The 72,089-nt window shown below is 34.2% G+C and overlaps 6 protein-coding genes across 9 annotated transcripts; 3 read left to right on the forward strand and 3 right to left on the reverse strand.

Annotated features, from left to right (window-relative positions):
* Positions 1-17,269: 17,269 nt before the first annotated feature.
* Positions 17,270-24,098, forward strand: LOC141689634 (zinc finger protein VAR3, chloroplastic). Its single transcript, XM_074493985.1, has 5 exons — positions 17,270-17,811; positions 18,020-18,137; positions 21,440-21,627; positions 21,919-22,017; positions 22,115-24,098. Exons 1-5 carry the CDS (start codon positions 17,357-17,359, stop codon positions 23,952-23,954), a joined length of 2,700 nt encoding a protein of 899 aa, XP_074350086.1. The 5' UTR covers positions 17,270-17,356; the 3' UTR covers positions 23,955-24,098.
* A 1,382-nt stretch (positions 24,099-25,480) lies between these two features.
* Positions 25,481-28,841, forward strand: LOC141693852 (putative lysophospholipase BODYGUARD 4). The gene is made up of 4 exons (XM_074499033.1): positions 25,481-26,003; positions 27,374-27,714; positions 27,934-28,130; positions 28,203-28,841. Exons 1-4 carry the CDS (start codon positions 25,622-25,624, stop codon positions 28,537-28,539), a joined length of 1,257 nt encoding a protein of 418 aa, XP_074355134.1. The 5' UTR covers positions 25,481-25,621; the 3' UTR covers positions 28,540-28,841.
* A 3,167-nt stretch (positions 28,842-32,008) lies between these two features.
* Positions 32,009-35,363, reverse strand: LOC141689985 (putative arabinosyltransferase ARAD1). Its single transcript, XM_074494543.1, has 2 exons — positions 33,893-35,363; positions 32,009-33,365 (listed from the first exon to the last, which is right to left on the reverse strand). Exons 1-2 carry the CDS (start codon positions 34,769-34,771, stop codon positions 32,811-32,813), a joined length of 1,434 nt encoding a protein of 477 aa, XP_074350644.1. The 5' UTR covers positions 34,772-35,363; the 3' UTR covers positions 32,009-32,810.
* A 1,867-nt stretch (positions 35,364-37,230) lies between these two features.
* Positions 37,231-41,389, reverse strand: LOC141689990 (NADH--cytochrome b5 reductase 1-like). Of its 3 annotated transcripts, none has more exons than XM_074494547.1 (10): positions 41,238-41,389; positions 40,852-40,972; positions 40,450-40,591; positions 40,257-40,347; positions 40,077-40,154; positions 39,285-39,365; positions 39,073-39,162; positions 38,697-38,762; positions 38,144-38,230; positions 37,231-37,557 (listed from the first exon to the last, which is right to left on the reverse strand). In XM_074494547.1, exons 2-10 carry the CDS (start codon positions 40,958-40,960, stop codon positions 37,465-37,467), a joined length of 837 nt encoding a protein of 278 aa, XP_074350648.1. In that variant the 5' UTR covers positions 40,961-40,972; positions 41,238-41,389; the 3' UTR covers positions 37,231-37,464. The 3 variants fall into 3 exon arrangements, with proteins under 3 accessions (XP_074350648.1, XP_074350649.1, XP_074350650.1); XM_074494548.1 differs by having other exon boundaries at positions 40,852-40,993; positions 41,238-41,377; XM_074494549.1 differs by lacking the exon at positions 41,238-41,389 and having other exon boundaries at positions 40,852-41,132.
* A 2,271-nt stretch (positions 41,390-43,660) lies between these two features.
* On the reverse strand, positions 43,661-45,415 carry LOC141689986 (presenilin-like protein At1g08700). Its single transcript, XM_074494544.1, has one exon. The coding sequence runs from the start codon at positions 45,253-45,255 to the stop codon at positions 43,969-43,971; it is 1,287 nt and encodes a 428-aa protein (XP_074350645.1). The 5' UTR covers positions 45,256-45,415; the 3' UTR covers positions 43,661-43,968.
* A 5,487-nt stretch (positions 45,416-50,902) lies between these two features.
* LOC141689987 (transcription factor MYB60) lies at positions 50,903-52,946 on the forward strand. 2 transcript variants are annotated; one of them, XM_074494546.1, is made up of 5 exons: positions 50,905-51,141; positions 51,224-51,434; positions 51,606-51,735; positions 51,907-52,334; positions 52,479-52,946. In XM_074494546.1, exons 2-5 carry the CDS (start codon positions 51,260-51,262, stop codon positions 52,619-52,621), a joined length of 876 nt encoding a protein of 291 aa, XP_074350647.1. In that variant the 5' UTR covers positions 50,905-51,141; positions 51,224-51,259; the 3' UTR covers positions 52,622-52,946. The 2 variants fall into 2 exon arrangements, with proteins under 2 accessions (XP_074350646.1, XP_074350647.1); XM_074494545.1 differs by having other exon boundaries at positions 50,903-51,141; positions 51,907-52,946.
* Positions 52,947-72,089: the final 19,143 nt, after the last annotated feature.

The raw sequence follows: 72,089 nt of genomic DNA on the forward strand, positions 1-72,089 counted from the left end.
GATTTGTTGGCTCACTTGCCAATTCTTTCAGGAACTGTTGTATCATCTGTGCCCATAATATCTTCAATTAGCACAGAGTCAACAATAGTTTCTTTTCCCAGTTCATTCATTTCTACTCTCTCGACGGTTCTACTCTTTCGATGGATATTGCTCATCCGTCGAGTAGTGATTGTATCTCGACGGATAAGCTTAACAGCAGTTATCCGTCGGATAGCAAAACCACTCACTCGATGGATATCACTCATCCGTCGAGTATCTCTGCACAACCTAAAACTTCATTTATTTCAAGTGCAGAAGATTTAGTGGTTGTACAGTCACTCTTAGGATTGAGAGAGAAGAGTGTTTTGAGTGAGAGTCTGGGTTGCTCCCAGGAAAAAGGAGAGGAAATGAGTGAAACTATGCAATCCATTTCTTCAGGATTGGAAAAAGAGAGTGAGAGGAGTCCCACCTTAGTAGGTGAAGGTGAGGGTGTGAGGGTGGGGAGCCAGGGTGAGACCCTGATGCAATAAAATAGAGAAAACAAGAGAAATGCATGTACTGGAACTAAAAGGATGGATGTCATTGCTAGTGAGTCAATGAATGTCCAGGATGTAGACAGGGAGGGACTATCTCAGCATCCTAAAGCTGTTATAGATTCCACTTCCCTTGATGCTGAGGCATTTACTCACCCTGTTCCAGCTTATCAACTTCTAGCTGAACAGGGCAATGACAATGCAGAAAGGATGCTCAATATGGTGCATACCACTCAGTCTATGCTAAGAGCCAAGGATGCCATCACAGCTTTGCCTTCTACAGCTGGTGATGTGGACTATGAGACTGGTGGTTCAGCTGATTTCTTTGGTGATGAGAGTGGGGATAGTGAAGATGAGGCAATACACATAGGGGGAGAAGTAGGCTCAAGTTCAAGATCAGGTATGCCATCATGGGCATTCTCAAAGCACTGTGATGAGCACTACTTCAAGACCACCCTGATCCAACTAATCAATCAGACAAATACTGCTCTTCAAACCACTACTAATGCCAGCACCAAGAAGCTCCTTCAGGCACATCTAGCCTCCCTGCAACTTCAACAAATCCAGGGCTTCCAGCATGCTAGGGATGTAAACACCATGAAGGGTGATATTGAGGAGATGAAGAAGGCCTTTTCAGACAAGATAGATTCTAAACTTCGAGAAGCTACAATGCTTGACATCAAGAGGCAATTAAGGAAAAATTCTGATCTTGCAACCCAGATAGATGCCTTGGACACAAGAATGTCAGCCATGGAAGCATCTTTAACAGCCATTCATCTTCATCAAGCCCAACAGACAGATCTACTTCAAAAATTGGTGGCCGCTCAAACCTCCTCCTCTACTCAACTTGATGATAACAAAAAGGGGGAAAAAGGACCAAGTGAGGGGGAGAGGCTTCAGATTCAAATCAGTAAAGTAATTGTGCCTTCAATTACTATCTCAAAGCCACCAGTTACAGACATTATTGATCTAATCAATGCAGCAGCAGCCAACATAAGAGCAACTGATAAGGAGAAGTTGAGTTTAGTCAACTGGGAGAATATTGATGAGGAAATACAGAAGAAGTTTGAACTTGTCAAGGAGCCAGTTAAGTCAGCCATCCATCACTCTCAAGTCAAGTAAATTAGTGTGCATGAGATGAGCAAGAACTATCTGGAAATAGGACAGCCATCCTGCATCAAATCTTCAAAGGCTGAAACAATTCTGAAACCAAGGGTAAACTACTCAAAATCATCATTGAAGAACCCTTTGGATATTGTGTATAAGACACCTAAGCTTGATGAAAAGAAGCTTCTGTCAAGATCAATTGCTTTCTACAAAGATCAAGCTGATTCAGCTTCAAAAAGAAGAATTGCTAAAATTTTCAGGAATGGGAAAGAAATTTGTGTGGTGGCTGGACATCCTCAATTTGCTCAAGCAAAGAGAGAAAAAAAGGCTAGATTGAAGCAGGAAAAGAAGCAAGCTGCTCTGGATGCTAAAAAGACTAAACAAAAGAAAGAGCAAATTGCTAACTTGGCCAAGCTACATACTGTAAATTTATCACAACAAATTCATTCTCAGCCATCTGAAGTTATTGAATCAAAGAAGCAAGTTGAACAATAGAAGAAATCTTCAAGAATCAAGGAATTGGCTAAAAGAACTAAAAGGAAACTGGACATTGTTGATAAGGAATTGGAGAATCAGTTTCCCAAGGAATCCACTCCAACTACAACTCAAGCATCAAAACCCTATGTGGTATTTGAAGATATCAAAGTGGTGGATCCTTACAGGAACATCCATGGTGAACCTATAGTGCCTAAGGATGAACCAATAGAATGGGAGAACATACCAATTCCTGACTTCTATTTGCCAATCCTTAACAAGCCAAAGAGAATAAAGTCAAGAGCAGTCAATAAAGTGAAGTTGTCACCTCTCAAATCCAAATCTCTAGTCAAAGCTTAATCTAAAGCCAATAAGGGAGATTACATGTACTTGTATGACATCAAAGAATTTTCTGATCTAAACCTCTATCTAGATGAACTAGATGAAGTGAGAGGAATTGATGCATACAGAAACCTACCTGAAAGGTTAGTGTTCAAGTACAAAGGAGGAAAGGAGATTCAGTGGCCACTTCACAGGATCCTTCAAGAAAGCCAAGTTGTACTGATTAAAGTTTATTCATCCTTCAAGAAGAACTTTGGGTTCAACATTACTGCAAGAAGATTGGTACTAAAGAAGATTGAAAAGCTAAGGATTGTTAGAGCTAAAGATGCACTCCCAAAGACTCTAATTATCCCTTACACAGGGAGAAGAGTGCATCTAAGGCCCTACTGGCTGATGGAGTTCATGGATGACAAAGGAGTGAGAAGATTTTTCAGATTAGAAGACCAATTGAGCATCTCTAGCAATGAGACTCTTTTGAAAATGCAAGGAAAGCTAAATCTCTCAGAATCTGATGAACTGGAATTCCACGGGCAGCTCCAAAATCAGATTGAGGAAAACAACAAAAAGCTTGGAAAGAGATCCAGACCTTCAAGGAACTAGATAAATCTGTTAAGGCTAGAGGAGCATCTTGAAAAAGACTGTGAGCAAAACTTTGTACATTTTGTTAATTGAAGCACTTTTCAGTATTATCTACTGTCTTTTAAATTTTTATTTTTAAGGTTTTTTGTTATCATCAAGTGTCTCTTAATTTATGGCTACAATTCCAGTAGACATAAATTGGGGGAGATTGTTGTGTATATGTTGTGTACTTGATGATTACATGAACAAAACACCTTGGTAGATTTTACTTAGTGAAATTATGTAGCACTTGACGGATAAGGTTTATAGTCCCGACGGATGACTCAATATAGTCCCAACGGATGATGACTTATTATCCATCGAGTGAGTAGCTTATGTAACAATAAGTCTGTAGCACATTTCTGTATACACATTGTTTAGAATCTGTAGTAGTATTTGAGTCATGTTGACCTTAGTTAGATATGCAGAATAGGTTGATTAATTGTATATAGATGATGTCTTGTAATTCTGTATAAGTGAAATGAAGTCAAGTGCCTGATTGCTACCCGACGGATGAACAAACAATGAATTCGACGGATGATCAACAACCCGACGGATGATCAATATCTCGACGGATGATCATGAACCCGACGGATAAAGAATTCAAATATCTGTTGACAGTGACAACACAGTCACATGCGTCGAGTGGATGCAAATGGAATGTGGTAGCCTATTTAACTGGATTTTCGAGAACAAAGAAGCATTACCATTTCCATGCTATTATGAAGATATTCAAAGATGCTAAAATAGAGTAATGAAGTAGAATGAGTTGTTTCAGATAAAAGAGAATTCAATGACTGTTGTGCATTTTCCCTATCTGATGTATACCCAATTTTTGTTTCTTTAAGGTCTACTCTCAGTTTGTGGCAACTCTTCATCACTTTTAAGTTGTAAGGGATGCAATCAAACTTGTCACATAATGAGTAGGGATCATTTGCATTTGCTTCATTGTATTAGCAAGCTCCTTTAACTGGCTTGCTAACAGCCTTTTTACAAAGGTGATTTAGATGATTCACAGAGCCACATTTTTCACATTTCTTTTTTGGAGCATCTGCAACATAAATAGAGTTGTTGCTTTTGTTTATCCCAATTTTCCCATTTCTATTTTTCTTCTTTTTTCTTGCATCTTCAATCTTGGTTTCTTTGACATGTGTCTTGGAACTTTATTTGTCCATGAGCTTCTCTTCAGCTTTGGAAGATTGAGTTGCTTCTGCATTTTTCGTCTCTTTATCTTCATCAGCAATTTCTTGCTTGATAATCAACTCTTCTTCACTAATGTTAACTTCACATGCCTTGAACATAGGTGAATCAACCTTTTTCAGCATTGTTGGAACATTTTCACTTTGTGTTGTTTTCCCTTTGTCACCTATATTTTTCTTCTTGTTGTTCAAGGCATCATAATCAAGATCAATAGCAATATTTGCACATAGCTTGTTTTTCTCATGGTATTGTCCAACTAACTCAGATGCATTCTTGAAAGATTTCAATTTAACTTCATTCTTTTCTAGCTTCTCCATTAGCACTGCTTCAATCTCACTTGTGCACTTGAGCTTGTTCTTCAGAAATGCATTCTCTTGTCTTACAGCTTCAAGCTCTACCAGCAATAATGCAGCTTCTTCTTTCTCCCTTTCAAGCTTCTCATTTATCTTTTTTAGTCTGCTAACTTCTTCATTAGTAGCAACCATACTTGTATGTATGTGAAACATTTATGTGCTCATCTTTTCTATAATTTCCTTATATTGACTCACATTTAAATCAATGGTAGTGAGAGTTGGTACCTGTGATTTTGATGAGGATGACTCTCCTTTCTCCAAGGCAATTAGTGCATAATTTATAACTTCCTCATCTTGATCATTATCAGAATCATCCCAACTTTTTCCCTCTGCAATATAAGCTTTGCTTTGCTGTTTCTTCAGAAGAGCTTCATACTTTGCTTCCAATTCAAGATAAGCTTTGTCTTTCTTTGCTTTCTTGGGTTTCCTGCATTCTGTAGCAAAATGGCCTAGTTCATCACAGTTGAAGCACCTTATCTTTGATCTGTCAACAGATCCAGTTTTGTAACCATTTTTGCTATCAGATGTGTACTTCCCTTTTCCTTTCCAGTTGTTGTCTTTGTTGAATGATTGTCCTTTACCCTTGAAGAATCCTGGCTTCTTTACTCTAATGTTAGAGAACTTTCTTTCCAGATAGGCCATTGACTGATCAAGCTCATCAAGTTCATCAAGTTCATCTAGAGTGTAGAACTCATCTTCTTCCAATTCCAGAATGACTTGTTCCTGTGAATCATTGATTCTTTGCTCACTTGTTAAGATAACTGGTGTCTGGGATCTTAGCTCATCATTAAAGATCTGGCTTTCATTGACAATTAGAGCACTTGAACCATCTACAACATGCCCTTGACCAAATCTTAATGATTTTCTTTGAATCATTTCTAATTCATATGTTTTTAAGATTCCATAAAGAACTTCCAGTGTTATCCTGCTTAGATCTCTCCCTTCTCTGATTGCAGAAATTTTCTGTTCTAAATGGTCAGGAAGTGTAAGCAGAAATTTCAGATTCACTTCTTCAGCTTCATAGTATTTTTTATGGAGCTGCAAGTCATTTATCAGCTTATTAAACATTTCAAACACATCAGTGATACTTTCTTTTGGCTTGGCCATGAAACCCTCATATTGTAAAATCGGTATCCTTCTTTGATCAGATCTAACTTCCTCAGTTCCTTCATAGAGTATTTCAATCTTTTCCCAAATTTTCTTGGCAGTGTCACAGTTGACAGTGTTGTTGTACATTACATTGTCAAGTGACTCTACCAATATCAGCTGAAAGCCACTATCCAGGGAAACTTTCTCTTTTTCAGGCTCAGTGTACTCAGAAGGGTCTTTTGGAGCATAATGAGCTGGAATGACCATATCACCATCTGTTGATTCCTCAACTCTAACCATAGGAGTGAAGGGCCCATTTTTGAGAATCTGAATGTAGAGTGGATTGGCCATCCTGATAACCAGCAACTTTTTTTTTCCCAAAGAGTAGAGTTAGCTTTGTCAAAAGTAGGAATTTTAATGTTACTGATTTTCTGTGTATTCATTCTTCCAAGATCTTGAATCTGTTTATTTTCAAATTTGGCTCTGATGCCACTTGGTAGGTAATGGATAACACACAGGGGGTGAATGTGTTTTTGTGTTTTAATGCTTTTCTTGAACTATTTTGGTTGTGAACAAAGTAAATCAAATCTTGTAGTGAAATGTGTTCATTCATAAATTAAACATGCGATAATAAAGAACACAGATCTTTCAAAACTCACTTAATTTTATATTAAAATTAAGAATGTTTTGCTACAAAATTTCTAGGCTCTTTGTTGATAAAAAGCTTAGCTTCTTTCTTGAGAAAATACAAGAGTTCCTTATCTAAATTATTACTTCTAACAAAGGACCAGTGTTAACTTTATAATTTAGTTAACTGTTGGTTTACACAGTATATAATAAGACATGCTATTAACTTTAGTAAATTGTCACTTGTCATTTTCATTTTAGGAAAAGCATATCTTCCATTTTTGGCTTAGCATATCTTTGCATACTGTGTTAATTTTGATCTTCCTTTGTCAGTTAATCTTCACCCTTTATCTTGCACACTCTTCAAGCTAATTTTTGTAAACTTGTCAATCCAACTGGTTGGATTGTTTGTTGATTGTTAATCTTGGATATTGAACTGGTCTGCAAATTGTACTTTGAGATTTTACCTCGAGATCTCCAGTTAAGCATATAGATATCGTGACATCTCGATAAGTATATTGGCTTATCGAGATCTCCAATACTCCATAGTTGATTTGACTTATAGAGGTCTCTGAGTTCTCTATAAGAGAATTTGGCTTATCGAGATCTCTAATCTTCATATCTTCACTTTGACCTATCGATATCTCTGAGTTCTCTAGTGATATATTGACTTGTCGATAACTCAGAGTTCTCTAGTTAAATTTAACTTGTCGATAACTCAGATTTCTCTAGTGAACTTTGGTTTGTCGATATCTTTGAGTTCTCTAGTGAAATTTGGCTTATCGATAACTCAGAGTTCCCTAATGAATGTTGACTTGTCGATAACTCTGAGTTTTCTAGTGAATAATTGACATATCGATATCTCCAATCTTGATGTCTTCAATTTGACTTATCGATATCTCTGAGTTCTCTATAAGTCATTTGGAGTTCTCGAGTGACTTCTCTATAACACTAAATCTGTGACTTGTAGAGATCTTGACTTAGAATATTTTTCTCAAAACAGATTTATTCAACTCCAAGCTTCTTCATAATTCTTCCGAGGCATGATCTTCTTGATCTTCTTACAGATAGAATTCTTAGGCTTGACACTATTTACAGAAAAAGACTTCAGTCTGCTCTTTTGACATTTTTAAAGACTTTAAATGTTACAAGTACAAAATACAAATTAAGATTACAATATAACTTATTTAGGGTTGTCAATTTGACTTAGTCTTGTCTTGCACAGGCATGTCTTGCACAACACGGCCTTCTCCTCAAATTGTGATAGCAGGGCCTTTTCACCTGTCATATGTCTGGAGCATCCACTGTTATGATCCATATGACCTTCTTCATTTTTCCTGCATATAATAAGGATTAAATGTGTTTATCAACCCAAGCAATATTGGGTACTTTCTTCTTGTTAACTGATTTAGCAGAAGTAGAGTTAGAAGTCTCAAAAAGAATGGCATTCATATATGTTTGTGCATTTTCCCTTGTAGTTGTAGATCTAATACTGACTTCTTTGAGATCTACTCTCAGCTTGTGATAACTTTTCATCACTTTCATGTTGCAAGGAATGCAATCAAATTTATCACAGAATGAGTAGGGATCATTTGCATTTGCTTCATTGTACTTGCATGCTACTCCCACTGGCTTGCTAAAAGCCTTTTTACAAAGGTGAGTTAGATGATTTATAAAGCCACATTTTTGACATTGTTTTCTTGGAGCATCTGCAACATAAGCAAAGTTGTTGCTTTTGTTTATCCCTATCTTCCCGTTTCTATTTTTCTTTTCCTTTCTTGCATCTTCAGTTTTCATTTCCTTGACAGGTGTCTTGGAATCTTGGTTGACCATGGGCTTCTTCTCAGCTGTGGAAATTGGAGTTGTTTCTGCAGTCTTCTTCTCATTGTCTTCATCAACAATTTCTTGCTTTATGATCAACTCTTCTTCACTGAAATCTATATCACATGCTTTGAACATAGGTGAACCAACCTTTTTTAGCATAGCTGGAACATCTTTATTTTTTGTTGTATTTCCTTTGCTATTTATTTCTTTCTTCTTGCTGTTCAAATCATCATAATCAGGACCAATAGCTATATTAGCACATGGTTTGTTCTTCTCATGGTATTGTCCAACCAACTCAGATGCATTTCTAAATGATTTCAACTTGACTTCATTCTTTTCTAGCTTCTCCCTCAACACTGCTTCAATCTCATTTGTACACTTAAGCTTGTTCTTTAGATATGTATTTTCTTGCTTCACAGCTTCAAGCTCTACCAGCAACAATTCAATTTCTTGTTTCTCATTTTCAAGCTTTCCATTTATCCTTGTTAGTCTGCTAACTTCCTCATTAGCAGCAATCATACTTGTATGAATGTGAAACATTTCGTGCTCATCTTTTCAACAGTTTCCTTATATTGACTCATATTTAAATCAATGATGGTAAGAGTTGGTACTTGTGTTTTTGATGAGGATGACTCTCCTTACTCCAAGGTCATAAATGCATAATTTCCAACTTCCTCATCTTCATCATTATCAGAATCATCTCAACTCTTTCCCTCTGTAATATAGGTTTTGCTTTGCTGTTTTCTCAGAAGAGCTTCATACTTTGCTTCCTGTTCAAGATAAGCTTTGTTTTTATTTGCTTTCTTGAGTTTCCTGCATTCTGTAGAAAAATGGCCTAGCTCATCACAATTATAGCACCTTATCTTTGATCTGTCAACCGATCCAGTTTTGTAGCCATTTTTGCTATCAAGTGTGTACTTCCCTTTTCCTTTCCAGTTGTTGTCTTTGTTGAATGATTGTCCTTTTCCCTTGAAGAATCTTGGCTTCTTAACTCTAATATTAGAGAACTTTCTTGCCAGATAGGCCATTGATTGATCTAGCTCATCAAGTTCATCGAGGGTGTAGAACTTATCTTCTTCTAATTCAAGTATGACTTGCTCCCGTGACATTATTTCTTTGCTCACTTGTTGAGGCATCTGGAGTCTGGAATTTTGGCTCATCATTTGAAATCTAGATTTTATTAACAATTAGAGCATTTGAACCATCTATAACATGCCCTTAACCAGCTCTTAATGATTTCTTTTGAATCATTTCTAATTCATATGTTTTTAAGATTCCATATAGAACTTCCAGAGTTATTCTGCTTAAGTCTCTCCTTTCTATGATTGCTGAGATTTTCCGTTCCAAATGGTTAGGGAGTGTGAGCAAAAACTTCAAGTTCACTTATTCAGATTCATAATATTTATCATGTAGTTGCAAGTCATTAATCAATTTGTTAAACCTTTCAAACACATCAGTATTTCTTTCCTTTGGCTTAGCCATGAAACCCTCATATACTGTGAAATCAGTATCCTTCTTTGATTTGACCTAACTTTCTATGTTCATTCACAAAGTATCTCTATCTTCTTCCAGATCTGCTTAGCAGTGTCACTGTTAACAATGTTGTTGTACATTACATTGTCTAGTAACTCTATAAGAATTAGTTACAAGCCACTGTCCAGATAGACCTTTTCTTTTTCTGTTTCATTATATTCTGAAGGATTTTTAGGAGCATAATATGCTGGAATAACCATGTCCCCATCTGTAGAGTCCTCAACTCTTACCATGGGAGTGAAAGACCTATTTTTGAGGATCTGGGTGTATAGTGGGTTGGCCATCCTAATAAACCGTAACATTTTCTTTTTCCATGGAGTGTAGTTAGCCTTACCAAAAGTAGGGATTTTGATGCTACTGATTTTCAGTGTATTCATTCGTTCAAGATCTTGAATCTGTTTACTTTCAAATTTTGCTCTGATACCACTTATTAGGTAATGAATCACACATAGGGGGGTGAATGTGTTTTGGTATTTTTCTGCTTTTCTTGAAGTGTTTATGGTGATGAACAAAGTAAATTAAAACCTTGTAGTGAAATGAGTTAAAACTGAATTTAAACAAGTAAGAACAGTGAACACATATCTTTCAAAGCTCACTTAATTTTATATTAAAATTAAGAATATTTTGCTACAAAATTTCTAGGCTCTTTGTTGTTAAAGAGTTTAGCTTCTTCCTTGAGAGAATACAAGATTTTTAATCTAAAATTATTACTGCTAACAAAGGACCAATATTAACTTTATAGAATAGTTAAACACTGGTTTATATAAAATGTAATAAGAAGTGTTAATCACTTTAGCAGCCTGTCACTAATCTTTCCATTTCTGGCCTAGCATATCTTTCAATATTGTGTTAACTTTGATCTTCCTTTGTCAGTTAATCTTTACTCTTTATCTTGCACTCTTCAAGCTGCTTTTTGTAGACTTTCAATCCAGCTGATTGGATCATTTGTTGATTGATAATCTTGGATATTAAACTGATCTGCATTTTGTACTTGAACTTTCACATCGAGATCTCCAGTTAGTCATATAGAGAACTCAACATCTCGATAAGTATAATGACTTATCGAGATCTCTAATAACTCTATAGTTGTTTGACTTATCGAAGTCTCCGAGTTCTCTATAAGAGAATTTGGCTTGTCGAGATCTCTCATCTTCATCTCTTCACTTTGCCTTATCGATATCTCTGAGTTTTCTATTGACAAAATAGACTTATCGATATCTCAGAGATCTCTAGTGATATTTTGACTTATTGATATCTCAGAGATCTCTAATGATATTTTGACTTGTCGATATCTCAGAGTTCTCTATAAGCTTTCCTTGACTTCTCGATAAGTCATTCTGGAGTTCTCGAATGACTTCTCTATAACACTTAATCTATGACTTGTAGACTTCTTGACTTAGAATGTTTTTCACAAAACAGATTTATTCAATTCCAAACTTCTTCACACTTTCTCTGAGGCATGATCTTCATTATCTTCTTCCAGAGCTTATTCTTAGGCTTGAGACTATTTTCAGAAAAATACTTCAGAGTAACCTATTTACATTTTTATAGACTTAAGTGTTACAATACAAAATGCAAACTTAGATTACAATACAACTTACTTAGGGTTATCAAATTGACTTAGTCTTGTTGTGGTACAGGCATAAATCTTGCACAACAATGTGTCTTATCACTTCTAACTTAGTAAGTATTGTGTGTCATTGCATTGGCTTTCGTAAATGATAGGTCTCATCACCTCTAACTTACTTACTTATTAAGTGATTTGTATGATCACTTCTAACTTATAAAGTGGTTTGTATAAATATTTTGTGCAAGTGAATCGTCTCATCTCATTTTAGCTTAAGACTGAGGCCTAATATTGATCAAATGGGCGTCACTTTCTAGAAAATTTATTATTGATCTTGTAAAGTTAATTTAATTTTTCTAGTACAAACAAAAACATCGATTAGTTTTGTATACACGTAAATTATTTGAATATAAATAATATGAAAATTAAATCAACCAACCTCCCAATTAGGTATAAAAACTTATATCTTACATATTTAAGGTATGAATTTAGAATAAAAACCAACCGATGAGTTTAAAATTAACAAAATTGGTACGACTCCAACTAAGCTATGCTCTTTGTAAATTTCGTTGTCTTTTCTTATAGTTTTGGTAAAGATTTTAATACAATTAATTTAGGGTAAAGATTTTAAATTTTTCATTTCCAACTTATTTCACTCACTTCACATTTTTAAATTCTCTTAGTGTGTGTATATATATATTTATATATATAGAGAGAGTATGTATATATATTTTTATATATTATATTAAATAATTTTTTACAAAAACAGTATTTAAAAAATTATAATAATTTTAAAATAATATATAATATTATTGATTAATTTTTTACATTATAATATAATACACATTTTTAATTTGTCATTCATTTACATTATAAATCAATTTTAATATGATTTGATATTAAAAATATGAGATATTATCAATGTTTATATATATTATGAATTATTAGACCATTTTTTATTTAAAAATATACTAAAAATATAAAATTATTATTTTTAATTATTCCCCGCATGACCGTGGGAATTCCCTTTTCAGTGGGGATCAGTAAAAAAAGAATTCCCGTTTAGGATTCAAGGTGTGTTCGGGATAAGGGGCGGGGATCGTACCCGCCGAAGTGACACAATGCATATCGCTACAAACAAACTTCAAATATTTTTGTTATAATGATATATTTTTATTTTTTATTAACATATAACTTACAATAAATATCTAATCTCAAAATTCTCGGGTTAAGTTAACATCGAATTTTACGATAAAATATAACCTCTCACCACTTAAGTTATCCAATACCGCTTTAATAGTATGTATGAAAAAATAAGAAAAAAGACAATCCAGTGAAAAGTTAAAATAATTATTTATCATATTCAAAAATTACTATGTATAAATACAAATTCGTTCGAGATAATATTTTAATATATATGAAGGCCCGTGCGAGCACGGGCTTTTATGCTAGAATTTTATAATTACACACACTCACACATACTCTTTGTCTTCCACAAATTTGAACCATCGACATTCGATAAACGATGTGAAGATGATACCGCTACACCAAGAGGTATTTCTTGAGTTAAATATTTTAATTCTTGTCAAATATTTGAAACAACTTTAAATAGATAAGACTATTTTTAGAAATTTGAATAGCCGAGAATTCAGATAAATATATATTTTAAATAATTAGACTTATACATTTAACAAACTAGTGTCTATTAAAACAAATTTTAGAACTTACAAATTAGTGTCAGTTTCTAATAAATCTAACGAGCAATAAAAAAATTCTCACCACTTGAAGTACCTTATCGATCTTGGATAAATACCTTTTAACACGTACAATAATGTATACTCCCTCCATCCCGTTGAGATGTATATATACGGTTTAGGTACGAATGTTGGAAATAGGTACGAATGTTGGAAAAAAGTGAAATATTAAGAGAAAAGTATTAAAAATGGGTAAAATAGTGAGATCAATTAGTATTTGATGTATAAAGTGAGTGCACCAGAAGAAAGTAGTGAATATAATTATAAGTGGGTGTGGTATATTTTTATACTATAAAATTTTTACTTTTTTTTATAAGTTCTGAAATGTATAAAATTGAATGAGATAAAAAAAGAAATTGTATAATAATGATTGTGACATAGGAGTAATTAATTTTTATTTTCGTAACCTTAAGTGAGTGAACATCTCTTACTATATATTAAATCAGGACATAAGGGAAAAAGTTCCATATCTATGAAATTACAGTTTTAGCTCTATGATAGGTGGCATTTTATACCACTTAGAACGTCTTATAATAGCTTAAATTGGTGTCTTGAAATCAAGTATTTTGTGTATTTGATGCGTTTTTCTAGTGTTTATGCATTTCAGGGTATTAGTTGCATTTCGGGAGAGGATTCATCAATAATAAGCCTTGGCATGTGTTAAGCATTGCAAGTGGGAAGATAGGAGCAGATTGCAGCGAAGAAACGGAGCAAAACAGATCATTTTTCCAGAAAGGGTCTGAGCGCCCGCTCAGCTCTGCTGAGCGGCCGCGCAAGGTCGTAAATTCAGAATAATTATTTTAGACTCCAATTTCTGTTTGGCTTCCAACTTCTGAGCTATCTGGGTTTTATGGGACTCCTATATAAGTAGATTTCAGAGACGTTTCACGGGGGTTGGATGGTAGTATTAATCAAGGAGCGAAGGAGATAAGGAAGAAGACCGTTTTAGCACACCGCAACGAAGAGGAAGCATATTTTCTTGTGATTCTTTATTTCGCTGTAACGTTGGATGCTAGTTTTCTTTGCTTTGAACCTATTTACTCTTGTGACGTACTCTGAGTTAATATAATTAGTTTAATTATTATTCTCTTGTGTTTATTTATCATGTTTTCATATGAACCCATGATGACGATGAGTGTTATCATGGGCTAATCGTGATCATGGGGTCGTAACGGATTTACTATGGAATTCTTTAGTTAGTTGTTTAATACCTTAGTGTGTTATGATTGTATGATATCTAGTATTGGTTGTGCTTATTCGTCTTATGTGTGTCGCGAACATATAAGACAGAGTGTTAATCTTTTGTGAAGCGACGGTGGATCTTGAGATTTAGAACTTGTCATGCTAGCATAGGTTCATGTACGAGTATGCATGATTAGTGGGTAACTCTAACCGTTTTATTCGTCCTGTGTAATCAAAAGGAATAACTTGTTCTTAAATCGTTATATTGTCAATTTCTGTAGACATATAGGGACTCAACATAATTGATGCATATTCAACTTCTATCTTAATTGTGGATGTTTGGTAGAATGGTATTAGTACAATAAAAGTTGGCTTTTATCAGTTTCGTGTTATTCGATTAATATCATCACTGTTGCATGCTAAGGGTAATAACAATGACTATTGAAGGAAGTAGTAATGAAGTTGTGATCTCATGAGTGTTTTAATATTGTTAATTCTAAGTGTTAATTAAGTGCTTAATTCTAGTAGTTAATTGTAGTTAATAATTAGTTAATCAAATCTAAGTGTTATTATCTTAATATTGAGAAGTAATCATACATTGGTGAGTGAGTTTAATTGAACATAATTAGTCTGAGTCTCTGTGGGAACGAACTCAGAAAGTATTATATATTATTTGTGAACGCGTATACTTGCGTGTATTATTAGCGCGTGATTTCACCCTAACAATCTACAAGTTATAAATTACAAAAATGCCAATTATTTATAAGCGATGCTAAAATAAAAGTATTTTGTTTTTGTTTGGAGTCGAACCATTGATCTCCTCCCACAAATTTCATGTAATTATTATTATACTATATTGAGTCTTGATTTTTCTTTTATAAATCTTCTCAGACAAATCACATATCTTATTCATTTTTTCAAAATTTTAATTCATGCTTAAAATAATATTAAAAAATTATAATATATGGATATGTTCTTTTTCCATCGTATACAAGTTTTACTTAAAAAAATTACTAAATAAAAAATATCATTTATTCTATTTTCTTTTTTAGTTTTAATTTATTAGTAAACAAATAATATTAATTTATATTATTTATATATCTATGTTTTTTGTCTAATATATAACTACATCTTTATTAATTCTATTACTTTTACGATTCTATTACTACATATTAAAAGTCAACTAAGGAAAAAAGCACGTAAAATTAGTTATGAAGTTTCATTTTTATCCCTGTAAATGAGTTTGAAGTTTGAGTTTATTATAAAAATCTTATTAGATAAATCATATATTCCTCTTTTATTCAAATTTTTTTTATGGCTTTTGAGTAAATAAAATATTAATTTATATTATTTTAATAATATAACTTCATTTTGTTTAGTTTTATATTTTTTATTTTTTTATTGTAGATAACCCGCAGCCGCTACCTTCGGGTGCGCACTGAGTAAACCCTACGGGTTCACGCAATAGTTTGCAAACCACGTGAACCATGATAAACCGCATTTGAGTCATAGGCTCAGGCTCAGAAGGCGTAATTATAAATACTCCTTTGTTTAATTTTATATTTTTGTTGATAACCTAACCCGATTTCAACAATTCATATATATATAACTTTACATTTAATAATATATGTTACTTTTATATGTAGATTTATAATTACGTTTTACATGTACGTATATAATTCACGATTTATTTAAATTGCTAAAACTATATTGTCATTAAAAATAAAAGTTAGCCTTATGATTGTCTCATAAGTATCTTACTTTTATACGTGTTATAATTTTTTAACCTTTTTAATAAATTTTTAAAACTCATTCAAGTTGAATTAACCCAATCCAAACTGAAAAGGTCGTATTATAAGTTTATTTTTTATAGGTTATCCTTTAATTGGGCTTATAACAAAATACTATTAAATTGACCCATTAATATCTTTATACATAATTACCCAGTCATAAATTAATTAATCACACACCGCATTGGTGAATATTATAATAATTAACGTAAAATTTTATAATTGAATTTTAGATTGTACATATTGTTGGAATCAGGTTAATCGGTGTAAATACTGTTCGGGATTTAACAAGATAATTTGAGATTAGCTGAAATAATAAATTGGACATTAACTAAAATTAATATTATTATATATAATTATTTATTAATTTAATTCTACATATATAATTATCATATAATAAAATATATTTAAAAATAATATTTAGTTTAAAGAAAAAAATAAATATTATTTATAAAATTGTACTTACCATATAATTAGATTAGTCATGTAATTATATTAGTTTTAGGTAAAAGGGAAAAAATTAAGACAATCACGGAATCAATCTTTACATAATACTAATTTCTGATATGTTAATGATGTAGTATTACATACGTATTCAATTTTATATTTTAGAACTTTGTTATTAATTCGTTAAATCACACAATTTTATATATATTTATGTTGTTATCTTGTAAATGATAATATCCGGATTCTTTATAACAATAAGTTTACTATTAATTTATACCAAATTGTTAATTTTTTTGGAATGAACGGTGGTGGGTTGTTTGATCCTGTTATGTGACTTGCATGCTTATATAATTTGAGAGATATTCACCTACCGAAAATGCAAAAGCACTGTCCGGGTTTCATAAGTTTGATTGAGGGCTCCTCGAGGACGGCCACTCGGGGTCCGTAAGTGTTTTCGTGGACTTGGCGAGGACGTTGACTCATTAAAGTGGGATACTTGTAATATTCTAAATCGACAAAAGTTAGAGAATTGGGGTCATTTAAAAAAATAAATTTACAACTAATATATACAAAATTACTATGTCTTTTGAACTTATGTGATGAGTACTTGGATTCAGTATGCATTTGGATAAAAAATATCTCAAAAATTATTTATAAACAATAAAAGAAATTCAAAATAATATTGTTTACCATAATTGACTAGGCTATGTTCGTATGAAGCTTTGGTCTCATTCCAACTCTACACTAAATTATTTACATTTCCATTTAAACCGATCACTAAATTATTTACATTTTCATTTAAAACCGACCAAACAAAGGCGATAGAAATGATAAGACCTTAGACCTGAGGTTTTACACTGCTAATCCCCCCACAAAAACACTAATCCAAAACCCCCACACAGACACCCCCCCCCCCCCTCGCCGGACCCAAATCCCGATGGTCGGAGCCACCAGATTCCTCCTCATTCTCTCCACCCCACTCTCTCTCCTCCTCCACCGCCGCTCTTTCTCTCTCTACAAACGTCTCCCTCCCACCCCTTTCTCTCCCTCTACTCTCTCTCCTCTCCATATCCACCCTAATCTCACTCTCTCTCTAACCCACCTCCCCATCAACACTACTTGTTGTTCTTCTTCACAACCCCTTCACACTCAATCAAATTCAATCAATGATTATGATCATTACAACAACAACAACTATTCTATCAATAATCAACAACACCCTTGGCCTGAATGGTCTTATTTTGTCAACACCTTATATTCTTTTGTAGGTAATGAGCCACAGGGGATTGTTTCCGATGATTTGTTTGTTTCGAATGAAAACTTGTCGCAGGAGTTTGTTCATCTTGCTGCTTCTTGCTTGGCTTTTGCTCGAAACCGGCCTCAAGCTCTCGGGTTCGATACTTGCCTCAATGTCTTTCATTTATGTGCTTGTGCTAATGCTAATCATTTTTAGTCTACAAAGTCGGTGAATTTTGTTTTGTATTAATGTAAATAATGAATTTCATTTTTGTGAAGTATAAGCTTCATTTTGTGTTCGGGTTATCTTGTTTGTGTATTTATTAGTGAAAAGTTTTGATTTTTCTGATGAATTTATGTGTAGGTTGTTATCGAGGAAGGATATAGAGGTGGTGGTGCAGAATGGGACTCCTTTTCTTTTTCAGAGTGCTATTGATACTTCTAGGAGGATGAGGGCATTTCTGAGCTCTTCCCGAACTACTGTATGGATGATTATTGTTATTTGTGTTTTTCATTTTCTCTATACAATTTTCTGTTATGGATCAAAATTTATAGTTTTGAGCATTAATAAAAGTTGCGGTGACTATAGAAAGGTCCTCTCTTATAGTTGCTTTTGTGCTTTCCTTTTTTAAATTTTTTAAGGCAAGGGTAGGATAGGATTGTTGAAAATAATAAGTACTACTCCCCCTGTTCTAACAAATTCTTTACATTTTCCATTTTCCGTATTGGGATGTTCCTCTCATTTCTTTACATTTCTAAAGTTTTAAAATTAATAAGGTTTAACAATAGAGAAACTATTATACCCACTACTTTCCTCCACATTTTTCAAACCAGTTGTCGTTTATTTGTTAAATATTGATTGGTCCCAAAACATTATCAATTCTTCAATCTTCGCTTAACCTCTATGCACAATCCAAATGTAAACAATTGGATGGGACGAAGGGAGTACTTATCTTGTATCGACAAAAATTGCATGAAATGAATACAATGATGTAACAGTTGATGATGAAACTGGAAGGACATCGAGAAGAGAATAAGTTGAGAGAGGTGTACCATAAGAAGCAGGGATACTTGGGTCACATGCCCGGTCTCCTTGTTGGATACTCGGACACATGGATTTTTCTATAATAACAATTTGGAAATTTATTTTCAGAAATTGTAGTCAAAATCTATGTCAACAAACTACTTTTACAAATTAAGTATGCATGTCTATTAGTTATTGCAAAAGTATTGATTCTCATGTTAATTTTTGCATAAATTAAAAGATTTTACTTGTAATTTTGTGTTTTAGATTTATATATTATGCATTTGATTCATTTTTTCATGCATTTTTTGGTTTGTTAATAGGTTTTAACATGTTTAACATGAAACATACATAATTTTTTAGTTACATATGCCGTGTCCGTAGCATCCCCACAAAAATATATTTGTCGAATTCTTGTATCCCCCGCGCTACACAATCGCACATTCTTGATTCTTAGGGCGTACCTCACGTGTTTAGGGGTCTCTTTCAATTGAAGCTTAATTTTACCTATTTTAACGAAAAAGTTCTACGGGCATACCTCACGTGTTTAGGGGCCTCTTTTAACTAATGCCGAATTTTACCTATTTTAAGGAAAAGGTTACGAGTTGACCCAGATTAGAATAAAGAAGAAACATGTTGATACACAAGTATGCAACAATGTAGGAGGATGTACAAAGATAACCCTAACTAACACCCCCGCCCCAATCCACTTGCAATTACAAACACGCTTTTTCTTTTTTCGTCATCCCTCCTCCTTATTCTTCCTTCTTTTGTAGCCTGCTTCCTATTACTGCGTAGATTGTTATGCATATTTCATAGTACATATCGTGTGATAACATTTACAAGTATGGTTGTCATGGCGGCAAGTCGATGGACCTCCGGATAGTCGATAACAAAATTTATTAGAATTAAATAATAATATTTGTAAACTAAAATGTTGAAATCACGAACACATTTATAAACTAAAATGTTGAAATCACTAAAATACATTATTAGCATTATTTCTATATTTAATATATATTAAAAAAGTATGAAATATAGCATGGCATATTTAGTACATATACTAAACACAATCAACTAGTTAAACAGAGCAAACTGACGCCTAAATAGGGGATAAATGTATCATGACATTAGACTTAGGCCCTGTTTGGTGTGGCTTATTCTCCTCATATTAGACGACAAAAGTATCTAAATAGCCAAACAGCCCTTGATAGACTTGCATAAAATGAAACTTAAATTTGTGATTTCAAGCAGCAACTAAAACAGAGCAGAATTAAAGCTAATTGTTTTAACCTTTAAAGAGAAGCGATAACTTCTAAAGACAGATAAAATGTTCAAACCTTGACTGGAGGATGAACTGACTATGTTCCATTAAGAGTTTGTTGATGATGTTCCGGGTCAAGAATTTCCTAATTGTCATTATGTGGTAAAGTTCACTGGAATCAAGTAATCAACCTGGTAGGTATTTTGCTTGTAATATTATCACCTGGAAATGACTACCAGGATTGAATAATTAAGTCAAACTTGCGTCTGTTCAAATGAGTGTTTGTACAACGTTTTGCTGTCTGCACTTTTTTGCGCTTTTTAAAGTGAAGCGATAAATCTGTGCTCCCTTCTGCGAATTTGAGCTCATGTGTGCTTCTGTTAACTATGATGTTTGCAACATTTAGTCGTTTTTTTGGGATCTTATAGATCCGACCTTTTTTTAATCTTCCTTACACCTCTTCCACAAAAAAATACACAATCTCCCATTTTTAAAATGAATAGTTCGTGGATGATTTTGAGGCCGTAGAAGTAGGGATTCTGATACGAGGATGGAAAGCAAGTGAAGAGATTGTAATAGGAAAGCCGAAGAAGATGACGATGTGGAATTGAAGAACTGTCTAAGGCTTTCTTTTCCTTTATCTAAAGATCTTGTCAACCCAAGTTGCCTCATTGTAACCTTTTTTAAGCAATAACCTAGTTTTCTCCACCTGTCCAGCGTATAATTTGATCTAACTGGGATTTTGAAGGAGTGATACAGACCATTTTCAAATAAAGTGGCCCACTGAAAAGAGTGTTCGTAGTAAGCACTTTGATATTAAGCCAATTCAAAATATGCTACTTATATGACAGTTATCTTTACCATTGTATATAATGGTTGGCTATTTATTGTTCTCCTTTTCTTTTTTATTGGAAATTGAAGGATAATTAACATTTTAGTTTTTAGGTTAATAGAGTATGGTACTTAAAATAGCTAACAGTCTGTAGTTTGTAGTTTGAGGGTTGAATCAGGAAATGTTATTGTCGTTTCATGTGATGTGCGAGTATTAATGGTCCTTTTGCTATTTGCGTTCATGAGCATATCAGTGCCCACCATAGACATGGATATGCAAAATTGATTTTGAAGAAAGCTTTTGTTGAGAATGGACCCCCCAAGCATGCACATGGACAACACTAGTTAAAACATGTCATGTGTCGTTTGAGAACAATTTTCGGACCCCTAGCATTGCTCTATTTTTTTTTATTTCAGTAATTACCTAAAGAAAAATATGATCAAAGAATGTTAAACATTATATGAAGTTTGCATATTATAATACTGAAAATAAAATTTAATAATAAATTGAAGGCGAATACAGACAGACACACACACACAATATTAGAACTTTATATTTTCGGAAGCATGCTTTATTGGTCAACTATTTTGAACTTTTTTTCTTTATTGTGAAAATAGGTTTGAATCCGTTTTCTTGCGAGACTTATACTTTATTTTTAATTAAGGTGTTGGAAACTGATAAAGCGCAAACAGTTGATTTGATGAAGTATATATTGAGTTATGCAAGCAATCCATCTGTTTCGTTGGAAAAAACTGACTACAGTGTAGAGCTCGTTGAATCATCTGTTAGGAACCTGTTGAGTGATTTGGCAAAGGTTATTAAAATGAAGACAGGTGACTGGATATGCCCAAGGTATGTTATCTTATTCTTGTGCATCAATGAAGAAGCTTAAAAATGTTTTTAACTGATCTATCGCAGTTTGTTTGCCATATAAGCTTAAAACCGAAATGGATGCTGTTACATGATGATGTAGCACTAATATTCATTGTGATGCTTGCATTGTAAATGGATAAATTCCGTCTAAAATTCACTTGCAAATGTTATGCTATCGGATTCTCATGTATAATCAGGAGTTCTACTGTGGCTTAAGATGAAGTATAAGTAGGTTTCTGATATTGACCTAGATTAATTTAATATTGACAGGTGTAGCTTCATGAACTTTGCAAGAAATGTTAAATGTCTTGAATGCGAGGAGGTTAGACCAAGGAGACAACTGACAGGTAGAGAGTGGGAATGTCCTCGGTAAGTTTTATTTAGTCCTTGTGCTTTAGTCAGTGAAATGAGATGGCGGTAGAGTGGAGAACCAGAATTGTTCTTATGTCAAAACCCCCTTGTGTAGGTGTTACTTCTCCAATTTTGGAAGGAATGCAATGTGCCTCAAATGTGACTGCAAACGACCAGGTGAAGCTTCATTACCTACTGTCAGCTCCAGCTCAGGTCTGGGATACAATGATGGAGACTTTGCAAATAAGCGTCACATAGATAGCAAATTGGCTGCCAATGAAGAGAAGGCACAGAGATGGTTTAATAAAGTTTCACAATCAGATAATTCCTCAGATCTGAGCAGTGCAGCAGCTGATGAAGACTTTCCTGAAATTATGCCAATCAGAAAAGGAGAAAACAGGTTTGTTGTAAGCACTAGGAAGACACCATTAGAGAGGAGACTGGCCAATTCTCAAAATCAAAGAAACGTGGCTAATGAAGTCCCTTCCGAGGGTATTGATCTTCAAAATGTGGGTTCAAAAACGAACCTTGACACATCATTCAGCCGCAGGTTGGACCAAATTATTACTCGCACACCGACCATTTCTGAAGCTGGTAATAGGACTTCTGGACAAAATACGGAAACAGTTAGATCCAATACACCTAGATCAGGTTCCCTGCAAGACGGACTTTCTAAAGGCAGCAATTCTGGATATGTCCCGTTTGTGCCATTACCGGCTGATATGTTTGCTAAGAAAACGGAAAGTTCAAGTAGTGAGAATGTTGGTGCAGAGAGTTTTAAGTCCGTCTCCTCAGAAGCCTATAATAGCGAAGCGGGTACTGTTCCTATAAGAGATCTATCTCCAAAACCAGCAGAGCCATTTCAGGTGTCTGAGAACCCAGAGAGTACAACTGAAAACGAGAATAAGGAGAAAGAATCGGCAGATGAATCAAATGGATGGTTCAAAAGGGTAGCTGAGCTGCACAAAGCTCCCAACAGTTCAAGTGCTATTTCAGACGATGACTTCCCAGATATAATGCCAATGCGCAAAGGGGAAAATAAATTTGTTGTTAGTAAAAAGAAAGACCGTTCATTGACTTCTCCTGTGTACAAAAGGCAGATGGCCATGGAACAGGCAAATAATAATACTTTTGTTCCATTTGTTCCATTTCCGCCAGATTATTTTGCCAAAAAGAACAAGCAACAACCAGACGATATGACTGTAGATTCAAAGGAGGCTTCAGGGATGAATCCTGTGAAGTCGGATGATTCAAGACAAGGGTATGTAAATATTAATCAAGAATCAAGCAAGGAAGATCAACAAAACAGCAGTGCCGTAGTTTCTGGAGCACAGGGTAGTGGTTACCAATCCCAAAGTTCCCCTGGTTCCCATGCTTTAAAAAATGAAAGGTGGAGTACTTCTACATATTCAGGAAAAGACGAAACATCTAACACCGGACCACTAAGCACTGCTGATACTACCAGAACCATGTTTGGCTCTCAGAGAAGTGTCGCTGCGAATGCAAGTAGTAGATATGCTGAGAAAGAGAATGTATCTCGTAGCGAGGGACCAAACACTGGTAGTTCAAGTCAATATTTTTCCAGTACTCAGTCTTCGAGAAACGTAGCAGGATCTACAACCCCTTCAGCAGAGGCCCAGAAATTCAATAGTGGGTGGAGCGGGAAGAGCTTAGAAGGATCAGCTGTCAAGGAGACTGATCCTTTAGACATGTCAGAGGAGGCAAAGGCAGAAAGGTGGTTCCGACGTGTTGCTCAGATAAAAGACTCCTCTGAGCTTAGCCAGATCCCTGATGAGGACTTCCCTTCAATAATGCCCATGCGGAAAGGCGTAAACAGGTTTGTTGTGAGCAAGAGGAAAACTCCACTGGAGAGAAGGTTGACTTCTCCCCAATACCGAAGGAATCTTCCAGTGGTGAGCTCAGATCCTGTTAAGAAAGAAGACGATAGTAACTGATAAACAGAACTCAATTGTTTCCCTTTAAATTACACACACAGAAGTATTTTCTGTTTTAAGATACTGTTACGAGTTATCAAGTTCGTAAAATTTTGTTCCTCGTATGCATTTAAGTATTTAGCAAAAACTTTCTCTACATTTAAATGTGTGTTGCTAAATTACCTATTACTTAATGTGATTCAGGGATAGCCTACTGCCCCCTGCTTAATGTATTATCATGGGTTCAAAATCTTAAAAATTATATGTCTTTGTGTCTAAGAGCTTGATCATGAGATAGTTCAAGTGTTAAGAGTTTATCAATTGTCATTGTTTTAGAGTTATTGATGGTAGCTCACTCGTGATTTATCATTTATGAATTATGATAGAGAAAGTGAATTTATTTACCCTTGTGTTGTGTTTAATATAAACCATTGAGACTTGCAAGTTGCAACCGACAAACCAAGTTAATAGGGTTAATAGGCATATTCATCACTGTACTCGTTCAAGTGGGTCACTAAGTTAAAAAAGCTTACAATCGCATCACTGAACAACTTAAAACTTTCAAGCTAGTCATGTTCGTCAGTCCCGTTACAATTTTTGACAGTTTGCTGACTTTGAGTGATTACATGGCAAAGTATCCAATAAAATGAAAAAACATTTTTCTTCATTTTTGGGTTTTCCTATACAGGCGCATATTCTTCATTTTTGCTTCTTGTTATTCACATATGATAAACATTTAAAATAATATTTAAAGGTCTTACTGAATAAAAAATAATGATAAAAAATAATAATATTTAAAGCCCCCATTCAAGACTTTGAACAAATCACAAAAGATTTAAAGTCACAAAATATTAGGTCATATTGTCTTGTTCTAGCATAGACATTTCAATAAAAAACACTAACATAAATATTAAAATAAAGTTTATTAGCATTTTTTCACTTCTTTTTGGGTTTTGGTGCTGTGAATGCCTGTTTGGCTACTTATGTGGCAAATATTAACGGCTCTCCATCAAAAGTCTAAGAATTTTAACGTCACTCACAATTATTTGCAAGTACAATGATGTAATTGTAAGTTTTTTTAACTTAGTGATCCACTTGAAAGTTTTTAACGAGTATAGTGATGAATATGTCTATTAACCCCAAGTTAATATGTCATTTGCATTTTCAGCGAGTCATATTTGTGTTTTAGTAAACATGTATTGTATGTATGACATGCACTATTTGAGGTTCATTTTACCTAGCAAGTTAAACATTTGATCAATCTTGTCTCAAAGTTTGTAATCAAGTAATCCAATATGTATACATATATTAACAAAAACAGTCCGGATATAATCGGTTACTAAATCAGAATTTTGAAAGAAGTTAATGATCTGAAATTAAAATACGAAATAATAGTTGATGCACCAGTTGAGGTCCGGTCGAGGTCTACTTCTTCGAGGAAGATGAAAAATTAGTGTGTGCAAAACGTGTCATATAATTGACGTCAAATTATGTTACTTTTCAGTTAACACATGTTTCACTCACCAACTTTTCTAATCCCCTCAACTTCCTTTTCATGGTTTTACCACTAGAGACGCGTGGCTAAATATACATCTTGTATCCTTCTTTTTCTTGCAACAAACTCCCTACTCTCTCTCTCTCTCCCCGAGTCTCTGTCAGTTCATTTCTCTCTCAATCTTTGGCTCAAAATGCCAAAATGGTTGACAACAGCTTCACAATTTCTTATTTCATCCCTGAGTTTTATTACATTCTTCTTTCTTGATTTTCTTGATTTTTTATTTTGCATTTACTTTTATTACATTGATGGCTTCTTGGAAGGAAAATCAACCCCTTGTTACTGCAAAACAGGGAATGAAGATAAGAAGAGTGAACATGAGGTTTCAGAGACTTTGTATTTGAGAAAAAATGTGTTTAGGAAGATAAGGTTTGTTCGAAAATATGAGAATTTACAGGAAAATGAAATTGGGCTTGTGGGAAATAGATGGTCTGATTGTGGTTGTGAGTCTTGTGTGGCTTGGATGATGAATGCTGATCACAGGCTTTTTGTTGCTGTTAATCATGCTTCTCAAGGTACCCTTCTTGTAAATTTCTTCAATTTTTGGTCAAATTGTTTTGAATTATTATGGTTTGATTGTTTTACTTGAATGTTGTTGAATTTGGTAGTTTAAGTTGTATAAAATCTTGAAGTTGTGAACTTGTGTCTTGAGGGTGTTTGAACATTTTGTGACATATATTTTGCCCAAAATACAAGAATTTGACTAGCTGGCTCTTTTTACTACATTTTATGAATATGGCGTATTACAGTCAAATGATAATTTATGATGCACTCTTAAGTTTATAGTAACTTTTTTGCACCCTCCTAACTAGATCGTAAAATTTTGGACCATTTTTCTTGAAAATTTGGTTTTTGGGCATTACTTCTAATAAATATGTTATTGTGTTAATCAGCAGATCATTAAGTTAAATCTTAAGTATTTAAGGGAGAATTATAAAAGAAACAGTATGAAGCACAATACGTAAGCCAAATTAGTTAAACAAAGTAAAGGCCCTAACATTTCTCTGGTAGGCCTGTAGGTTGAGGGGAAAAAGAAGCGTATGATTCATAGTGCTTCTCGAGCAGTAAACCAATATCATAGCTAATGAATCAAATACTAAAGAACTACTACGTGATATGTGATAACAATAAACGACTACAGGCTATAACTATCGAAATGGGATACTTCATATATTGAACATTACTAAATGCACATGCCTGTTTGCATTTGTTTGGCTTTTCAGTTTTCAGACTAATAAATAGAATATGACATTTATTATAGAAAACAAAAGGTTGTTGACTGTACAAAAATAATATTTGCAGCGTGTATGTGGAATCTGACATGTATGATGTAATACAACAATAGCGGTTGTTAACTCTGGCATTAATTATGCTTGTAGGTTCTTTGGATTTTTGTTTTATGGCTCCAGTGCTCTCTCAATATATTGGAGGTTGTTTTTCCATTAAAAATATCCCCTTGGCTAAGCACCGAGACAATACCATAGTGAAGTTGTTATAGTCAGGGGACCATTTAGATCTGTCATTGGATAGTTTTTTTCCACTAGTAGGTGGAATGGAACTCGTGTCGTATATGTAGTTGTAGTTTTGGTAATATATACATGTGAGTAATGTTGATAGCCTCCTGACAGAAGTGCTGGCCAATACGTAGGAGAAAGATGTGAGAATCATTTTCTACAAACAAAATATGAATACAAGAATAAAAGGAATTAAGGATAAACTTAATTGGTGTTTAGTTAGTAGGAAGTCACTTTCGACCATCAATTATGTTAGATTACTAATTTTCTTTTTCTGGCGCATTTTATTTTGGAACTGAGACAGTAGTGTCTTTGAATTTGTGGACGTGGAAGTCATAATAATATAATATTAATTTTTCTTTATCTGACAGCCAGCCTTGAGCTTGTCCATGCAAAACCTGCGGAAGATGTACTGTTCTTGCATGGGTTCCTCTCATCTTCAGAATTTTGGACAAGATCAATCTTTCCAGAATTTTCTGAAGATAACTATAGACTATTTGCAATGGACTTGTTGGGATTTGGGAGGAGCCCCAAACCAAGGGCTTGTCTATACACCTTGAGGGATCACTTAGAGATGATTGAGGAATCGGTTATGTGTCCATTCCAGTTGAAATCATTCCATTTAGTTGCACACTCCATGGGCTGTGTAATTGCATTAGCATTAGCTGCCAAGTACCCAGACACTGTGAAATCTGTCACTCTAGTAGCTCCTGTAAGTAAGATTTTTAATCTCTCGTTATATTTTACTTGTAGAATACAAACGTTATATTTTTTTGTTTGCTTGAGTATGAAGTATTGGAGGGAGTACATACTTCTCTTTTGCAATTATATAATGGATGCTATTTATGTGGTCTGTGTATATGATATACACAAAATTTCTGCTTAGTATTAGGCTATTAGCTAGTTATGTTCCTTGTGAATGGTTTTGCAGCCCTACTTCCCATCTTCAAGTATTGATGCTGGTACCGTAGCGCTTGAAAGACTAGCAGGAAAGAGTTTATGGCCGCCTATTTTGTTTGGTTCAGCTGTTATGACCTGGTACGAGCACTTAGGCAGGTGTGTCTGTTTCTTTATCTGCCGGAACCACAGGACATGGGAAAAGATTCTGAAGCTGTTTACTCGCAAAAGGTAACTATTTTATTTGTTTGCTAATATATGTAGCAATGATAAATTACAATTTACTTGTTCTGTTTCTTACAGGGATCTGCTTCAGATGCTTGAGAATGTAACACAGCACACACATCATTCAGCTTGGCATACAATGCATAATGTTATATGTGGAGGAGCCAAAAATATGGATGAATATTTGGAAACCATAAGGAAATCAGGAGTAAAAATTACTGTTATTCAAGGCTCTCGGGACCAGGTAGTTCCCCTGGAATGCAGCAATAATATCAAGACTAAAGTACCAGATGCCGATGTCAGAGTAATTGCAAATGCGGATCACGGTAGTGTAATACTAGGTAGATCACAGGATTTTGCTAGGGATTTGGAATCTATATGGGCATCAACAGCTGATACAAGAGTGCAAGGCTGATGATCTGAAGTACTATTTTTTTTTAAAATGTGCTATCAGTACAAGAAAACTTGAAAGTTATGTCTATGCTTTTTAAGAAAACTTAAATGTGTTCAGAATATGAACACTTTTTAAGTAATAGTAATACAAGGGCAAGTGTATTAGATTTCTTGGTACTCTATCAGGGTCGGATCCAGGATTACATTTTGAGGGAGGCACTGAATAATTCTTGCGCAGGCACTTTTTTAATTTTCATTTTTGTGGGAGCACTATTACATGTTTGAAAATTTTAATGGTAAAAAAGCAACAGTTTCTTTTTTTTAGGGAAACTCATCATTCATTATCTCATGTTCTCGATCTAAAAAAAGGTTTTCTAAATTGCACAAGTCACCAAGTGGCAGCTAAGACCCATCCAAATGACAATTCTCAATTGCGAAATGTTCTCTACAAAAATAAATGTTAATCGACCATCACCAAAAGATGAGGGAAGTAGGGTGCATGTCACAACGGCATGGGCATGTCATGACGTCAATTAGCGAGACATGTCTTTTCATAATTTGACATGCCTTTTTACTAATTTTTTTTAATAATTATTTTAATATTAGAAATATCCAGAAATAATAAATATAATTATAAAATATTTACATATATTTAAGTATCTAAAAAGTTATTAATGTAAATGAGTATTATGATGGTATTCGGTTGTTACTAGACCTGACAATTCGTTCGTGTCGTATACATTCATGTCGTGTATTTTTGTGTTTCGTGTACTTGAATGTCAAACACAAAACTGACATGTTTAGCGTTCGTGTACAATCGTGTTCGTGTACTTTCGTATCGTGTATGTCGTGTTAATTGAATATTAATATATATTAAATTTAATATAAATATATATTAATATATAAGATTTTTAGGTAAAAAAATTATAAAATATATGAAAAATATATATTTAGATCTCAATTCTATACAATATAATGAACTCAAATAATATTTTGAATATGCATACATTTATTATAATTCTACATATATTTCTAAAAAATATTAAAATTTAATTATAATATTTATTTATGTCGTGTATTTCGTGTCGTGTACTCGAAGGTTAAACACAAAACCGACACTAAATTTCGACCGTGTACTTTCGTGTCGTGTACTAAAAATGCAAAAATAAACACTAAATTTTCGTGTCATTTCGTGTCATATGAGTCGTGTCCAAAATTGACGAGTCTAGTTGTTACTATTAACTGACTTTAATTTTACATTTAAGTTCATTGTATATATCAGTATAATAAATATGTTATAAATTTTATTATATTTAATTGATAAATGGTATGTCATTTGAGCATGTCTTTTGGCAAAAAACATACTTATAGACATGCCTTCGCGGAGTCTCGTAACAGGTATCGTACATGGAAGAGATAAACATGTAACATGATCTAACATTTGTGTTGAACACAAAAAGGTACTTGGGCAAGGGATTTGTTTAAGTGTCTTTTCTCAATTAGTATGACATTAATTTTCACACATTATGTTTCGAGAAATATGTCAATCTACTATTCTCAAGAAAAAGAGTGAACAAATAAACATGCTACCCGATCCACATTTGTATTGAACACAAACATATATATGACAAGAAATGTGTTCAAATGACATTTGTCAATTGCAACATTAATTTTCCTAAATTCATATTCACGCGTTTTGTGTTAAAAAATATGTCAATCGATTATCATCAAAGAAATAATGAAATAAGCGTGTTATATGATCAATACCTTGTTAAATACAAACATGTACATGGCAAGTGATCTGTTCAAACTATATTTTTGAATTGCAATATTAATTTTTTTAAATTTGTATACACACATCTTTATTAAAAAAAAAAAGTCAATCGACTACGAATAAAGAAGCATGTTACATGATCAACATTTGTATTAAACATGGCAAGGGGGCTGTTCAAGCAAACATTTCTCAATTGCAACATTAATTTTCTTAAATTCATATTCACAAATTTTGTATTAAGAAGTATGTTTAACCACTATCACGTAGAAAAAGAGCGAATATTATAAACATGCCGCAAATTCAAGATGCGTTAAATACAAGAAGGGAAGATTACAATTTACAGTAATGAAAAATTGCTTTGACAAGACAACAAGGGGCTACCAGCAGATAGAAGCAGTGTTCAATAAAAAAGACCGATAATTTGTTTGCGCTGGTGATCACAACATATACGAGTAAAATCTTAAAATTATGATCAGTATTTAAGATAAAAATTACAATTTATGTAAGTAAACTCTCTATAGACATCAAAAGTATGCAGTGCTCCTATCTGCATGTGTGTTTAAGCGAACAAAACAGGCTAATTAGCTAATACTGAAGTGAAGTTGAAGCTCAATCTCAGTCTCTCTCTTGTGGAAGTTCCGATGACAAGAACAAGCATGACAAGATAATGCAGCAGCAGATCCCTCTTCTCCGGCAGGCATGAATTCACAACAACCATCGACAGCATATCTGCCTAGGCTTGCTGCATGGTTCTTTCTACACTCCTTATACTTTACTATATCCTCATGCAATCCTGTTTTTTTCTTCTCTTTAATCACAAAATGCCCTGCAAACACCTTCTTGGCTTCATGATTATCGTTTTTATCCTCTTGTGGCTTCATATAAGTGTACCTAGCTATATTGTTTTCTCAAGTAGATGTAAATACTTCAGAGTTTGTAGAACCTCAGTACTGATATATATATAGAGAACTAGAGATGAATTTGAAATATGATCAATATAAAGTGGGTAAAATGTTGTATATGAAGATATATTTTCATGTATAAAATTAAATAAGGGGACAATTGTGAGAGTGGGGAGCTGGAAAAGTGGGTTCTCGTGAGACTGATGGATGATATGGCTTTATTTCTCGCCTCCTTTCTGAATGAAAAAGTAGGTTTTTTTGGTTTTGGTTGGTTGGCCTAGTCGGTTGCTTTAAATAATTTTATTTTATAGGTCATTGTATATACTCCTACAAACATCAAGATTTCAAAAATTTCTAGAAAATTGTCAATTCATTTAGACAAGTTGTTTCCGGTTGGCGTTTTTTTGTTCACTCAAAAATATCAATATATGCATGCATGAACACCTCATGAGTCATGAGGCATCACTACACTGTAGTGTGAAGGGACAACATCCTCAAAGAAGTTTTATTATAATATCAAACTTGCTAAAATTTAATAAGACTTCAAGGATTCTACTACTGTGTCATGATCTATGTGGTCAGTGCATTCGATGGTAAGATTAAACTTGTGGACGTTAGATGACAAGGCATGTCTAAATGGTAATGGCCTGGTGGTGGTGTTAAGCCATCTTGGAGTAAGCTCAGTAAGTCGAAACCAGTCACCTGGTGCTGATTCTGAATACAATGATGAGGAAAACGGAAAACGGTGCTGAAGAGGACCATATGAACCTGTAGTGCTTGAATGATGAATCCAAGCACTACAGGTTCTCTTGTCCTTGGATATGTTATTTCCAAAGCTGATTTCTTTCTCTTGGTTGCAAATCCAGCTCTTTATATACAAATTGGAAAAAATAGAGTGGCAGCTCAAATATTGGATACATTCCTTTCTTATTTTACATATGTAAGATAACTCAATTTTACAGATACACACACATATGATATTGGAATAATATGAATCATTCACAGTGATAATGCATTAGTTATCTCTAATTTTGTAGTCTATTCCTAATATTGCAAGTCTCATGGATGCCTCTTGATCATAGGTGCTTCAGTTACAGCACTAATGTACCTCATTTGTGCTGCTTATCTTCAAATTATGATGTCAGTGGCTCTTGCAACTCTGCAATGTCCCACTCTCCAACATACGATTGTCATAACATACGCTACCATCGCCTTTTTTTACCCATGGTACATGTAAAATTGGGATTTCTGGTGTGAAAGCAGAGACTCCGCTTATCATGAACCATGATTATTTACCGTAACACGGTATTGCTACAGCAATCGTATGTTATGGATCATATCTGTAAGCCAATAAGTGTTGTCTCTAGTACTTTTTGATTGTACCACGTCAAAACCGCACCTACCTATGTGACTCAAATAATTGATTCACCAATTCTACACTTGTCTCACTGTTTGGAGGCCGTAGTATCTAAATATACCCTCTGTTTCTAGTATATGTTATTTCCTTTCTTCTATTGCTTGTTTACAAAGGATACAAGTATATGCAATTCCTAACCTCTTTCACATACCAAGTAAAACCACCTTTCCACCAACTGTTCCTCAATACTTGCAAAGCCTTTACTGAAAATTTCTTGGCAATGAAATTGATGACATGTTTTTCTCCCCAGGCGGTTGGAAGCGAGAATATCGTTTAGATTTGTGTAGTTTCATTCTCATAGCAGGAACTTTTCGAGCCACAGCTTGCCATATCATTTGAACAGCATCACCCTCCTTTGATGGATATTGATACTCAAACAAACGCTCGACCTCCTGAAGCCTTGTCCACATTCTAGTCCACTCGTCTATACCGATATTTCTGATTAGATTTATGAGAAATTTATCTTTGATAGCATCTGAATTACGAACAAATATGCAAAACTCAGAGTAGTCAAGAACATCTTCATAAGGAAGTTCAATTTCATCGCTGATGATAACAGGGACACAGTGACTAGCTATGGCATCAAATAAGCGGTTTGATGAAGGGGTGTCACCCGCAATGTTGAGGCAAAATTTGGATGAATGCATTCCATTTGTAGCTTGACCGATCCCATCTTTTTGTACGCTACCAAATGAGAAGTGCACATCCTTTTCCTCCTTTAAAAGGTAAAATATTTCTTGTCGAATATACCCACCCTGTAAATGAGATGCATAGATAGATTTACATTACTGAAGCATGAAAGTTATGATTACAAAGATTGAACTTGAAAGCAAACTATTAGACGATGTAATATGTAAACATGACTGATCAACTCATTAACATTTGTTCAGAGAAGAAATTCTCTGCCTTTTTCCTGCCCAATACACCCCTAAAAATATGAAACCTTCACATTTTCAGTTTTCTTCTTCATCGGAAATCCTTTTATAATTAACTATTCTCGTTGATGGATGATAATTCTGACAACTGATTGTTGCTCGTCTGTACTAAAATTTCTCCTTTATCGTTTACTTATCTTACACCTATGCCATACATCACACCATTACCTGATCTAAACATTCATTTCAGACGTCTTAAAAAAAATTCTAGGGTGAGCTAAAATCTTTCAAAAACTTGAAGGACTAACATATAGTACATTATCACAGAAAATCAAACATCTCCATTTTTCCGAATTATAATTTAAATCAATCAATAACAAGATCATTGATAAGAAAGAACCACTTACATCTTTTCTATATATGGCTCCCTGGAAATACAGTAAAGTTGGACGGCTGTCAAAGTCGGATGTATCATTCACATAGCTTTTGATGACATGTTTGTATGGTGCAATTATATCTTTTTTAACATTAGCTATATTCGGCGGATATCTTCCGAAATCCGAAAGGATGAACATACCAGGCCACAGCTTCGTCCTTGCATCCAATAGGCTGTTCGGATGGTGTGCAAGAATTATATGATCTCTGCCACCAGACTTCTTCCACTCCTCTTGAGCTGTCACATATTTAACCAACTTCTCTTGAAGCACCTTGTTATAGCTATCCTTTTCATGTGGCTTTAGCCTAGAATATCGATTATAGCTAATGCACGAAAAGAATGGAACAAATATAACATCGGCTTCACTTGAGTTCCGAACTCTTACAGCACTGCGACCATCCAAATTAGAGGCAAATTCTGAATACAGGAGATCAAGTGTTAGATAGTACTCTATACTATGTTGCGAGTTCAAACCACCAGGGTAATGAGGAACAATTGTTCGAATATCTGGCCAAACACTTTTACCATCACCCTTCCATCCTAATAGCCCAAAATGAAACTCGGGAGGCAAATCATACATGAACACTTTAAGTTTAACTTTATCAGTAACACATTTCACCAAGATTGTCTTTCGAGGTACATTATCACCACTTATATTCCTGGCTCCATTATCAAACACGGCATGAAGTTTGGAATTGGGTAACAAAGTATTGTCAATGAAGTTAGGTCGACCAGTGGACCGCAATACAAAGAGCCAAGAAAATATGAACAAGATTGATACAGAGGTAAACAAGCAAAACATGGATTTTTGAGAAAGAAGCCCAATGTGAGGGGCATATCTATCTCCCATTGCAAGACAAACTCAATGAATATCCAAATTACTTTACTATGAAATATCAACCAACATTACAAAGGAATCCACTAAAACGCTAGGAATATGAAAACAAAAGGCATACTAATTTGGACCAAGATAATAACATGAAGATTACATGATTTCAACAAAAACCAACCAATAATTTATCAAGAAGATTTGTCAAAGAGGAACAAACAATAGAGTCCCTTTTGTGAGCATAAAAATCTAATCTTTATGTCAAGAAACTAAACAATCCAGCTCAAGAATCAAAATAAAAGTGGGAAAATTGCAAACCCAAATCAAGAAAGTGAATGAAATGTAATATGAGTTAGTGATGAAAATGAAGGATAGTAGTTGTTGAGAAGAAAATAGTTTGATTCGTACCGTTGAAGAGTAGACAAAGACAGAGGTTTGTTGATGAATCAACTCTCTTTCACACACACGAGAGAGAGGGAGAGAGAGAGAGAGAGAGAGATTCAAGTTAAGCATAGAAATAGGAGACTATGTGAAGAAGCGGGGCTTGTGGCATTCTTAAAAAAAACATATACCATGCTTTGTTCCCTTTTTCCTCGTTTTCATGTCATAAAATATGTAAACATAAATACATGATACATATATGAATTATTTCATGCTGACATTTGGTGCATTTATCTTTAACTATGTATACATACATGTACGTGTACTACTATTATTAGTAATCCCTTGGTTTTGAAATGAGTTTAGGTGGTGGAGTTTACCTAAAAAATTGGAGCTGCTCACCTATAACTATAAACTAGTTAAACTATGAATAAAAATAATAATTGAAAGCGGTGCAACTGTTTCACTTACTGCAGCACTAACGTTCACTTATATTGAAATAAATACTACCGGGGTTGCAGAATAATAGGACAGACTATAATTGGATTTTTAATGCAATAAAATACAACCATATGTCTCACACCAACACTGACTTCTATGAATTTAAGTCATCTTAATTGTTTATGTATGCAAAAATTCATTACTATTTTTAAGCAAGAAGTCCATAAAAATTTAACAACTCAGTCTGATACACCTAGAAAAACCGAAATAGTTTTATGATTGGCATACATTTGGTTGTTGGAGTAGTGTTAGTTTTAAGATTAGGACAACTTGAGGTCCAGTGGGTCATGTTAATTTACAGCTAAAATGTCTTGTGTTGTATGTTGATGTGGGCGAGAGATAAATATATTCTTGCACATAAAATGAGAAAAAAGGTTTCTACTCTCTACTTTCTTATTTTTCAAATAAATGCATATTACTACCCTCTTTTGTGAGTAATGGGGGGGCGGTAGGTACCATCACCTAATTTGTTAAAATTAATTTAATGTTCTTCTCATAATCTCTTCCAGCTATTTAATTTAGCTACCAAATGTAAATTAGTAATTTAGAGAATTGGAGAGGCTTCAACTCTTTCTTCAACACCTGGTACATTTCTTGGATCATGTGAGTGCATAACCCAGTAAATAAAAGATTATAAACGCATTGAATATTCAAAAACATGGGATTTTTTTTTAAAATAATTGTTATAGTAATTTGTGCAGATCTGTCTATGATCCGATCTCACAAGGCAATAAAATAACTTAGTAGTTGATGAAGATTCAAGACTGCCCCTGCAATGCAAATGAGAAGGCTCCAGGACCAGGACTATATTATCATCAGGTCCTGGAGCCTGTGATGTAATTTCAGGTTGGGGTTAAAATATAAATTTGTCAATAACCTACTAAATGTAGTTTATTAAATTGAATGCCCTAACTAAGAATTAAGATTAAAATGAAGTCCTTTCCTTGTGTTGCAGAAGAGCTCAATTCTCCACCAACACTTACCCGTAGAGGGTGCTATGCGAGAACTAATGCAGATATGCAGTTATTTGCAAATAATATGGCAATGGAATCGCTCCTTCGTTACAAACAGGTTTATGGCGATGCAGAGTTATCAATACATGTTAATTCATCAAAGGTTCAAAATTACTCTGAAACATGTGCTGTTTGTCTCGCCTCACCACAAATCTTGTACTAAAATTAAGTCCTTTCAAGTCATATTTCAATTAAGGTTCGTGTATTTTTATTTTATTTTTTCTGTAAATTGTCCGAGTTCAGAACATAGGGCTTAAACTTGAGTAGGGATGGTTATGCATGAACACTCTTACATACCATCCACAAGACCCCCACTGTAACAAGAGAATATGTATACTGCCATTTCAAAGCAATAATATGAAATCTAACTTTAAAAGTAAAAAATATTCAGCCTCTGATGGGACAAGAATCCACCTTGAAGCTTAAGTTGGATACATGTTTATTAGTATCAATTAAAAAGAGAAAGATTCGGGTCTCTGTTTGAAGAGTAATCATAGGTCCGAGAGACTGTCCTTGCAATTTATCTAGTCCAAGTTGAAGCATCACAGATAAACTGAAGGCTTCAGTAAATTTCACCACCAAAGATAAAATAAATATTGCAGTTGAATTAATGACTTAGCAATTGGAATATCAAGAAATTCATCAAAGTACAAATTCATGCCCAATATCCTCTTTATCGAAGCTTTTGAGAGCCGTTATGTAAACAGCTGCTTCTATGAGTTACAGTTTTAATTAAAAGCAGATTAAGTGAGAACAATATTACTTGAATCCATCTCCAATCGATCAAAGAATTGGGAGAGCAAAATTCCCAGCACAAGGTCAGAACTGAAACTGCATCTCCGGTGCATATCCCAGGGCTTCAAGGTTAGCAGCCATTGCTTTGTTCATTGGTGGTGGTCCACACCTAAGAATCTGCAGGTTCAGATAATATAAGATTAGCATATGCTGGCCTTCCCTCTCTTTTTTCTTTCTATAGAAAGGGCACGTGTATGCCCATATATACAATGATTGGTGAGATGAATAGATGAACCATTTTCATATCATAGCAATCAAGTGCGACCAATTACAAAAAAATCTATCTTTGAATGCATGAAAAATAATGAGGAGAAGTCATAATATAATTCATCTACTGATATGGTGATACCTATATACAATACTTTCCCCATCTATATCGTTTTTATGATTAACTTTCAAATGTTAGTTTAACTAGTTAAAGTGACATAATCCTTATGAACTTGGAAAGGAAAATGTTGCAGTAGTTATTGTGCTTATAATATCCAAGTATGCAAGGCTTGAGCTGACACGCACTCATTCCAAAATTTTGACATGTACCAAGTGCACAAGGCACTTGCATCAGCCGGTTTAGGGGAAGTTCAACATAAATAAAAACCAATGTCAGAGATTGGCGAGATTGATTAAAATATTGAGAGATTAAAAATTATCTACGACAACTTTCCAGTGTTCTAATAAATTTAAATAAATATAGTTCGAAATATACCTGAATATCAGATGCCGGCGCTGGGCAATGCTCTTGGATCATTTCCTTGCTTACGAACCCCACACCACCATCCCAAACTTCTGGTGGCTGCAGAATTATATAAACCTATTAGTTTTAACAGTAGGTAGTAGCTCTTAAAATGGAGAGAGATGAAACTTTTTGTGAATTCAAGAGCCACGAAGAGTCCCTTGGAGCAAAAAAAATTGTTTCCCTCCTCAAATTTGATTTAAGAGCCAAGAGAGGCTCTTAGTAAGGCAAAAGTTAATTAAGGATGACAAATCTTTTATATTTGAATTAAGAATAATTAACTTTAGAATTAATCTTTAGGCTTAGAAGCTCAGAATATTTATTTATTAGCACGTGACAGATTTCTAATGAACTAACATTCTAAATCTAGCAGTGTGCCTTGTCAAATACTAAATTGTAGTATCACAAGCCTCACAATAGATAAATTAATTTTACAATATCCATCTTATTGCATTCATCAACAAAAACAAGGTGAAAAGAAAGAAGCATAATCGCTCCAGATGTGTTATAAAAAAAAGTGACTTACCTGGTTCAGCACATAGTATATTTTGAAGCGATCAGGGTAGTTTGAAGCAAGCCCGTCAAGTTCTTCCTGAAAAAATCCAAAAGGTCAAATTACATTAGTTTGAACTAGCGAGAAGCTTAGTAAATTGCTAAGTTCATTTGACAAGAACGTCAAACACAGTCTAATTCCCACGACAGGATGTTCGTATAACCTTCAAATAGAGTATAGTCTCATTCCCACAAGGGGTTTTCCATATTAATACCACAGTCAACTCACATATAATGGCTTAAACTTGGACCAGTTCATAGACCTGGTTTCTCTAATAAGGTACATTTAGAAAGGATGCCATATATTTAATTGGAACATGTCTGGGATGTAGCATATACATTACAATTACCTTTAAAAGAATGTCATCAACTGTAACATTCGCATAAATAAGATGCACCATCGTGGTATCATGTGGGTTCTCTAAGATAGCTCTAGCAACCTGAAAGTCAAACAAATTTTTCCATATCAATACCAGAATCTGAAAGATAAAATGTAGAAGCAGATATCTCTCTCTCAACAAATATAAATAAGAAATTTCATAATAATTATGTGAATTCATGCCTGAAACATCGGGGTGATGCCAGAACCACCAGCAAGCATCCCAAAGGCTCTCACTTGGCCTGGTTGATACTTAAAACGGCCCTGGTAAACATAAAAGTAAAAAATGAACCTCTTTTGCAGCAGGATTATAAATTATTAAGCACCGAGCCAACAACAATCCAATTCAGCAAATATGGTGCAGTTTGCATATTCAATAAATCAATAAAATTGATATCCAAGATCCAAAACATAAAAAGAACATCCTTTATTATATATTTTTAGCACTCAGTATACAAAAAGTCAGAAATAAAAATGAAGTAAAATTAAACTGCAGAAGATTTTAATAGCAAGTGACGTGCATGACAGTGCACTCAGAAAGATGGAGTGTTTTCTCGCCTAGCTAAAGTAAAAACCGACTTTAAACTTGAAATGCAAATCTATTTTTAATTTAAGTGGGTACAAAGGAATCCCAAGCTCGATCTATGTTGATATGGACATACTGCAGAAGTTTAATGCACATTTGCATATATTTGACCCAGTAATGGTAATATTAGAAGATATTACAGGTACGTTTTGACCCGTTTCAGTAAGATACGAAGAGACAATGTCCAGGAAATTAACATTGTTTTAGCTGCTATAATTATGTAAAACCAACTAATGAGAATATATAAAGGAACACAAAACCCAGAAAGCATTTCATGCATTGTCTTGGAACCCACAAGAGTATCAAATCAATATAGATTCCGACTTTTCCGAACACATTCAATAAAACAGTACTAGTATTTTAAAGAAGGTAATGTAGAGATCTTTTACCTTGGGTCCTTTTACTTCCATATAATCACCAACACGCATTTCACGGAAATGATGGGACATCCTTCCTTCTGGGTACATCTATTCGATCAAATTAAACCAGCAATCAGTTAAAATTCAACTTTAAACATTAGCAAAATGCAAAGTATGTTCTCCCTCGAGGAAGAAATTCAGATTAAGTACCTTTATTACCAACTCAAAATATCCAACATCAGAGTCCAATGTAGTTGGAGTGTATGGCTTTATAACATCTTCACTTTGGCTATCCTTACCCCTATACGGTAATAACAAGTTACTTGTGAATCATACAATCTCCAACAGAATAACAAAACACAAACAATATTTTGTAAAAAAGGATCAAAGTCGAACAACTAACTTGCAACTTATGTGCTGTCCAATGGGAAGGCCAAGAACAGATGTAGGATTTGGAAGCGCAAATTTGAATTTGGCAACATTATGACTCAATTGTTTGCGCTCCACAAGCTTAAATTTCTTAAAGCTATCCGCACTTAAGGATCCTTTAAAACATACCAAAAATTCAATCAATTTACAGCCACTTACAAATCATACCTGAAAAATGCGATAAATTAAATATAACAGAGAGATAAATAATCAAAATATAATCTTGTTAATCAACATTAAAATAAGAATCGAATCGTTGCAATTACAAATATTATAAGAAAAATTTTGAAAAAGAAATATAACAGGAGACAGCAATAAAGATAAAATCTCGAAAATGAAGATAGAATATTGATAGGAGGGGGGACAGAAGAGTAACCTTTAGATTTCTTGGAGTTAAAAAGAAAGGCAGCAGTGGCAGCAACAACAACAGCAGCAACAGCAACACCCACAAGCTGGATCTCAGATAATCCCATATAACCCCCCATTGTTAATGCCACCTGAAAGAAGCAAGAAAATTGCTGGTGGGGTTTAATAATAAAAACCCCTATTTTATATTTAGATAGATATAATAATTCCAGCCAGTTAGTCTTAGTCAGAGTCAGCCAATGAAGAAAATCAACAACATTGAGGGGCGGGGGGTGAGTCAAGAAAAGTGAGCGCCATGCTTACACAATGGCTGGCTATAAAATAAAATATATAATTTATAAAATATATAAAGGAGGATATGTAGATGTATACAAAAGTGGTAAATAAAATGCTTACACAAATAAACGTGAATGATGGAAGAGCGGCCGCCGCCTAGCAGCACCTGGTTTTGGGGTCGACCGCACGGTACACTGATTTGAGCAACCCCAAGTTTTATACACAGATGATCCACCCGCTTGATTCTAATATATTTGTTTGACTTTTTACACCCCCGAAATATAATCTCCTTGCGTTACGCGCAGGATCGGATCGGGTTTCGTAAGATTTAAATCCGATTTATTATATATCGGTTCGAAACGGGTTCGGGTTTAAATATTAAAAACAAAGATCTAAATCCGATTTATCGGGTTTTTTCGGGTTTCGGGTCGGTTTCGCGTTTAATTCAAATATTTTAAAAATAATTAATTAAAAAATAAAAAATTTATATTATTATACAAATGTGGTTTTTTGAATGTGAAGTATATAAAAATAGTACTTTATATAATCTCCTTTTCGGTTTTAAAAATTACGGTTTTATTGATTAATGGTGCTCCGCCAATTCAATTTTAGAACCCGATTCATTACTACATGTTTTTCTTATTAAAATTAATATATTAAGCGTAATAAATTAAGTATTCTTATTTTTTTAAATACATCTGATTAGTTTTGATTAATTATTCCGATTAATTACCGAATATTTGATTAATCACTACAACATGTTTTCACCGAATAATTATGATTCCCGTATTTTAGAACATCAAATATAATGATTAATTTTTTCAAATCATTTTATTTTCTTATATATATATATATATTAAACCAAAAGTGTTTTTTGAAAATGAATTTAAGATTATATTAATTTAGAAATAAAATAGATAAATTTTAGGGGGGTTTCGAAAACTACCCAATTCTAAAAATATTTTTACAAAAATATTGTAACTTTTTAAAAATAAATTGCAAAAAAAATATTTTTATTTGCAAAAATACGATTTTCTACAACTTAATGTAAATTCAACAAATTTCTGCAATCACGTACAGACTCAAAAGCAACAAAAAAACAAAAAAAGTTAGATAAAACTAGTTGGATATCAGGTTGGTTGCACCTATTTTTTCACAAAATTTAGTATTTTTAGTAATTTCTTTAAAGTTTATAGGCCATGAAGTGAATGCGGAAATTTTCAAATAAGAATAAATAAAATGTATCTTAAAAGTATTTTACAAGTATCGTATATGGGTGTTTATACTCAAATCATCCCTTGCGATGAATAATGTCACATTAATTTATTGGATATTCTACTCAAGGTTTCTCCCTGTTCTTTCACGAACAGATAACCATTTACACCATCACCAAGCAGCACACCAGTTAGATATATCATCCAATGATTGGTAAATTTTATAAATGTAGCTCCACCACACACACTAAGCATTTAAAACAAGACTCTGGAGAAATTCGATTTCGGCATTTCACCTTTTTCAAGTAACACACTATCAATAACTCACACAAATTGATAAGTATAGACGAGACAGATCATTCCCTAACCTCTCTCAACCAGTCCAGGATTTTTGCCTATTAACATGTCGTGCACACATACAAAGCATATTTCCTGACTTCAGATTACCAGACACACATATGTCAGGATATATATATAATTAGCATACATAGAATTTAAGTCTGCATTAACTATATGAATCACATAACTTGGAAATCTATAACACATAATGTGAAAAATATGCCTCAAGCTTCAATCATCAAATTGGAAAGCACAACAAATACACTTCGTTTCAGGTAGTTGCATAGGGAAATCCGAGTCCCTTTCCTTGAAGTTGGATACATCATACTAAATACGTGAACCCTGTAAGAAGCCAACACTAAATGGATAAATGTTACTCCGCCACAAACTAAGCATTTACATAAGCCTCTGGAGGGAACCAATTTATGCATTTACCTTTTACAAGGAATCACACAGTCAACAACTTGAACAAATGGAATATACACATGGAACATAGATCATTACTCATTAGCTAACCTCAGTCAAGGATTTTTGCAAATTAACAAGTCATGCACAGATACAAGCATATTTCCCAGCTTCAGATTAACAGAGTATGAAGGAGGAATACAATATCCTTTGTTTTCAATTAACCCTGCTTTATGTCACATGATGCACACAGTCATGAAGTTGGACTTGACAACAGCTCAAACAATATTTCTAAGTAAATCAAACTAATGACCTATCATCTTGCCAAAGATTTTTCCATATGTTGAGAACTTGAGATATATAATTAGTACGTGTGAATTTATGCAAGTATTTCCTATGCAATCTCAAAATTTGGAAATCTACACTACACTATGTGAAAATATGCCTCAAGCTTCAATCATCAATTCAAAAGCACAAGATATAGGCTTAGTTTTAAGGTACAATTGCATAAGAAAACCTAAGTCCGTTTCATTGAAGTTGGAGAGGTCATATAGTTAATATGTAGACTCTTTAGGAAGCAAATACTAAATGCCAAAATAACAAAAAGAGATCTACATGTTAGATTTTTTAGCTTGATACTGAAGATCAATTTTGAACAACTTACAATTAAGAAAGTTAATCCCACTCTGCCAAATTCGCTTTAAAGCAATAGAAAAGCTGATTGAACCGGATATAAACACACAATCAGCGCGAAGCTAAAATATCATCTCTAAAGTGGACACTACTATCTTGGAGGAATCCACCTCTTCATAAAGAAAAGTTGTTTCTATTCTCTTCCAACACTACATCCTTAAACAACAGACATCTTGCAATAAATATTCAGGCTTCAAATTTTAAAACATCATCAAATTTGTTGATATTCCAACAACAAAGGGTTCCATTATCAACCGAGTTAGGAAGTAAAACATGATGCCTAGTGCGATAGAAATAGGCAGGGCGGGTAGAGCTTGGCGATGCACAGCTAACAAAATAAGAGTGCAACCCAGACCCGATATAATTGCTAGATAACAAGCATACACAGTCATCAAATCATACATTGCAGCTCTACCCACAAGAACGCTATAGAAAACAAAGTCACCAAGACCAAGCTTAATTCCTCGACTTGTAGTCATTTCGGTATCCAAGTCATCTCCCCTCACCTCACCTGCAGCATCCCCCATTCCTAACAATTCAATCAGCGGAGAAATCTCTCCTTGCACATCTCGTCCCTCATTTTCTAAACCGCCCCTTTCCCGTGAACTAGGCACCAACGGAGTACTCTCCCCTTCAACGTCATCACTATCAATCTGAACAGAAGTATACTCCACACCACTATTCCTATTCCGACTTTCACCTCCCCTAGCAACCATTTCAACCTCAACAGACTCCGAATCCGAAACCCCGCCAACCAACATCCCCAAACCAGTCCTCCCACCCTGATTCCCACTTGTAACCACTGGCCTCGCCTCATAAATCAAAGCCGGAAGCTCCCCATCCCTACTCGACGCCAACTCAACCAAAATCTTAAGCGGCCCACCTGGCGCCAAAACAGCAACCAAATCATACAATGCCAACGCCACCAACAACGTCCACGTAGTCCACTCAGGCAACTTAGTAAACCAAGCCGCAACAATAATCCCCAAAACAACCATATAACTCTGCCTCAAGAAAATCGGAAAACCCTCCGAAAACAGCGAAAGCACACCCACAACAGTAAAATTAACCAACAGCACAAAACAAGTAATTGAATCAACTGGTATCGAAAAATACTGAATCACGCTCAGAAAAATAGACCCACCCATTGTCCCAAGCACAAAAAAAGCAGAGAAACGCATATAATTTTTCAAGAAACTAGTAAAATTATAATAATACAATAGTACTAAAAGGAAAGTAACAGCAGCGATTAGAATAACAAAGACAAGGGCATTGAGAAGCGAGCCTTCAAGCTTCTGGGTCGTTGAATCTGAGGATGTTTCCACGTAGACAAGATTGGCGGCGGTTCGGATCGGGTCGGAGTTCGAATTAGAGGAAGATGAGAGTGTGTAGACTAAGAGAACGACGAGGAACATGCAAATAGATACAGGGGACATAACGCCTATGATTTCCGACCCGAGTGACTCGAGAATGCTGCCGGATTCCATTTTGCGGGAGGGTTTTGATCGGAAATGTAATTAGGGTTGTAGATGTAGGGGAGTGTGTGTAATTGTCATTTGTGTTTCATTTGTTGACAGTAAGGTCAATATTGCATGTTTTGATTTAGGATATTGATTTCTCTAAATTGGTAGCTTTTTTTACTAATACCGCGTATAGCATTATGAAATTTTTGGAAAGAGTCAAATATTTTTGGTAATGGTATAGAAAAATTATGCACTTTTGATACAAATATCTATGATTAAATAAATTTTGGGAGTCATGGCTATTACATAAGTTATGGAGATTGATGAAATAAATTTTCGGAATCATGAGTGCTTAAAAAGTTATAAAGATCGATGAAAGTGAATTTTTGGAATCATGGATTCATGAATTTAGTGAATGAGAATATTATTGATAAGCATTATTGATGCAGTTTTAAAGGATCTACTGGATGCAACAAATGCTCTTGGAAAGAAAATGTGGGTTGAAGCATAATTAGAAAAATGACACTTAAAAAATTGAAGTTTGATTCAATTTCACGATCCTTATTTAATTGACGCAATCGACAGATGCTACAGGCCTTTAGGGGTTAGTGAAATTAAGAATAATGAAATTACTCTTGACACCGCAATTAAAGTATACTCCCTCCGATGTTCCTATATTGACTTTCGGTACTGTTCACGCGGTAAACGATTGACTACTAATTTACGTCTAATCTATAATATCAAATATAGTCATGAATATATTAAAATTTTTATATTTAATACTAATACGAATTTAAAGATATTAACGATCAAAAGTGTGCATTGGCAAACGTGTCTAACACAAAGAGGAAACGTTTTTAGGGACGGAGGGAGTACTACCTTCGTCCCATGGGATTCTTTACGTTACTATTTGTGCATATTTCGAGACTTATATAAAGTATAGTTTCATAATATTTTTTTAAAATATTTTTTTTGAATAAAAATTTAAACATAAATTTTTATTCAGAAAAAAAAATTGAAAAAGATAATAGAGTTATATTTTAAAAGAGTATTGAAAAGCGTGTCAAAAAGGACCGTATAAAATTCAACCAAACAGAGTAATTTTTTATTGATCCAATCAATGTCAGCTAGAGCGGGCAATCGAATGTGGAATCGTTACCTGCAATTTATTGCATCTTCATTCAGACAATCTTGGTTTTGGCAGAATCTTTGTGAAGGTGGTTGGAATATGATTGCTTTTGAAGAGGCATTTGATACTTTTTTATTTTTGTTGTCTTTGGATATACGGGAAATAAGGGAATCACATTTGCGCAACATTCCCCTACTTCTTTCAAGGAAGATATAAGAAGGAATATGCTGCCATTTGATATTGCTGGTGAAGCAGAAAATGATGTAGAAAATCAAGCTACTAAAATGGGTTACTCTTGTCATTATCTAGTTACCAGATGCGCGTCAAGTACAACAAGGTTTGAAGACAAACTTGGAGATTTTATTTAGGTGGCATATTTGAGACAGACTGGGAAGAGTAAGTATCATTAACAACATATTTTCTAACTTTCACCTTGAAAAGGTGGTGAAATTTTGGGCCTCCGATAATATATTATAACTTCCTACATCGATAATAATAAAAGTATTTAAGATTTTTATTGATTAAAGTCAATAACTAATGTGTATCAAATCGCTAGTTTTTTCAGACTAACCTGTTGTGGGCCGTTAGGTCCGGCACGCATTTGGTTGTGGGCTTGAGTATTATAAATGATATCAGAACTCTGCCCGGTCGGAAGTTGTAATATCCCGTATTTTTTTGAATTAGATTGATAATGGAATAATAGAATTAAAAAGGATTAAAATCAGATAAGAACTAAGATTTAAAATTGAATTAAAATAATGGGCCTCAAATTTGGATCAAATTCTAATATGGATAAATTGTAGGTTAAGATTTAGGGTTTTGTATCGTTATAAATACACCATATTCGTATTCATCGTCTTTTTTATTAAAATTCGTAGTGCTCTTCTCAACATAAATCAGCAATCTTGTAAAATTTGTAGAAAATTCATCGTAAGTTGGAATTCAGTGATCCTGAACTTTTCGTAAAGGTCTTTTCGTTATCTACAACTTTTGTGTTTAGTCTTTTCAAAGATAATGTCTTTTAGAGGGTCAAAAAGAGTAAATTCAGATCTGGTCAGGCTTTGAGGTAAGTACTTTTTTAACTTACTTTTATTTTGGGAAAAATTTTGATACTCTGATTTTCGAATTCCGTATAAGATATAAGAATTATGTTTCAAACTATATAAGAAATAAGATACGAGAATCTTTTGAAACCTAATCTCTATGTTTTCGAACATGTTCGTAATTTACGCTATAATTTCGGAACTAGCCTTAGATACCCTTAGTACGCGTACGAGTGTGCAATTTTAGATACCTATTAAGGGCGCGTAATTATTGAATTTTAAATGCCGACCACTGGAAAAGTGTGGTATAAAGAATAAGAATAAAAATTAAATGCCGGCTACTGGTAAAGTGTGGCCGTAGATCAAGACCGTGGTATTTATAAGAATTATCGTTTCGTTCTGTTTTATTTTGTTCTGATCTGTTTTAAAATCTGTTATGTTCTGTTTTAAATTCTCAATTTTGAAATATAAAACTTTGGGTAGGATTATTTTACAAAAAAATTTATAAAATTATTATTGTTTTGAGAAAAAATCATTTTATTAAAACAACCATTGTTTTCCGGTTAAATAGTTAGTCAATTTGTACTTGTTGGGCTTTATATCTCATCATTTTAATATTTCAGGTTTCGCCTAAGATTCGAGTTGGATATCATTGGAGTTTCGAGAACTTAAAATTGGACTAGATTGACTTTTGGACTTTCGCTTTTAGTTGCACTTTTGTTATAGAAACCTTTGTAATAGAATTTTGGATTAATAATTGTATTTTGTATTAGTTTAGATTTAGAATTAATAGTCCGAAATTGCGAGTTGTTACAGAAGTGCAGAGGCACTGCCCGGGTTCCATATGCGTGTGTTTGTGAGATCGACGAGGACGTCGATCCTCTAAGAGGGGGTTTTTGTAACATCCTACATTATGTGTGCACATTGCACATAGGTCGAGTTGTCCGGGTTAGAGCCATTTTAGTAACTCGAACCAATTAAATCGGTTTGAAAATTGACAACCCGACCCATAAAAAATAAAAATGCAACCCAAACTTACCCTTTATTCATCGGTTTCGTTCGTTTTGGGTTGGGTTGAACGGTTTGTTAAGAGGTACTTATAATAAATAATTGATATAAAATATATTTATGTATGAGACTACTTGTGGAGACATACAAATCCGCAAACAAAATTATGTTATGCGTCATTAGAGAATTTTTTTTATATATATTTCGAGATACATAGCATTACTCTAGGTTAAACTCTTAGATTTATTCGTAGTAAAATGTGTTTTATACACAAAAAAAGTACAAAGGATTTCTAATGGTGTATGAAAAATAAATTATATAATTGACTATAATTGATATGCAACAAATTTAGTTTGAAATTGAACAACATATTAATACAAGAAGTATATGATAGAGATGTACATAGTATATATTTATATGAATAAATTAAAAAATCGGGCTGGTTTAGTTAAAAATAACTTAAAACCCATACACAACCCATTAAAGTCAGGTTAACATAATTTTAACTCAACCTAATATCGGGTTATAACAGCTCAGTTTAATCGACCGAAAATAGGGTTGGGTTGGGTCAGTTTAATCGGTTTTGTCAACCCATATTCACCCCTATCCCACGTCGATAAAAATAAGAGTGTTAGATACCTTTATAGATACAAATAAACAACTAATGTAAACCAGATCGCTAGCTTTTTTCAAACTGACCTGTGGTGGGTTGTTGGGTCCGATACGCATCCGGTTGTGGGCTTGGATGTTATAAAATAGGTTACGTGACAACCCGAATCGAATCCCGAGCCTTTTTCAAAAACCGGGTCAAGTCCCGATTACGAGTCTGAAATAAGCCGAAGCATATTGTCCCGAGTGCAGCCAACTTGGATTACGACAAGCCCACCACAGGCCTCCAAAAGATCATGATTTGTTGGTGCACACAGTAGTAATAGTAGTTTGACTTATAAACTGAACAGAAGTCCCAAATTTTCTCGATATGGAACTGGGGTGTTACAATAATAAACAGTGACAATGCAAATAAATTAATTTTGTACTCCGGAAACAAAACACAAGGGTAAAGAAGTAAATGCAGAATGAGAGAGTAAAGAATTAATTGAAAGGAAAGTAAAGGGCAGAGAAGTAATTGTAAAGGAGAGACAGATAAAATAAGAAGGGAAAGAAGAGAGAAATTATATTTATGAAAATTATTATTGAAAATACTCTTTTAAGATTTTGGGAGAGAGAACCTCTCGAATTTTTCGTTAAATATTTCTCGGTAAGTGCTCTTTATAATTAAGTTTGGTTGTTGGAGTAAATTAGAGTTATCGTGTTAAATTGATAGTCAGTACTTTTTATAATTAAGTTTGGTTATTATTTAAATTTACTTAAATAAAGATTTAGAAGATACATATTCCGACAATTAAAATGAACTATTAAAATACATTGTATATAAGAAATATACTCCAACAATTCATTTAGAAGTAAAGGTTCTTCTCACATTTTTTTATAAAAAAACATTTAAAACACTTTCGATATTCATTTCACTTGTAAGTTCACTTTTGGATTGTTATCAAAATTGTGGTAAACAAATATATGGTGTTAAAAAGTCGGGGGCCCTTTGTTCTCTTATCTGGCGCTGCCACAACACCCCCTCTTGTCCTAAACTAACTTTTTTCAAGAGCAGGAATACTTTTTTTTTCAAGAGCACAAACAAAATGATCGTGGGAGCAGCAGTACTCCTAAGTTTGTAACCGGTGATTGGAAGTCTTAACAGAAGTTGCTATTTGCATTGTCACAAATTAGATATATTTAAGACTTTCGTCCACAATTCTAATAACAACCGAGTCAGAATACTTTTAACTTCATTCTAGCTTCTCAGGGATATCGCTTTAATTTTAGAAATCAGTTGTTGGTGCTGAGGAACATATGACAGTAAAAATTTTACAGTTGCTATAAAAACCAGTAACAGTTACTTACACCAGCATCCAGGATTTGATGGAAGAAACTAATTGTACGCCATGATTTATGATGATAAATTTGTATTTTTTATGGCTGTGAGCTGCACTCCAGGGATAAATACTTCTTGGAATAGGCCATGATAGGGGTAGTGTGTCGGCCAAAACTCCCGAGTCCATCCATAGCAGATCACCACAAATAGGGGCTGATGAATCAGTATTCAGTTCAGTGGTAATTGCCTGAACAATCCTAATTGTAAGTTATTCGACTTCGGAATCAGAATCAAACTTGTTGCAGTCTGTTGTGGAGACTGGAGACAGCAGATAGACCTGTCTTCTAGAAAAATAAGTCAGTATTACTACTTTCGAATTTCACTTATGAGTCGGTTAATTTTTTTAGGCAGACCTACTAGAGTCAAACAGGCCCTTCAATGCATTATAGCGAGGACCATATTTAATAAGAGTAGACTATTGGTGCAAAATTGAATTTGTTAGATTTAAACATGAATATGATGTTTTAAAATGATATTAATGAGCAGCTTGCCAGCTAACCTAAATTATTAACTACCAATTCTTGTTGAGTGCAGAGTTAATAGAGGAGAATTGTAAAGCTTTCCATCTCGGCGAGTTTTAGATTAGCAACCTGCTTAAGCAAGTGATCTTCAGTGGGAAAAAAAGAGAGAGAGAAATGGAGTAGCAGAAAAGAAATTCCTCTCTTTATTGTATAATTTCTATTTTCAGGGTCATTGACTTCTATTGATGACCATTTTTTTTAATAAAGGTTTCCAGAAAGGTAAGCATTTTCCTCTTCTTTAGATCACCTTTGTGTGTGTCTTTTTAATAAACATTCACATGTTCATGTCACTATTTTGTAGAGAGCTGGTTCTTAATAGCTAAAACACAGAAGTTATATGCACACACATACAGCAGGAGGGAGAGGAAGAGAGAGAACTATGGGGAGGCCTCATTGCTGTGACAAAGTTGATATCAAGAAAGGTCCATGGACCCCTGAGGAAGACATCATTTTAGTCACCTACATCCAAGAACATGGTCCTGGAAATTGGAGATCTGTGCCTACCAACACTGGTAAGCAGTCATCAACTCGGATCACTTTAATAAGAAAAAATTTGTGTGTTATAATTCTGTAACTTTTCTTTTGAATTTGAAACTCTATATGAATAATTTGCGGATATCTGTTACCAAGACAATAGGATAATGAATAATCGTAGCTGATCTTTGTTTTGAAACAAATGAAAGGGTTGCTGAGGTGCAGTAAAAGTTGCAGACTGCGGTGGACTAATTACCTGCGGCCAGGAATCAAGAGAGGCAACTTTACCCCACATGAAGAAGGAATGATCATCCATCTCCAATCTTTACTTGGTAACAAGTATGCTCATTTCAGTATTTTTCTCTCCACTTTCTTTTAGTTTCTTTAGAAAACACGGCTTCGTACTTGTGATGTTGTACATGCATGGCCAGTTCAGTTCAAATTCAATAGTAGCATTTATTGTCATCAAATACATAAGTAATGAATGTTGCAATAATAATATATGGTCAGATGGGCAGCCATAGCTTCATACCTTCCACAAAGAACAGATAATGATATAAAGAATTACTGGAACACACACTTGAAGAAGAAGATCAAGCAGACAGCTTCTTCCGATGATCCGGTTCCCCACTTACTAGCATCATCAGATCATTCCACTCATCATCGGAAAAGGAAAATATCTGATATAGTCACAAGTGATCCTGCAACAACAGATCTTACTTTCCACAATAAAAGTTCCAGTTCAAATATCTACGCCTCGAGCACAGAGAATATCTCAAGGCTCCTTCCTGGTTGGATGAGATCTTCCTTGAAAACAACAGGAGATACTAATGCTGTTGATGCTTTCTCTGGTGGTGGCTCCCAGGAAAACATGATTGGAGACTCTTTAGCAACAGTTCCTCTACGTGATTATCGCCTTAAGACTGAGCAATCACAAGGTGAAGAATTAATGTCTAATGACGTGTTTGAATCCTTATTATCATTTGATAAATTAAACACCACCATTGGCAATTGGGATCCCAAGAATCCTTTTTCTCACAAATGTTCAGATGATGATGCTAACATTAAAGATGATTATGTAGATGTCAAGCATATGAGAAATTCAAGGCCAGCTGATGATCATAAGAATAATCACCCTCCATTTCCTTTTCTTGAGAATTGGCTCTTTGATGAAGCCTCTAATGGTCAAGTGGGAGACATGATGGAACTTCCTTCCATTTTCTGATGAATATGTACACCGTTGTTGTTCATACTCAATCTCCTCTTTCTTTCTGCAGAGTAATCTTTGTCTGCTTGGTTCTAAAAGTTGGAATCTCTTGGCAAATTGTAACTTGTCATAATTAAAAATATTATTGATAAAAATTTATCAAGACTGTTACATATTGAGCTGTTAATCCGCGGTTCTTATTTCTTATATACACAGCAAGAACATCCCTCGCAGTAGTTTGTTTAAAGGCCTTGGCCTTAAATCTATATGCTCTATTAAGCTGGTTTGTATGAATTGACTGTGGAGCAGTAATAAGATACAGACTTATGTAATGCTTTTATCATATATGTGAGCAGCTCCTGATGCATTATGCAACCAAAATGAGGTTGGTTTAAACTGCAGGCTAACGCTTGAGTTATAGCAGAGGGGCCTATACCAAAGATGAGTACTCTTCCAGTTCCAGGCATATAAAGAAAAGGTCTCGACAAAGATCATTAGTCCATTTTCGAATTAGTGAAGGCAGAGTTTTCGAATATCATGAATGACTAATATGCATATAGATTTGTTTTTTGGTATAATATTTTGGAGAAAAGAGTTAAAATCGAACTCTAAACGACTAAAGCTTTTGATGCACTCTTAGAATAGTCTAAAAGCTGTTAAATATTCGTTAATTACTACTAAAAACAGTAGATAACAATAAAGTGTCACGAAAGTCATGCAAACAGTAGAGAGAAGAAAGTGAAACAAGTACTCCCTCCGTCCCACCAGGATGTTTACATATCTGGTGGGCACGGAGACCAATATATATATATATAAAAGTAGGTAAAGTAATGAAAAATGATGAAAAGTGGTTAAAGTAGTGGGACCTATTACTATTTAATAATAGATTTGAGAGAGTGGAGGAAGTTATTGGGTGTAATAGTGTTTTATATTATTAAAAGCTTACTATTTTTGGAATGTAAAGAAATGGATGGGACGGCCCAAAATAGTAACTGTAAAGAAATGGATGGGACAGAGGGAGTAGTTGGTCTCAACAAACAGCCCATGCATGGATGGATCCATGCAATCTTTCATGTTTTCAAGCCAAGGGAAACATGTGAACTCCTTTGACCTTTCGGTGCCTCTCCCATGCACAAATTTAACACTACTTAAACTTGAGTAACATTGGAGAAAAATATCTTTGAGTAATAATTAACATAAAGTTGCGCTCTTTAAGTGGCCAGCAATGGTAGGTAGCCTCGCCAATAATACATATGAACACTACTTAATACTTCTGAAAGTGAAATGTGTGATCTAATCCTCCCATTTTTCCCACATTCTTACACATCTTTTGGTATCCACTGATTTCTCTTTCATACATTACTTGCTGAGAATGCATACACACGTTGAAATAGATTATTATAACGTCATACCTTACGTCCTAAATGTACATGCTTAGGTAAACAACAAATCAGTGTAATCTTTGATAAATTGTGAAAGTGTCACATAATAGTCTGGTCTTTGATCACATAATACTCTGGTTCTCTGATCTTGATCATTAAAAAGACAGCAACAAGGCAATTTTTTAGGATCCTTGTATGTACTGGTACTGCATTATAAACCTGAATTTGCATTCTTTTTTGTTTTTCTCATTGATGTTTATTTAATGTTTTCTTTAATTATTTCTGACACCAAGCCCCGTGATAATCCAAACAAAATTTTTTTGTCTGTGAATACTTAAACTGGAACACTAGAATTTACTGATCAGTTTTTTTGCTAATTCTTATTGCATATTTTGGACTGAAGCTGGAATGATGGACATTTATTAGAAGTTAGAAGTATATTTTGGCAGGCATCTGGAAATGGTAGTTCAGATTCTGCTTAAAACTTGTTGCTTTCTAATTCTGATTCCACACTTTTAATATTTGAACTTTTTAAGTTCGACGTTTCATTACTGTTGTAAGATTGTTTAGATATTTCCAATTTTTGGATATCTCAACAAAAAATTGTACGTTAATAATAGTACACTTGTTTGTTTACACAATGGGTGGGACTTGGGAGATTTTAAAAAAATAATGTGATGTCAATTTTTTATAATATACCAAGTTCGATGTTTTGGGCAATATAAAAAGAAATGGAAGGGAACGTCCAAAAATGAAAGTGAAGCAAGGTTGGTAGTATACACTAGATGACGCCTAATATTGAAGCCTTTTATCACTGCAGTAAAATTTTATACAATAATATTGTTAGAACCAACAAAAAATATTATTATAGTTGGGTTATTCTTTAATAGAGGTTGTCAAATAATTTTTGAATTTTAAAAATTAATTAAAAACTATGTATTATATATCTTGATACATGAATTTAAAATATATATTATAACTTTTGGAGACAAATTATGTAACATAATATCAAATACATGAATTTTTTGAAACAAATTGACAAGAAGGTAATTATACGGGCGCGCAAACTAATGGGGCCGCAATTTTTTATTACAACAAGGAGATTATTCCTACGTAGAATATTTTTATGTAGAGGTTCTACCGTATTTCCCTCGTGTATGTTCATGTTGGTTGTTTGTTGGATTCCAGGTTAAATAAATTCGAACAAATTCGTTTAAATTGGTCAATTATAGGTTAACAGAATTAGAGTTGTTCACGAATCGAGTCCAACCGAGTTTTGATCGAACCGAGCCGAGTTTTAGTTCTTTTTCTGACGAACCGAGCAGAGCTTTCTTAACGAACAGAAAACCGTGTTCGAGCTCGAGCTCGTTAACGAACGAGCCGAACACGAGTTTTTATCAAACAAAATCGAGTCGTGTCAAACCGAGCCGAACATGAGCCGAACACGAGCTTTCTTCATCAAACCGAGCCGAGTCGAGTCGAGCCAAACCGAGCCGAGCTGAAGTAAAAAATTCTTGTCAAAATACCGGTTGACTGTTAAAATAACAAACCAAATACATTTTTTTTTCTAAAATTTTTGTGTATCACTAAAATATATAGATCTTAACACCCGTACGGTTGGATCATTCATAAATATTTGTTAAAAAATTAAAATGTTAATGTGAGCCTAAACACTAGTTACAAGTACTGTTCAAACCATTGGTTGATTATCCAAATAACAAACAAAATAAATTTATTTTTTTCTATATTATTTAACATATCATTAAAATATATAAATCTTAACATCAGTATGGCTGGATCATTCATAAATATTTTTTAAAAAATCGGAACATTAATACGAGACTAAACAGTAGTTACAAGTATTGATCAAAACACCGGTTGACTGTTAAAATAACAAACCAAATACATTTATTTTTTTTCTAATTTTTTTTTCATATCACTAAAATATATAGATCTTAACATCAGTACGGTTGAATAATTCATAAATATTTTTTTAAAAATTAAAATATTAATATGAGCCTAAACACTAGTTACAAAAACTGTTCAAACCATGGGTTCATTATCAAAATAACAAACAAAATAGTTTTTTTTTAAAATTTTTTATCATATCACTAAAATATATAGATATTAACATCTGTACGGTTGGATCATTCATAAATATTTTTTAAAAAATCGAAACATTAATAAGAGACTAAACACTAGTTACAAGTATAGGTTAAAACACCGGTTGACTGTTAAAATAACAAATCAAATATATTTATTTTTTTCTAAAAATTTTGTCATATCACTAAAATATATAGATTTTAACATCCGTACGGTTGGATCATTTATAAATATTTTTTAAAAAATTGAAATATTAATATGAGCCTAAACACTAGTTATAAGTACCGTTCAAACCATTGGTTGATTATCAAAATAACAAACAAAATAAATTTATTTTTTTTGAATTTTTTTATCATATCACTAAAATATATAGATCTTAACATCCGTACGGTTGGATCATTCATAAATATTTTTAAAAAAATCGAAACATTAATACGAGACTAAACACTAGTTACAAGTATAGGTCAAAACACCGGTTGACTGTTAAAATAACAAACCAAATACATTTATTTTTTTCTAAAATTTTGTCATATCACTAAAATATATAGATCTTAACATCCGTACGGTTGAATCATTCATAAATATATTTTTAAAAATTGAAATATTAATATGAGCCTAAACACTAGTTACAATTATTGTTCAAACCATTGGTTCATTATCAAAATAACAAACAAAATAAATTTATTTTTTTCTAAAATTTTTATCATATCACTAAAATATATAGATCTTAACATCCGTACGGTTGGATCATTCATAAATATTTTTTAGAAAATCAAAACATTAATACGAAACTAAACACTAGTTACAAGTATAGGTTAAAACACCGGTTGACTGTTAAAATAACAAACCAAATATATTTTTTTTTCTAAAAATTTTGTCATATCACTAAAATATATAAATCTTAACATCCGTACGGTTGAATCATTCATAAATATTTTTTAAAAAATTGAAATATTAATATGAGCCTAAACACTAGTTACAAGTACTGTTCAAAACATGGGTTCATTATCAAAATAACAAACAAAATAAATTTATTTTTTCTAAATTTTTTATCATATCACTAAAATATATAGATCTTAACAACTGTACGGTTGGATCATTCATAAATATTTTTTAAAAAAATCAAAACATTAATACGAAACTAAAAACTAGTTACAAGTATAGGTCAAAACACCGGTTGACTGTTAAAATAACAAACCAAATACATTTATTTTTTTCTAAAAATTTTGTCATATCACTAAAATATATAGATCTTAACATCCGTACGGTTGGATCATTTATAAATATTTTTTTAAAAATTGAAATATTAATATGGGCCTAAACACTTGTTAGATATATTTGAGATGTCATGTCTAATATGATTCATGTTTAGTTTTCAGATCTTAACAAACATGATATATCAGGACTTACTGAAATCATGACTTACTGGAAGTCAGAACTTAATATCAGATCTTAAGGTCATATCAGAACTTAAGTGCGGGAAGACTTATAGTTAAGGAAGAAAGCTGATTTACAGGAGAAGATCGAGACTAAAACAAAAGAAGATATGCATGGAAAGAGTTAGAAGACTGGAAGACTTGTAGAAGATATCTGATTTATATATTTTAGGAGACAGAATTGTATTCCATATCAATTAGAAGTTATCTTGTAACTGTGTATTATATAAACACAGACTTAGGGTTTACACTATATGTGTTATCATTATCGAGAAGATTATACATTGTAACCTAGCAGCTCTTAGTGATATTTGTTCATCACTGAGAGAGAACAACAGTTTTTATTGTAACATAGTTTATTCAATATACTTGATCTTTATTACATACTTGTGTTAAATCGATTTGATTGTATAAACACTGTATTCAACCCCCTTCTACAGTGTTGTGTGACCTAACAAGTGGTATCAGAGCCCTTTTGTTAACACACATACAATTAAGATCCAAACAATCATGTCTGAAGAAGCAAAAACTCCAACCAAGCCCACCAAAACTCAAGAAACTCAAAACACTCAAACTCACAGTCGATATGAGACTATTAGGGTTCCCATACTGAAATCTTCTGAGTATCCCATATGGAAAGTGAAGATGGCTATGTTTCTGGAAGCTACAGATCCAAAATACCTTGACAGAATTAATGAAGGACCACATAAGTCAACTAAGCTCTCTGTTGTAGTTGCTGATCAACCAGCAAAAACCATACCAAAGGAGAAAGGTGAGTATATAGCTGAACACATCTCATCTATTGCCAAGGATGCAAGGGTAAGGCATTTGCTGCATATTGCCAGTGATAATGTCATGTCAAAAAGGGTAATTCATTGCAAGACTGCAAAGGAGATATGGGATGCTTTGGAGACAAGATGCCAGGGAACTGATGCAATCAAGATGAACAGGAAGACTATACTCACTCAAGAGTATGAGCACTTTGACTCAAAGGCTGATGAGTCATTAACTGATTTATATGACAGGTTTGCCAAACTATTGAATGATCTGTCACTGGTAGACAAGGAATATGATCTTCAAGATTCAAATCTAAAATTCCTTTTAGCTCTTCCTGAAAGTTGGGATTTGAAGTCTACTACAATAAGAGACAACTATGACCTTACTGAAACTACTCTTGATGAAATATATGGTATGCTCAAGGCTCATGAACTTGAGATGGATCAAAGGAGCAAGAGGCATGGAAGAAAGTCAAGGACAGTTGCTCTTAAAGCTGAGGAAGAATCTCCTAAAGTTGTTGCCTCAAAAAGGGGCAAAGGTAAGGCTTTCATCATAAAGTCTGATTCAGAGTCATCATATTCTGATGATGATAATTCAGAAACTGAAAGTTTACTTGAAATGGATGCTGATGAAGAAATGATGAAATTGTGTGCTCTTATGGTGAAGGGTATCACAAAGATAGCCTACAGGAAATTCAGAAAAGGCAAGAAGTTTTCCAGGAAAAGTGGAAGTTCTGATTAGAAAGGATTCAGAAAGTCTGAAGGTAAAGGAAAGTCTGACAGAGGAGACAACTCAAATGTCAAATGCTACAATTGTGGTGAAAGAGGCCACATATCTCCTGACTGCAAGAAAGGAAAAAGTGACAAAGGCAAGACACTTGTCACAAAGAAGAAAAGCTGGACAGACACTTCAGATTCTGAACATAAGGTGAGCTATGCCTTGATGGCAAATGCTGATGGCAGTCCTGAAACTGCTGAATTAAAGGTACCTCAAACAACTTATGCTTTTCATACTGATGATATTACTGAGTTGAGATTATATCCTAAAACCATGTTCATTAGTTATAGAGATCAGACTTTAACATGTGAAAGATTACCATCTGAAAATCTTGCTTTTAAAAAGAGGAATGACTATTTAGAAAAAGAGTTAGTTATGTTTCATCAAACTCAGAAAGAAAGAGATGATGCTTTTTATGTTAGAGATGAAGTGCTAAAATTGAATGAATCTCTAAAAACTGAGTTAGAAAAGGAAAGAGAAATTATCAGAACTTGGACTAACTCTGGCAGAACAACTCATAATTTTTATTAAGTAGTGGAAACTGGAAAGAGGGTTTAGGTTATGGAGATGATAAAAGTGAGAAAGGAACTGAACAAATTGAGCCGATTATTGTTAAACAGACTGCTAAGCCAAAGGTAAATCCTGTTAAGTTTGTAGCAAAAACTGTAAAGTCTGATTCTGAAAAGATGAAAGAATCTAGGACAGAAGTAAAAGAAAAATCAACTTCTGACAAATTAGAACAGGATAAACCAACTGAAGTAAACATAGGCTTAATGACAAAAAAGCAGCTTAAGCATAAGCTAAAAGAGATTAGGAATGTCAACAAGGTAAGGAAGCTAGAAAAATAGGAATGGAAAGGAAGGTGTGAATAAAAGCAATAATTATATGCCCGTTCCTAATGCTCCTAGAAAGAAATGTTATAACTGTGGAAACTCTAACCATCTTTCTTCTTTTTGCAGGAAAAATAAAGATATAAACTCTTTACCTCCTAAATCAGGAGTTAAGAGTCAGTCAGTTAGGTTTAAGCCATAAAATACATGTTTTGATTGTGGTAGTTTATGATATTCCATTAATACTTGTAAGGAATATCATAGTTTGTACTATGATTATTATCAAATAAAACTCTCTTTAAAGAAAGTTAGTATTATTCCTTCTAGTGTAAAGTCTGATGCAAAGTATGACATAAATTCTGATAAACAGCATGTTAACATAAACTCTGAAACTAAATCCGCTGCAAATGCTAACAAACTTAAAAAGGCCAAATGATCCAAGCAAGTTTGGGTCCTTAAAACTAACCAATAGTGGTATTTGTGATTGCAGGGCAACAAGAAAAATATCCTAGTGATGGACAGTGGATGTTCAGGACATATGACTGGAAATAAAGCCCTGCTATCAGACTTTGTGGAGAAAGCTGACCCAGGAGTTTCTTATGGAGATGGCAACATGGGAAAAACTCTGGGATATGGCAATATCAATCTTGGAAATGTCACCATTGGAACAGTAGCTCTTGTCTCAGGACTTAAACACAATCTGCTAAGTGTGAGTCAAATCTGTGACAGAGGTTATCATGTGGATTTCTTTGAAGAACACTGTGAAGTAGTAAACAATTCTACATGCAAAGTGGTTCTGAAAGGTTATGCGCATGGTAACATTTATGAAGCCAGACTTTCAACAAGTTGTGATGGTTCTGCAATCTGTCTGTTAAGTAGAGCATCAATTGAAGAAAGCTGGAATGGGCACAAAAGACTCTCTCACTTAAATTTTAACAACATAAATGAGGTTGTAAGGAAAGATCTTGTGAGAGGACTGCCAAAATCAGTATTTGCTCCTGATGGCCTTTGTGATTCATGTCAAAAGGCAAAACAAAGAAAATCTTCATTCAAGAGCAAAACTGAATCTTCAATTTTTGAGCCTTATCACCTACTTCATGTTGATCTATTTGGTCCAGTCAATGTCATGTATATTGCAAAGAAGAAATATGCTATGGTTATAGTGGATGAGTTCACAAGATACACTTGAGTGTATTTCTTGCACAAGAAGAATGAAACTGCATCTACTCTAACTGATCATGTCAAACAGCTGGATAAATTGGTCAAAGATTCTGTTAAATAATAAGAAGTGATAATGGCACTGAGTTCAAGAATTCAATCATGGAAGAATTTTGCAAAGAGCATGGAATCAAACAGTAATTTTCTGTACCTGGAACTCCACAGTAAAATGGAGTTGTAGAAAGAAAGAACAGGACTCTCATTGAAGCTGCACGCACTATGCTTGATGAAGCAAAGCTACCAACCTACTTCTGGGCTGAAGCTCTGCAGACTGCTTATTTTACACAGAATGCTACACTCATAAACAAGCATGGAAAAACACCATATGAGATGGTGAAGAAAAAGAAGCCAAATCTTAAATACTTTCATGTATTTGGTTGCAAGTGTTTTGTTCTTAAGACTCATCCTAAACAGCTGTCAAAATTTGATCTAAAAGCTGATGAAGGAATTTTTGTTGGATATCCACTTTCCACAAAAGCCTTCAGAGTCTACAATTTAAGAATAAGGGTTGTTATGGAATCTATCAATGTATCTTTTGTTGATAAGAAGATTACTGGACTTGAAGATTTCAATGATCATGATCAGCTGAGATTTGAAAATGAAGATAAAAGTTATGATTCTGCAAATTCTGATGGTTTAAATCATGATCCTGTAAGTTCTGACGGGTTAATTCTGATGTCATTGAAACTGTGATAACTACTCCAAGGGAAAATGCACCTGTCCAGGGGGAGCAAGCTGAATATCCTACCACAACTCAAGACTCTCAAGAAGCATCAGAACCTGTCACTGGCTCTTCAAGTTCTGATTCATCAAGTTCTGATGAGCCAAGTTCTGATAATTCTGAAAACTCTGATACTTCAAATCCTGATGGATCCAACTCAAATTCTGAAGTTTCAGAGAGCATAACTACAGGGGGAGCATCAGAAAATGCTGATGGAGATAGCATGGATCATGGGGGAGGATCCAGTTCTAGAGAACAACTTCCATCTGCAAGGAAGTGGACTAAATCACATACACCTGACTTGATATTTGGAGATCCTGAAGCAGGTGTCAGAATTAGAACTGCAACATCAAATGAATGTCTCTATCATTCTTTTCTATCTCGGACCGAACCAAAGAAAGTGGAAGAAACTCTTCAAGATGCTGATTGGATGCAAGCAATGCAGGAAGAGTTGAATGAATTTGAAAGAAATAAAGTTTGGACCCTGGTGCCAATACCAAAGAACAGATCTAATATTGGCACAAAATGGGTGTTCAGAAACAAAACTGACAGTGATGGCATAATTACAAGGAACAAAGCAAGGTCGGTTGCTAAGGGTTACTCTCAACAGGAGGGTATTGATTATGATGAAATATTTGCACCAGTTGCTAGATTGGAAGCCATAAGAATCTTTTTGGCTTATGCTGCTCACAAAAAGTTTAAAGTCTTTCAAATGGATGTGAAAAGTGTTTTTCTCAATAGAGAATTGGAAGAAGAGGTATATGTTGAACAACCTCCAGGATTTGAAGACCCAAAATTTCCAAATCATGTCTACAGATTAGACAAAGCACTTTATGGCCTTAAGCAAGCTCCAAGAGCATGGTATGAGACTTTAGCTCAATTTTTTATGGAAAGTGGATTTCACAGAGGTACAATAGATAAAACTCTGTTTTACCTCAACCATGGAAAGGACTTACCTTTGGTACAGATATCTGTTGATGATATTATATTTGGTTCTAAAAATGCCAAGCTCCGAAAGATTTGCAAAGCTAATACATTCAAGATATCAAATGAGTATGATGGGAGAACTTAGCTATTTTCTGGGACTTCAAGTCAAGCAAAATAAAGAAGGTACTTTTATCAATCAATCCAAGTACACCAGAAATTTAATAAAGAAATTTGGAATGCAAGACTGTTCAACTGCATCCACTCCCATGGCCACTGCAACCAAGTTAGATATATATACTGGTTCATCAGTAGATATTACTAACTACAGAGGTATAATTGGCTCTTTACTCTATTTAACTGCAAGTAGACCTGATATCATGTATGCAACATGTCTTTGTGCAAGATTTCAGGCAGATCCAAGAGAACCTCATCTAATAGCTATGAAAAGAATTTTCAAGTACCTCAAGGGTACAACTGATCTAGGATTGTGGTATCCTAGAGAATCAGATTTTAAGCTAATAGGTTACTCTGATGCAGATTTTGCAGGATACAAAATAGACAGGAAAAACACTAGTGGAAGCTGCCAATTTCTTGGAGGCAGGCTGGTTTCTTGGTTTAGCAAGAAACATAAATCAATTTCCACATCAACTGCAGAAGCAGAATATATTGTTGTAGGAAGCTGTTGTGCGCAGATTCTTTGGATGAAGAATTATTTACTGGACAATAGGTTAGAATTTTCTAAAATACCTATTTACCGTGATAATTAAAGTGATAATGCTATGACAAGTAATCCAGTTCAACACTCAATGACAGAGCACATCAGCATTAGGTACCATTTCATAAGGGAACATGTGATGGAAGGTACAGTGGAATTACATGTTAGATATATTTGATAATGTCATGTCTAATATGATTTATGTTTAGTTTTCAGATCTTACTTAAACAGGACAAATCAGTACTTAACTAAAATCAGCACTTATACTGAAGTCAGAACTTAAGTCGTCAGTACTTAAGGTCCAGGAGATATTTATCAGAAGTTAATATCAGGACTTAAAGGAAACGTTCAGATAAGGAAGGCAGCTGATTTACAGGAAGAGAAGATCTAGACAAATGTAAGAAGAGATATGCATGAAGAAGGAATTCCGTGAAGAATGGAATACTTGGAGGAAAAGATACCTGATTGATATATTTTAGGAAGCAGAATTATGTTCCATATCAATTAGCGATTATCTTGTAACTGTGTAGTATATAAACACAGACATAGGGTTTACACTATAAGTGTTATCATTATTGAGAAGATTATTAATTGTAACCCTAGCAGCTCTCGTGATATTTGTTCATCACTGAGAGAGGACAGTTCCATACTGTAACAGAGTTTATTATTTTGAATAAAGTTTGTTTTCTGTTACTTGAGTTATTAAAGTTCGATTTGATTGTGCTATACACTGTATTCACCCCCCTCTACAGTGTGTGTGACCTAACAAGTGGTATCAGAGCCTATCTGTTAACACACAAACAGTTTAAGATCCAAAAACAATCATGTCTGAAGTAGAAACTCCAACTAAGCCCACCAAAACTGAAGAACCTCCAAATACACAATCCAAAGCCGGTATGAGACAATTAGAGTTCCCATATTGAGACCATCTGAATATCCCATATGGAAGGTGAGGATGACTATGTTTCTGGAAGCTACAGATCCAGAATATCTTGATAGAATCAAGGAAGGGCCTCACAAACCAACCAAGCTCGCTGTTGCAGTTGCAGGTGAAGCAGCAAAGTCAGTACCAAAGGAGAAGAGTGACTACACTGCTGAAGATATCGCATCAATTGCTAAGGATGCTAAGGTACGACACTTACTGCATAGTGCCATTGATAATGTAATGTCAAACAGGGTAATAAACTGCAAGACTGCAAAGGAGATATGGGATACCTTGGAAACAAGATTTTAGGGAACTGATACGATTAAGAAGAACATGAAGACAATACTCACTCAAGAGTATGAACACTTTGACTCAAAGGCTAATGAGTCATTGACTGATTTATATGATAGATTTGTCAAACTCTTAAATGATTTGTCACTGGTTGATAAGGAGTATGATCTTGAAGATTCAAACCTTAAATTCCTGTTGGCTCTTCCTGAAAGCTGGGATTTGAAGGCAACAACAATAGGAGATAACTATAATCTTGATGAAACAACTCTTGATGAAATTTATGGGATGCTCAAGACTCATGAACTTGAGATGGAACAAAGAAGCAAGAGGAAAGGAGGAAAGTCAAGGACAGATGCTTTTAAGGCTGAAGAAGAATCCCCCAAGGCAACCATCTCAAGGAAAGGCAAGGGTAAAGCGCTCTTCACAAAGTCTGATACTGAGTCATCAAAATCTGATAGTGATGATGACTCAGAATCTGAAAGCTTGCCTGAGACGGATGCTGATGAAGAGATGATGAAACTGTGTGCCCTTATGGTGAAAGGAATCGCAAAGATTGCATACAGGAAGTTCAGGAAGGGAAAGAAGTTTTCCAGGAAAGGTGCAAGTTCTGATAAAAAGAATTTCAGAAAATCTGAGGGCAAAAGAGGAAAGTCTGACAGAGGAGATTATACAAATGTCAAATGCTACAACTGTGGTGAGAAATGCCACATATCTCCTGATTGCAAGAAAGTGAAGAGTGACAAAGGCAAGGCTCTTGTCACAAAGAACAAAAGCTGGACAGACACCTCAGATTCTGAAAGTGAGGAGAATTATGCCTTGATGGCAAATGCTGATATGGCAAGTGCTGAAAGCAGTTCTGAAGCTGCTGAGTTAAACGTACCTCAAATTACTTATGCCTTTCATACTGATGATATTAATGAGTTGAGAAGATATCTTAAAACCATGTTCATTAGCTATAGAGATCAAACTTTAACATGTAAAAGATTAACTTTTGAAAATCTTGCTTGCAAAAAGAGGAATGATTATTTAGAAAAAGAGTTAGTCATGTTCCATCAAACTCAGAAAGATAGAGATGATGTTTTCTATGTTAGGGATGAATTACTTAAAATGAATGAATCTCTAAAAATTGAGTTAGAAAAGGAAAGAGAGATTATCAGGACTTGGACTAACTCTAGCAGAACAACTCAGAATTTGTTAAGTAGTGAAAACTGGAAAGAGGGCTTAGGTTATGAAGAGGATAAGAATGATAAAGGAACTGTAGATATTAAGCCTATAGTTGTTAAATAAAAGCCAAAGTTAAAACCTGTTAAGTTTGTAGCTGTAAAGTCTGATACTGAGAAATCAGAAGTTAAAAAGGAATTAACTTCTGACAAACTAAAACAGGAAAAGACAACTGAAGTAAACGTGGGCTTAATGACAAAGAAATAGCTTAAGCATAAGCTGAAAGATATTAAGAATGTAAACAAGATAAAATCACCTAGGAAAAATAGGAATGGAAAGGAAGGTGTGAATAAAAGCAATGATTATAAGCCTGTTCCTGATGCTCCTAGAAAAACATGTCATAACTGTGGAAGTTCTAACCATCTGGCTTCTTTTTGCAGGAAGAATAAGAATATAAACTCCTTACCTTCAAAGTCAGGAGTTAAGAGTCAGTCTGTTAGATATAAGCCACAAAATCCTTGTTTTCATTGTGGTAGTTTATGACATTCCATTTATACTTGTAAGGAATATCATAGTTTGTACTATGATTATTATCAAATAAAACCTTCTTTAAAGAAAGTTAGCATTGTTCCTTCTAGTGTAAGTTCTGATTCAAAGTCTGATAGTGTAAATTATGATAAGAAAAATGTTAACATAAACTCTGATGCTAAATCCGCTGCAAAACTTAAAAAACTTAATAAGGCCAAAGGATCCAAGCATGTCTGGGTCCTTAAAACTAATCATTAGCGGTCTTTGTGATTGCAGGGCAACAGGAAAAATATCCTAGTTCTGGACAGTGGATGTTCAGGACATATGACTGGAAATAAAGCCCCGCTATCAGACTTTGTGGAGAAGGCTGACCCAAGCGTTTCTTATGGAGATGGCAAAATTGGAAAAGAAGTAGCTCCAGTCTCAGGACTTAAACACAATCTGCTGAGTGTTAATCAAATCTGTGACAGAGGTTATCATGTGGATTTCTTTGAAGAACACTGTGAAGTTGTAAGTAAATCTACAGGCAAAGTTATTCTGAAAGGATACAGGCGTGGTAACATTTATGAAGCCAAGCTTTCAACAAGTACTGATGGTTCTGCAATCTGTCTGATGAGTAGAGCATCAATTGAAGAAAGCTGGAATTGGCACAAGAAACTCTCTCATTTAAATTTCAACAATATAAATGAATTAGTCAAGAAAGATCTTGTGAGAGGACTGCCAAAGTCAGTATTTGCTCCTGATGGCCTTTGCGATTCTTGTCAGAAGGCTAAACAAAGGAAATCCTCATTCAAGAGCAAGACTGAATCATCAATTCTTGAGCCTTATCACCTACTACATGTTGATCTATTTGGTCCAGTAAATGTCATGTCTATTGCAAAGAAGAAATATGCTATGGTCAAAATGGATGAGTTCACCAGATATATATGGGTGTATTTCTTGCATACAAAAAGTGAAACTGCATCTATCTTGATTGATCATGTCAGGCAACTGGATAAATTGGTCAAAGATTTTGTGAAAATAATAAGAAGTGATAATGGTACTGAGTTCAAGAATTTGTTAATGGAAGAGTTCTGCAAAAACCATGGAATCAAGCAGGAATTTTCTGCTCCTGGAACTCCACAGCAAAATGGAGTTGTTGAAAGAAAGAATAGAACTCTCATTGAAGCTGTACGTACAATGCTTGATGAAGCAAAGCTTCCAACCTATTTCTGGGCTGAAGCTGTGCATACTGCATGTTTTACTCAGAATGCAACACTCATTAACAAGCAAGGAAAGACACCATATGAGATGGTGAAGAAAAAGAAGCCAAATCTGAAGCATTTTCATGTATTTGGATGCAAATGCTTTGTTCTTAAGACACACCCTGAACATCTATCCAAATTTGATCTAAAACTGATGAAGGAATCTTTGTTGGATATCCACTTTCCACAAAAGCCTTCAGAGTCTATAACTTGAGAACAAGAGTGGTCATGGAATCTATCAATTTCTCTTTTGATGATAAGAAGATTACTGGACTTGAAGATTTCAATGATCATGATCAGCTGAGATTTGAAAATGAAGACTTAAATTCTGATACTGAAAATCCTGACAGTTTAAATCCTGATACTGCAATCTCTGATGGATTAAACTCTGATGTTATTGAAACTGTGGTGACTACGCCAAAGGAAGATGCACCTATGCAGGGGGAGCATACTCAAGATATAACCACATCTCAAGAAGCATCAGAACATACATCTGGCTCTTCAAGTTCTGATTCGTCAAGCTCTGATAAGCCAAGTTCTGATAATTCTGAAAACTTAAATTCTGAAGAATCCAACTTAGAGAGCATAGTTTCAGGGGGAGCATCAGAAAATGTTGATGAAGATAGCATGGATCATGGGGGAGCATCCAGTTCTAGAGAAAACCTTCCATCTGCAAGGAAGTGGACTAAATCACATACACCTGACTTAATAATTGGAAATCCTGATGCAGGTGTCAGAACTAGAACAACTACTTCAAGTGAATGTCTTTACAATTCTTTTCTTTCTCAGAGTAAACCAAAGAAAGTGGAAGAAACTCTTCAAGATGCTGATTGGGTGCAAGCAATGCAGGAAGAGTTAAATGAATTTGAAAGAAACAAAGTCTGGACCCTAGTGCCAAGGCCAAAGAACAAATATGTTGTTGGTACAAAGTGGGTATTCAGAAACAAAACTGATAGTGATGGCATAATTACAAGAAATAAGGCAAGATTGGTTGCAAAAGGATACTCTCAACATGAGGGAATTGACTATGATGAAACATTTGCACCAGTTGCTAGATTGTAAGCCATAAGGATATTTTTGGCTTATGCTGCTCACAAAAAGTTTACTGTCTTCCAAATGGATGTGAAAAGTGCTTTTCTCAATGGAGAATTGGAGGATGAAGTATATGTTGAACAACCTCCAGGCTTTGTAAATCCCAAATATCCTAATCATGTCTACAGGCTTGATAAAGTACTTTATGGCCTTAAGCAAGCTCCAAGAGCATGGTATGAGACTTTAGCTCAGTTTCTTCTGGAAAGTGGATTTAACAAAGAAACTATAGACAAAACTCTGTTCTACCTCAACCATGGAAAGGACTTACTTCTGGTTCAGATATATGTTGATGATATCATCTTTGGTTCTACAAATGACAGACTTTGCAAGAAGTTTGCCAAACTGATGTAGTCAAGATATCAAATGAGTATGATGGGGGAACTTAGCTATTTTCTGGGCCTTCAAGTCAAGCAGAATGAAGAAGGCACTTTTATTTGTCAAACCAAGTACACAAGAAATTTGCTGAAAAAATTTGGAATGCAAGATTGTTCAAATACATCCACTCTCATGGCCACTACAACAAAACTGGATAAGGATACTGGTAAATCAGTAGATATTACTGATTACAGAGGTATGATTGGCTCTCTACTCTATCTAACTGCTAGTAGACCTGATATCATGTATGTTACCTGTCTTTGTGCAAGATTTCAAGCAGATCCAAGAGAACCTCACTTAACAGCTGTGAAAAGAATTTTCAAGTATCTTAAAGGAACAGCTGATCTGGGATTGTGGTATCCCAGAGAATCAGATTTTAAACTAATAGGTTACTCAGATGCAGATTTTGCAGGTTGCAAAATTGACAGAAAAAGCACAAGTGGAAGCTGCCAATTTATTGGAGGCAGATTGGTTTCTTGGTTTAGCAAGAAATAAAAGTCAATTTCCACATCTACTGCAGAAGCAGAATACATTACTGCAGGAAGCTGTTGTGCACAGATTCTTTGGATGAAGAATCAGTTACTGGATTATGGGTTAATATTTTTAAAATCCCTATTTACTATGATAATCAAAGTGCTATTGCTATGACAGGTAATCCAGTTCAACACTCAATGACAAAGCACATCAGCATTGGGTACCATTTCATAAGGGAACATGTGGATGAAGGTACAGTGGAATTGTACTTTGTTCCAACAGATCAACAACTAGCAGATATCTTCATAAAACCACTGTGTGAAGCTACTTTTACAAGATTGGTAAATGAACTTGGAATGGTTTCAGGTTCTTTCTCTAAATCTTCCTAGCTTTTGTTCTGATGCATCAGACTTTATGATCAGTATTTACAGAAATTACTCTATTTGTGTATTATGTGCTTAATTGAAAATTGTTTAAGTACCGATTGTTGTCTGATGTGAATTTCTAAACTCTGATAGTGATATGACTGTTTATGTGACTATTCAATCCTATGAGGATAACTGTGCTTGATGCTGAACTAGTAGTCTTTAACATACTAGAGATCCCATGTTAGGAGTAATTATTTATGTGGAAATCTATTGACACAAGCAAATTCTGATATTGAGCTTAGTCACGTTTACTTTGTCTATCTTATTACTAAGTCAAAAACTAGAATAATGCTTCTCATCTGTTAAGTTCTGATGTTAGTAAATCTGATGAAAGTACCAAGTGCTGATAAACCTCACTCATCAAAAGAAAAAGTAAAAGCAAAGAGAATAAAGATCAGGTACTCCTTTGAGATCTAGAGTAAAATTGTAGAAGGGACGACCCAAGTGCATTGCTGGTATTAAGTAATATGCATCAGAAAAACAAATAATTATTTTTCTTGGTGACTTTTCACACTCTATGATTACTGGAGAAATACTCTGATAATTGCATAAATTCTAATAAGCAGTCGTGACTCACTTACACTGAGAAGCCACTGTAAAATGGAATTTCAAAAGATGCATAAAATAAGCACAACAGTTGAGGTGGACTCGTGCATGAACTCATTCAACAGTAAACTTCAGAATAATGACAGATTTTTAGTAAAGTTCTTAGTTATGCCTTATTTCTAAGATGTACTGAAGTGAATCAGACTTTACTCCTTGTCTGATATTTTGCTTAATGCACACACTTGCACTCCATATGAATGATGAAAATTACTGTGGCGATCAATGTTGTTTTAGATGAACAGTTTATATGTCAGATTGCATAAATTCCGAGGACAAGTTCTGCTGGAAGTTTCTGATAAATAAGTTCTGAAGAACCGAACTCATAATTTGTGTGAAGAATCACATAGATAGGCATTCATTTTTCGAGTTAAGAAATCATGTTCTGATGACTGTTAAGTTCTGATATAAGTCTAAGTGCTGATATTAAATTTTGATCCTCTACTTGACTTATTTGTAGTTAAAATCTGAAACAGTCTTATTTTAAATCAGAATATGAACGGGTAAGATATTAACAGTCAATACAATTAGGGTTAGTGGAACACGTACATGCACAATAATTTTTACCTGTTTGTTGTGCGCATTAAACCCTGTTTTACTTTTCCAATGACTGTTTTTCTTCTTCCCAGTCTAGGGAGACAAGGTAGAATTATTTCTACCTGTACGCATTAAATTATCCTCGCGTCTCCTGGCATTCTATTGCCTATATAAACCCTCACCTCACATCAGCCTACACATCATTTCTTTTCTCACATACTCACTCTCTTTTCCTTCATACCAACACAATCATGGTTAACTACAATATGTTTTTAAACTATGAGACCTTCAACATGGAATTGAGCTATGAGGACTGGTAGCAGGAATGGCACGTAACTGTCATTCCTGATGAGATTTGGGACTCGGTTCCCCAGGAGGTTCTCACACACCTCCTGTTCTTTTACATGGACTACCATCGCCATCTGGAGCAATTGGAAGAAGAAAGACTGGAAGATCTCCGCCAACACGAGCGAATCATTTGACTCGTTATTCTTTTTGTAGAGAGTCTGAAGAAGAAATAATTTGTTTTCTTCTTCCTGTTTTTCTTCATCGTCAGCTTTGTCCGACTTCTTAGCCAAGGACAAAAGCTGTTGATGTTAGGTTTAGAAGCTTAGGACAGTCTTGTAATGCTCTGATGTAATTTCAATTTCATGGATGTATTCTCTTAATATATTAATGGAATTTCTTATTTTTGCAAGATTTTATCTCTGAGATGTTGTAAATTCTGCTGCATTTTTAAATCCTGATAAATCCATATTCTGATGACCATTTTAATTACTGATATAAATTAAGTTCTGATTTTAAAATATTAGTACTTGTTTACTTGATTTTTTTTTCTGGTCATTCTCACACTTGAATAATTTTACAGAATATTGGTTTTGCAGTGAAAATGATTAAATAAGTGGGAACAGATTAAATTTTGAATTAAAACTGACTTACCTC

The sequence above is a fragment of the Apium graveolens genome, chromosome 10 (assembly GCF_009905375.1).
Source record: "Apium graveolens cultivar Ventura chromosome 10, ASM990537v1, whole genome shotgun sequence".
In the NCBI taxonomy this organism is placed as follows: domain Eukaryota; kingdom Viridiplantae; phylum Streptophyta; class Magnoliopsida; order Apiales; family Apiaceae; genus Apium; species Apium graveolens.

Bases quoted from the DNA above. Each gene is read 5' to 3' on its own strand.
- LOC141689985 (XM_074494543.1), bottom strand. From the start codon at position 34,771: ATGGGAGATAGATATGCCCCTCACATTGGGCTTCTTTCTCAAAAATCC. The intron at 33,366-33,892 runs GTAAGTGGTTCT...TCTCATTTACAG, and splicing joins GAGCCATATATAGAAAAGAT to GGTGGGTATATTCGACAAGA.
- LOC141689634 (XM_074493985.1), top strand. From the start codon at position 17,357: ATGGTCGGAGCCACCAGATTCCTCCTCATTCTCTCCACCCCACTCTCT. The intron at 17,812-18,019 runs GTTCGATACTTG...ATTTATGTGTAG, and splicing joins AACCGGCCTCAAGCTCTCGG to GTTGTTATCGAGGAAGGATA. The intron at 22,018-22,114 runs GTAAGTTTTATT...CCCCTTGTGTAG, and splicing joins AGAGAGTGGGAATGTCCTCG to GTGTTACTTCTCCAATTTTG.
- LOC141689986 (XM_074494544.1), bottom strand. From the start codon at position 45,255: ATGGAATCCGGCAGCATTCTCGAGTCACTCGGGTCGGAAATCATAGGC.
- LOC141689990 (XM_074494547.1), bottom strand. From the start codon at position 40,960: ATGGGGGGTTATATGGGATTATCTGAGATCCAGCTTGTGGGTGTTGCT. The intron at 40,155-40,256 runs GTACTTAATCTG...TTGATCGAATAG, and splicing joins ATTTTGAGTTGGTAATAAAG to ATGTACCCAGAAGGAAGGAT. The intron at 38,763-39,072 runs GTAATTGTAATG...GGATTTTTTCAG, and splicing joins TTGATGACATTCTTTTAAAG to GAAGAACTTGACGGGCTTGC.
- LOC141689987 (XM_074494545.1), top strand. From the start codon at position 51,260: ATGCACACACATACAGCAGGAGGGAGAGGAAGAGAGAGAACTATGGGG. The intron at 51,435-51,605 runs GTAAGCAGTCAT...AACAAATGAAAG, and splicing joins ATCTGTGCCTACCAACACTG to GGTTGCTGAGGTGCAGTAAA. The intron at 51,736-51,906 runs GTATGCTCATTT...ATATATGGTCAG, and splicing joins CAATCTTTACTTGGTAACAA to ATGGGCAGCCATAGCTTCAT.
- LOC141693852 (XM_074499033.1), top strand. From the start codon at position 25,622: ATGCCAAAATGGTTGACAACAGCTTCACAATTTCTTATTTCATCCCTG. The intron at 26,004-27,373 runs GTACCCTTCTTG...TTTATCTGACAG, and splicing joins TGTTAATCATGCTTCTCAAG to CCAGCCTTGAGCTTGTCCAT. The intron at 28,131-28,202 runs GTAACTATTTTA...TGTTTCTTACAG, and splicing joins AAGCTGTTTACTCGCAAAAG to GGATCTGCTTCAGATGCTTG.